The 72,089-nt window shown below is 33.1% G+C and overlaps 2 protein-coding genes across 2 annotated transcripts; both read left to right on the forward strand.

Annotated features, from left to right (window-relative positions):
* Window positions 1-4,893: 4,893 nt before the first annotated feature.
* On the forward strand, window positions 4,894-10,732 carry LOC149138728 (peroxidase A2-like). The gene is made up of 4 exons (XM_089449132.1): window positions 4,894-5,213; window positions 8,648-8,839; window positions 8,964-9,129; window positions 10,098-10,732. The coding sequence occupies exons 1-4, from the start codon at window positions 4,992-4,994 to the stop codon at window positions 10,511-10,513; spliced, it is 996 nt and encodes a 331-aa protein (XP_089305258.1). The 5' UTR covers window positions 4,894-4,991; the 3' UTR covers window positions 10,514-10,732.
* Window positions 10,733-26,517: 15,785 nt separating this feature from the next.
* On the forward strand, window positions 26,518-31,268 carry LOC149138729 (peroxidase A2-like). The gene is made up of 4 exons (XM_089448678.1): window positions 26,518-26,850; window positions 29,809-30,000; window positions 30,131-30,296; window positions 30,593-31,268. The coding sequence occupies exons 1-4, from the start codon at window positions 26,614-26,616 to the stop codon at window positions 31,006-31,008; spliced, it is 1,011 nt and encodes a 336-aa protein (XP_089304804.1). The 5' UTR covers window positions 26,518-26,613; the 3' UTR covers window positions 31,009-31,268.
* Window positions 31,269-72,089: the final 40,821 nt, after the last annotated feature.

A 72,089-nucleotide genomic window follows, 5' to 3' on the forward strand; every position in this document is an offset into this window, starting at 1 on the left:
CCTCTCCAGCTTTATATCTCTGTGTCTTTCTCCTCCTTGCAGCCCTATCTCTCTCCCCCTCCCTCTCTCCTCTCTCTCAAGTCTTCTCTCTCTTCCTTCCTCTCTCTCCCTTTCTCTCCCACCTCCATCTGTCTCTCCCCCCATCACACACACTCTCTCTCTGCACCCTACAACTATGTCATTATCTCCCTCTTTCTTTCCTTCTCACTCTCTCGCTTTCCCTCCCCTCCATATCTATGTCCCCCCGTCTCTCTATTCCCCTTCTTTCCCTATCTCTATCCTCTCATTTTATCTCCCTTCCCATGTCTCCTCTCTTCCTCATTCCATCTTCATCTCTCCCTTATCACTCCCTCTCTCTCTCTACCTCTATCTTTCAATGTATTTTTTCTTCCCTCCCTCTCTTTCCACATTCCAACTCCATCTCTCTCCCCCTCTCTCTCAAGTCCCCTGTCTTTTCCTTCATCTCTCTCCCTTTCTCTCCCACCTCCCTGTGCCTCTCCCCCCCATCACACACACACTCTCTCTCCACCCTCCAACTCTGTCACTATCTCCTTCTCTCTCTCTTCATCTCGTTCTCCCCCTCTATCCCCCATCCATATCTATGTCTCCCTGTCTCTCTCTTCCCCTTATTTCCTTATCTCTATTCTCTCATTTTCTCTCTGTTCCCCTGTCTCCTCTCTCCCTCATTCCATCTTCATCTCTCCCTTATCACTCCCTCTCTCTCTCCACCTCTAGCTCTCAATGTCTTTGTTCTTCCGTCCCACTCTTTGTCTCTCTCTCTCTCTCACTCCCTCTCTCGTCCTCTCTCCCCGCCCCCTTTGTCTCTTCCTTCCTCTCTCTCCTCGCCTCTCCCACCTCTATGTCTCTCTCCCCCACTCTATTCCCCCTCCATCTCACTCTCTCTCTCTTAAATATGATCCCATTGTATTTTATTTAAGAAAGTATCTAAATTAATAATAATAAAAAAAATAAAGAAAGAAAGAAAGAAAAAAAGAAAAAAAAGCATCATTGGTTGTAAAATAGTAAACCTATATTTTGGATCAAACATGTCAAAGAAAATACAATTATAAAAACCTTACAAAAATCATGCACTATATTTCCTCTATCATTGTTAGTCACTTTTGTTTATCTCTTTGCTTGGATCTTTGGTTAAAATGCATCTATCATGGTGTGCTTTATAATATTATTGATATTATATAAATTTCACATTTGTATATATAAAAGTATTCTCATTTTTAATTTATTAAAACCTAGATTTAATCTTTATGGGAATATTTTTAGTAATCATGAGGATGGTGAGTTTAGATATACCTCAAAAGTAATTATAACCTTTTTGCTTTTAGATTTAATTAAAAAAATTTATAAAATCAAATTAAAATAAAGTATCTGTAAAATATTTTGATTTTGAAATAAGGTATGGTTTTTGAGCATGTGGTATTGATAAGCCAATGGCCATGGTATTAGCCCATGGTATTGTAACAAAATAATTAAAAGTCTAGATCCATAACATAATAATCAAAAGCCTAGATGGCCCATGGTATTGATAAACCATGGTATTAGCCCATGGTATTATATTGTAATTATTAATTTTTTATCGGCTTATTAATTAAATTTAAAGATTGTTATGCAATCATTATTTTAATTTATATGTATATTATACTTTCTTTTATCTAAAATTTGTTCATAATTTTATTAATAAAAAACAAAATTATAATAAAAAAAATTGAACCCATCCAACGGACACAATAAAAAAACTTCAAAATTATAATTATATAAAATAAAAACACTATTGTTTAAATAAATAAAGTAATAAATAAAATTTAAATATAAAACATTACAATTTCAATAAAATAATTTGTTAAAAAAACCTTCAAAATTGTAATTATATAAAAAAAATAAAAAAATTACGTTAATAAAAACTATTTTATGTTTTGATTTTTTTAATTGAAATCTAGTGATACTAACGAAGTTGAACAATCAAATTATGTAGATTGGACAACTCAATTTTGTAATTCCAACAAATTTGGAAATTAGGTAAGTAAACTATTTTATGTTTTAATTTTCCAAATTGAAATCTGCCGATATAATCTTAGATAAAATTGAACAATCAAATTATGTAAATTTGACAAATCTTTCTTTAGATTTAACCATTCAAATTCATAACTCCAACAAATTCAAATAAAACAACAAATATAAAATAATTTTTTACTTTAAAAAGAATAAGTACACCTACACTCTTTAAAATTGCAGCGCCGATGGCGCTTATTGCACCGCCACTCACAACAACCCCGCAATGAAAGTACGTCTCAGATAACGAAAATAAACAGTAATCCAAGTTTGTTTGAAGTCCACATCTCTTGAATATACAATTGCATATTTGCAGTGATTTTCCTCATCAACACCCACTATCCCTGTTTATACACCCACTGTCTCCTGTACCTTCACTGTTCAGATGACGGAGCACAATAAAATAAGAATCTGTAAGAATCATTTAAAAAGTTACTATCCCAAGTGTAATGAAAGCATGTGAATACTGCATGGTTAGTGAAGGAACTCAAACACTATAATACTTTACATGTCAGTCAGTGCACTCCCCTATCAATAGCATCCAATGGGGATTGCTCAAACTCCAAGCCCGTAAGAAATTGCTATGTAAGCTCCCATCTATTTTTTCTTCATTTCATTAAATTAACTCAATCCTATGGAAGTATACTTTGATACAAATTTTATCAATTTTGACAATGCTCTGATCTCAGGATGATGACAGAGGGTTTTATTTATTTATAATATATTTTGAATGTATAAATAAATTTAATATTTTGAATTCGGTTAGATAAATTATAATCTTAATTTTAACTTAAAAAAAAAAACTAGATATTAAATTATGTATTAAAACCAATGGATCTAATCTATTTGAAATGTCAATTCCAATCAAACATAAATGCGATGACTCTGGAAGACAATACTACAAATAAATTATATAGTTAAATTTATGATTCCAATAAATTTTAGATAGTTTAAGTTTGTATTCAATGTTATGGAAATACATTGCGTAGAATTTTATCAATTTTGACACTACTTTTATGTTAAGATGATGAAATTGGGTTTTATTTATTTAAAATGTATAAATAAATTTAATTTCTTGAATTGGATTATACAGATTATAGAGTAATTCAAATTATATAATTAAATTTAAGTTTATAATTTTAATAATTTTTTATTAAATTTTAAACAAAATTTTTATATATATATATATATATATATATATATATATATATATATTAAATGGTTGGTAAATGGTGCATGGCATCAATCCACAATATGTATCAAAACACTTATTTTTATGATATATCTCATATTACTAAAATAAAAATAAAAATAAAAAACTAACATAATTATAATTTTATTAATTATAAACAAATATACATTAAAAAAAACATAAAACAAAATTCTAAACCATAGAGATTTATTCTCACTTTATGATTCTTAACTTTGGAGATTTACCCCCACTTTACCATAGAGATTCTTAATATGTAAATAGGCTTGGTTACAATACCATGGTTTATCAATACCATAACTCACTTCATATGGCACTTGTTTATATAATTTTTTTTTATTAATTAATTTAATTTAAAAAAATGTATAGTTACTTTGTAGATAAATCTTAACTATTAATTTATGTATACTATTATGAATATTCTAGAATATTTCATAGAGATTCAATCTCTACCATCCATCTAATTATTAATAATTAAATAAAAAAATTATAATTTTATTTGAAAATAAACATTCCTATCCACATAATTATTCCAAAATAAACACACCTATAAATATAGTTATAAACTAGTACAACCACATTAAAAATATTAATGTGGTTGATATAGTCGAAGGCTTTATAAATATAAAAAAAAAACTATTGCAACACTAAAAAGGCCTTACCAATGCACACATTTACCTAATTAATGATGTATAAAAAGATTATGGGTCAACTTTAAGAATTACACATCTTATTGTAAAATGGACCATTTTCCTAAATAAAATATATCACTTTTCCTATCTAATTAGAATATGAAATTATTAGAATTGGAATAATCTCAAATCTCTACCAAATTGGTGGCGGGGGGGCACCTAGCACAAATCTAATTTCACTTGAGAAAAAAAAGAGAATTACACATCTTATTATAAAACGGGCCATTTTGTTAAATAAAATTTGCTTATATATTAATTTCTCCATCTAATTACAATATAAACATTTTAGAATTAAAATAATATCAAATCCCTAAAAAATTGATGGATAAATCCTTATCCACCTTATATATATATATATATATATATATATATATATATATATATATTCACGCTCCACTATGTCCATTAAAATTTGCAATTTCAAAAATTCCAAACTCAATGAATTTGAACTATGATTGAATGACCATATTCCAACGAAAACAAAACAAATAGAGAACGCATAATTCAGTCACCCTGATTTTGCTAATATTATATATACATTTAAAGATTGATAGATACATTACATTCCACTGATGAAGTCAACTTTGTCGGCGATATTTATACCTATGGAAATAAATTATAGGCCGAGTCCTGTACACTGTTGAGTGCTTTCCACTTTGTATGGTGGATTGGGTCGAGGTTTCCATCAATTAAAATGTGCATTAAATGTAGTGCATGCCAGTTGAAATCCACCATCCCAGCATCTTATAGTGGAGTTTTAATTTGTTTGAGATTGAGACCACATACATTTCTAGATGAAGTATACCTTACGTATCCACTGAATATGGCTTATCCACTGACAGAGAGTGTTCTGCAGTGAAGGAATCATGAGTTCAACCATCCCCTGGGAACGCATTTCCTCACCCTATTTAAGATGAATACTAGATACCCCAAGAAACCAGAAAGCACAATTCATTAAAGAATTTCTTCTGTGCTGTGCTCAGTGTGTTGATTGGGCTTTTTCTGGTGAGGAGCTCATAACAATGGGAGCATCATCTTTATCTGTGATGCTTATTGCAGTAGTAGTGGGGATGCTGCAACATCTAGGTGGAGGTGCCAGTGGGCAGCTTGTATACAATTTCTACAGATATAGTTGTCCGTATGTAGAGAATATCGTGCTGAACGTTGTTCGGTCCGCTGTACAAAATGATACCCGAATGGCAGCTTCGCTCCTTCGTCTCCATTTCCACGACTGCATGGTTAATGTAATTATTATTATACATATATCCTCCAGTTTCGGTATCGTTTTATAGAATAGATCTGTAAATTGCTTTATAGGAGGCGGATTTTGAACTTTGGTTGGTTATATGGTAGCTTAAAATGGCAGATTGCATTAAATTAAGGGCAGATGGCAGATTAAATTGTTTGTAGATTTCTAAATGTTGATAGGATAGATATAGTGAAGTCAATTGTTGGAGTGAATTGACTTCCCAATTTTCTTATAATTAGATTTCTAAAATATTTAGAAAATTTCCATTAAGAAAAATCAAATTAAGGCCAGATGGCAGATTAATTTGTTTCTAGATTTCTAAATGTTGATAGGATAGATACAGTAAAGTCAATTGTTGGAGTGAATTGACTTCCAAATTTTCTTATTAATTAGATTTCTAAAATAGTTAGAAAATTTCCATTAAGCAAAATCTATTACTTTGTTTTATACTGATATTAAAGTTCATTGCTTTGTTTTATATTAATATCAATTAGCAAAATCCATTGTTTTGTTTTATGCTAATATTGATTAGCAAAATCCATTCTTTTGTTTTATACTAATTACGAAAATTGGGAATTGACCAAAAAATAAAAATATATTAGATACTAAAATTTAAAATTTGGAATTCACCTAAGTTCAGAGAAAGAAACAATTAAATAAATTAAGTATTAACATTTTTAGAAATATAAATTATTTATTCATTTTATTAATTTAAATTAAATTAAATAGCTATGAAATAGAGTAAATTTTCGTTATTAAATTTTATTTTTATTAATTATATATTATTTTGTTGGTCAGTTAATTTATGGAAGATTTGAATCCGAAACCTCAAATAATATAACACAACATTTTAAAGTAGATATATTAAACTTTTAATAATAATAATATTAAATTCATAATAAAATTAAGATATATTAAACTTTTAATAATAATATTATATTTATAATAAATTAATTATAATAAAAATATATTAAATAATTATGAGATGAGTTATTTTTTAATGAGATATTATTATCATAAATTATAAACTTTATTTATAATAAATATAATAAATTAAGTTTAAATTATTTAATACAATTTTTAAGAGAAACTATTTTCTTTTTTACTTAAGGAGAATGTGAGAGTCAATATAACAATTTTCATAGCCTTATAATTATTATAATATTATTTATTTATCAATATGTCACTTTAAAAAAATAAATCTAGGTGGGTAAGATCACAATCATTTTGTTCAATCACTAAAAATAACTCCAATTAACATAATTTTTTTTATATATAGAAAATCAAATTTGATATTTGTTTATTTTTAATAAAAAAATAAATATTTAATAGAAAATTAAATATTTTACTTACATATAATTGTCTACACATAGATATGTATTATATAATGAAAAGAATATTTTCACATTTACAAGTAAATTAGTTTGTGTTAATGATTATAATTATTTTCATTTATAATCTTAATATGATATAGATTGTACATCAGTTTTAACTTTTGATATAGATATACATCTTATATAATGAAAAAATCACTTTCAAATTTACCAGTAAATCATTTTGTGTTAATGGTTATATTTTTTTCATTTATAACCTTAATGTGATATAGAGTGTATATAGCTTTCAACTTTTTAATGATTATATAGATTTTTTAATATAGTTTTTAGTATTATTGATTAATATTGTATGGAGTTTAGGTCAAGATTCAACTTTTAATAATTATATGGACTTTTTTAATATAGCTTTTAGTATTATTGTCTAATAGGGTATGGAGTTTAGGTGAAGTTTCAATTTTTTTTAGTGATTATATGAATTTTTTAATATAGTTTTTAGTGTTATTGTTTGATAAGATATGAAGTTTAGGTCAAGTTTCAACTTTTTAATAATTATATGGATTTTTAAATATGGTTTTTAGTATTGTTGTTTAATAGAGTATGGCATTTAGATGAAATTTCACCTTTTTAATGATTATATGGATTTTTTAATATTATTTTTAGTATTATTGTTTGATAAGATATGGAGTTTATGTCAAGCTTTATTTATTTTTAATAATAATTGATTGTTTTATATATATATATATATATATATATATAATTTTTTTATTTTATTTTTATTGAATTTGATTTCATATAATTGGCAAAGTTTTATATAAAGATATTTTCTTGTTACATAAATAAAGAGATCTCAGATAGTTTAGTAGTCAAATCCCTTGTGAGGGCACCTTATCTAAAAAAAATATCTCTATACACCAATTTAATATTCCACAAAAAAAATTACCTCATACACTAATTTAATATTTAATTTAATAAAAAATATTATATAAGTTAAACCATCTCATTATTATTATCTTTATTATTATTATTATTTAAAATCAAATTTAATGTTTTTAGATAGGAGGAATGAGCTATTATAGAGTTTTAGTGAACCCAACGTTTCGGACTACCAAGTGAGTCCATCATCAGGGGATGCATCAATAGATATTCTTCAGATCTTAATGATGTATCTAGGAGCTAGATTTAGGTTATATATATAGGAAATTGAAGAAAAATGTAAGAAAATAGGCCGGCTTAGACTTGACCCATTTGATTTCATTTCTAACTAGGGTTTCAGTGTTTGCAGATAACAAATGTAGGAATGAGATTGTTATCTCTACAATTTTAAAAAAAATTTAGATTGGTTTAGCTCTGGATAGTCTTAATTTCTCGAATTTTGATGCGCTGTCCATCATATCCCTTCCATGGTAGGATTTGATGTTGTTAAATAATGAATCCATACAGGTGAGGATAGTTTTTAGATAGGAGGAATGACCTGTTATAGAGTTTTAGTGAACCCAATATTTCAGACTACAAAGTGAGTCCATCATCAGGGGATGCGTCAATAGACATTCTTGAGATCTTAATGATGTATCTAGGAGCTAGATTTAGGTTATATATATAGGAAATGACTTGTTATAGAGTTTTAGTGTTCGGACTACCAAGTGAGTCCTGAGTCCATCATCAGGGGATGCGTCAATAGATATTCTTCAGATCTTAATGATGTATCCAGGAGCTAGATTAAAATTTAGAATAAAATTTAATAAGTGAAATCTATAACTATGTATTAAAAAATATTATTTTGTGTATTAAGATTATTTTGGTTCAACAGAAATGTTAATGAACTGTTGTCTGATGGTGGAAGTATTAAAAACAATTTTGCATGTACAATTTTGTGAAGTACTCTCTAAATCTTAATTTCTACAACTAAAAGAAAGAAAATGGCATGTCTTATATTTCAATTTTCTAGAATGCTGAATAAATGTCAGTAATTTAATACTTTACCTTACATTTCAATTTTTTTAAGAGGCTTAGTTTCACAGACTTGCGTTACTATAGACTTGCTGATTATTTGCAGCATTTGGTTTTCCAAATGAATTAATGCAACTGGGTTTTACAGGGATGCGATGGCTCAGTGTTGTTTGATGATACAGATACCATTACAGGAGAGAAGGGTGCTCTTCCTAATCTTAATTCAGCCAGAGGGTTTGAGGTCATCGATGCTATCAAGACAGCCCTCGAGAGTTCTTGCAACGCCACTGTTTCTTGCGCAGATATTCTCGCTATTGCAGCGCGGGATTCAGTATACCTTGTAATATATACATATATGTTCCATTTTCCATATAATGTTCATGTCCCCCAACAAAATTTTAGTTGAATTAAACTAATCAACCAATTGAAGTATACTTACTGTGTTTTTTGTGTGTTGATACAAGAGCGGTGGGCCTTACTGGCAAGTGCAGATGGGGAGAAGAGATGGCACCACTGCCAGCAAAAGTGCAGCAAACGCCGACATCCCTTCTCCTATTGAGTCGCTTGATTCACTCATATCCAAATTCCAAGGTGTTGGGCTTTCTGTTCAGGATCTTGTAGTGCTCTCAGGTATGTGCAATAGCAGATTTACATAGTATACACTAGATTCTTTCAATACAGGTTTCTCATATGCAACTGTTTTTGGTAAAACTGTGTAGTATTTTAGGGTCATTTTTAATTGGATTATAAATTTTGAGAATATTCTCGCAACATGATGTAGAAAGATTGCAAATTTTGGAATAGTCTGTTAATTCTATGAAGAAGAGTGAAATTAATTTTGGATTTTTCAAGTTGATCCATTGACAAGTAAATATTTAGTTTATTAAAATTTGAAATGTTTATTTGAATTGTGTTTATTTAGAGTAGACATTATTTTTAAGGTGAATTGTGAGTAAGGTGAATTATGAATAATATTGTGATTTTTTATTGTTTAAAATGTATTTTTAATTATATAAATGAATAACAAATTGAAAAACTCTTGAGACATTTGAATTTATAATTTTAAGAAATATTTGTTACATTTCAAATAAAATTGGTCAATTTTTTTTTCCAAAATTTAAAATAGTTAAACTACAACAAACTTACTCTTACTAGTTAGGATGTTATTTTAAAATTAGCTTTAATTAGCTGTTATACAAATTAGATTTTAGTTAGTATTATTCATAAATTTAAGCTTTAGTAAAATATTAAATTCATAAATATTATTTAGATATATTAAATACTGGCACAATCATATAAATTAAATGGCTAGTAAATATTAACAGTTATTAATCCATAATAAATATCAAAACACTTACTTTACTTTTTTTTACTATAAAAATTTTTAATTTGTGAATTAACTTTGTGACGACACCATAGATTAACATCATAGATTATAAATTTAACATGTTCTAAACTTTATAACTCTTAATATAAAAATTATTAGTATGTATATATTTTTCAAATTAATCAATTTAATTAAAAAAACAAAAATAATTTCTATACTTTGAAGATCTCCTTCCTAACTCATGTCACCTCATGTGACTGGTAATGTTCAGGGGCTCACACCATAGGCCGTGCCCACTGTGGCACCTTCAGCTCACGCCTATTCAATTTCAGCGGCTCAAACAGTGCGGACCCAACGATTCAGCAATCTCTACTGCAAAGCCTGCAAAGTTTATGCCCAGATGGAAACAGTGATCCAAATACCCTGGCGCCACTGGACCCTGTGACCAAAGACAAGTTCGATAATGTGTATTTCAGAAATCTTCAGAACAATTCGGGGCTCCTCCAGTCGGATCAGGCTCTCTTCTCCACCGCAAATGCATCCACTGCCTTCTTTGTGAATTACTACAGCAGTTTTCCCTATGCCTTTTCCAGAGACTTTCCCACTTCCATGGTGAAGATGGCAAACATAAGCGTGCACAGTGGATCAGACGGAGAAATCAGAAAAAATTGTAGGTTTGTCAACTGATATTATCCAAGGGATATAATTCCTTAAATTGGTCGTGAGTAATTAATTGGTCGTGAGTATCAGCTTTAGCCAAAAACTTAGGGTTGCAAAAAGCTGACGAATAAGTGTAATGTGTATTAGTGGTACAACTTTTGTATGCCATGTGTACCATGGGGATTCCAATATATGTTTATAAATATGTGGCGAGTATATAAAGTGCAAGTACCTAGTTTGATCTAATTGTGTGGAGAGTATATAAAGTGTAGAGTACCTTGCTTAATCTAATTGTTGTTGTTTGTTTGTATTTTATTTTATTTTAAAAGTTGAATGTATATTCCAGTTAAGAGTGACCATGTATAAGTAACTATATCTATATATATATATATAACAATTATGAAGTTTAAATAATGGTTTGGATGACTAAACTTTAAATTACTATTACTTATTATTTTTTTAGTTATTCTTTATATGTTTGTTGATGCAGTAACAATTATAAAATCAATATTTGAATTTTCTTAACATCTTCAGTATCGATATTTGTTGTCTTAAAAGGAATTTAGTTAAATTTATTTTTAGTTTTGGTTGGAAAATTATATGTTTTCTTTTTAACCTTTTTATAAAAAATCTGCATAAAAAATGTCCTTACATCAATAGGCATTTGTCCTCAACTTGACACATAACATATAAATACTTGAAAAAAAATATATTTACTTTTACAAAATATCCACAATAAATATTAAAAATTAACATAAACTCATGCTAATTTCTAGATAAAAGTATCAATGGATTTTTTTAATATTATAAAATTTTGAAACAATGTGTATATATTTAAGAATTTGTTGCCTTTGAGTCTAATAATTTTAAAGATAAAATATATCTACATTAATTATAACTGAGAAAATGAATTTAATTCTTATAAATATTTTAATTAATTTTTTTTGATGAAAAAGAAAATTTAAAGGAAAAATGTAAATGATGAAAAGAAATATAGAGAAGGGGATGTGTAAGTTTGTCTCTAAACATAAAAATATGTCTATTATAATAAAAAAAAAATGAAAATAAGATGCTTATAATAAAATATTCAACATGGGTTATCAATACAATATTTTAATATAAATTAATATTTATATATACTTAAAAGTATATCAATAATAAAAAACCATTTTAATTTGTCCATATACACATTATGTAAAATATTTTATTTAGTTATATATATTTCAAAAATATAATTTAAAAAAAATTGCACATTATATGATCCATATTTATAGATATATTCTAATAATATAATATACCCTTTTTGTAAAATACTCTTTTTGTAGAATACTCTCTTAAGGGGTCGAGAACATCTAAAACTACATTCCCTTCTCACCAACATAAATTTTCTCAATTCTGGCATGTGCTTTATAAGTTCAAGGGCTGTAATTATATCTTTATTTATTATTTTAACATTTAAAAGATGGTAATAAATGTATTGTAATGGTAGATAATAAATTTTAAAATTAGTGAAAAATATTATTTATTGTAATTGTAGTTAATAAATTTTAAAATCAGTAAAAAAAAATATTATTTATTGTAATTGTAGATAATAAATTTTAAAATTAGTGAAAAATATTATTGATGGGAAGATTAACGTTTTAAATATATAATTTAATTAAAAAAGCTTTAATGAAAAAAAACACAAAAGAGACATGGAGATTAAAAAACGAAAAAAATGATGGCAATAAAAACACAAAGCAACACTTGTTACCTATCGTAGCTTGCACTTTATAATATAATGTACGCTCTTTATCACGTCGGAATGCTCTCCCAAGGGGTCGAGAAGGGTGTAACTATATCTTTATTTATTATTTTAACATCTACAAGATTGTAATAAACTTTTTGTAATTGTAAATAATAAATTTAAAAATTAGTCTAGAAGATTGTAATAAATTTATGGTAATTGTAAATAATAAATTTAAAAATTAGTGAAAAATATTATTAATTTCAAGGTTAACGTCTAAAATATATAATTTTAATATAGAAATGTGTGTAATAAATTTATTGTAATGACAAATAATAAATTTAAAAAATAGGGGAAAATATTATTGATTTAAAGATTAATGTTTGAAATGTATTATTTTTATTTTATTTTTATTATTTATAATAAAAATTTGATATAAGGAAGGATATTTAATAGGTGTTTTATTTTTATAAAATCTAGGAAAAAAAGTTATAAATAATTTATTTTGGTGGTGTGTATCTTGTAATTAATAATGATTTATTTTTTTCTTCATTAAGTAAAGTTACAAAAGAATAAATATTTGTGTAAATGATTATATATTTAATGTACATCTATTATCAGTAGTTTTGGTAAGACAAAAGGTTATAATGATGTAATCACTAATTTGTATTATGCACCAAGTTTGATGGTTAATTTGTTGTCTATAGGCCAATTAATTTAGATTGGTAAAAAATGTTGAATTTTGGTTTGATAGGTTTGTTATGAAGCATATTAGCAATGAATTTCTTATTGTTTTCATTGGTATTCTTGACTATAAAGACAAACTCTATACATTGTACGATTTTCCAAGACCAACAATTGAAGCAAAGTTCGGCATGTGACTTGGACATGTGATTTTACAATGTATATAATTGATGGTGAAGTTCAATTTGATTAATGGGTTATAAGTGGTGCACCTCTTGCTATTGTATGTAAATGATGTCTTTTTGGTAAGCATCACGAGGCTTCATTTGAGGCTAGAGAGTCTCTTACAAAAAATATCCAACATAAACTTGTCCATAGTGATATATAGACAATGAACCAACCATCACTAGCATGTGAAAAATATATATTTGACAGTCATTATTGTCTTTTCCATATATATTTGAATGTTTCTTGAATAAAGAAGATTGTTTCTTTGAAAATTTCAAGGAATTTGATGCTTTAGTTAAGAAGCAATTTGGATGATTGTAACACTCCCTAAATTCACCCAATTAATATTCACTATTTACACAATATCTTTTTTTTTTTAAAGAAACTGCTTGCCACAACAATTGGCTAAACCATTGATATCACTTGAAGATGAAACATCTCTTTTACCATCTCAATTTTATTTTTGTATCATGAATCATTGTTTCATTTTTCATTTTAAAATCTTGCTTGTACCCCATGTTAGGACTGGATATGGTGTTTAGACTCTCTAGACTACTCCCCAACACTCATGTTCATTCGAGACATTCTCTTTGCTAGGCTCAAGATCATGACCATGCTAGGTGAATGACCTAACACAAAATCCAAATATAGCATATTTGTTAGTTATTATTTTTTTAATTCAACATCTCTAACCACTATGGTGGCTTTGCAAAAATTATACCACTCCACACAAAACATCGACGATTTTAAGTTTATTATGGTTCCACCTCAAGCATTATATATAGTGAGTAGTTAATGTTTTAACTGATTGTAATGTCTTCATGACACCTTGGCTCATACGTGGAGGGTTACACTATTCTTCATCTATGTGATGGGGCCACATGGTAGGACACCGCATGCCGAACCACACCCCAATTATTTGGCATTGCATTATATGCCCAAAACCAAGGAAGCCATTGGTATGTGGATAGTGGATGCTTCGAGCATATGACTAGTGATAGGAGTAAATTATTGTCACTGAGAGAAGACAAGACAAATTGTTAATTTTGGCAATGATGCCCCTAAAAAGATCATGGGAAAATGTATAATCAACTTGGTAAATGGAATATGCAAGGTCAGAAGGTTCTCTTTATAGATGGACTCAGGAACATCCTGTTGTGTGCGAGTCAAATGTGTCACCAATGGTATGATGTTACCTTTCACTCCAAAGGATTTGTCTTAAAAACATCAGACACATGGAAAGTAGTGGTAAAGGCTACAAGACATCAAGTAATGTATACATACTAACTGAAGAAAATGAGAAAACACTGTTTGGGGAAGTTTGATGAGAGCTAGTTAAGGGACAAAAGGTTGGGAGACTTGAAATTTGATCATATTATGAAGCTCAAAAAACAAAAAGTTGTAAGGGCCTTTCCAAAAAATTCTAAGCCAATCAATACAACTTGTAAATCATACCAAATCAGCAAGAAAGTTCGAGTTCCCTTCAAAACTAAAGAAAAATCATCTACCATGCCTTTACAACTAATTCATAGAGATTGTAACCACCCCTCCCATATCTACCCACTTTCAACGACCTGGTAGGGTAAACATGAGCTGAGGGTTACTTTGACATGTCTCAATCGTCTAGATCACCTTAAGGAAATGGAGTCGATAAAGGAAACCTTACTAACCTTCCTTAGAGGCTACGTGGCCCCCAAGAGCTAAACAACCTCTCCAGGTGCTTAGGCCCTGAGTTAGATTGTTTTTTCATTGACCTAGATTGCCAATCGCATGCATAAGCCTGCATCCATGTGATTATAGGCCTCCATTCATGTGCTCAATCATACAAGATAGTGATTATAGTCCCAATTTCTCAGTTCTAAGCCTTCAACAATGAGATATGTGAAACCTTTTTAGGGCTAGACTCCAAATCACTTCCCAAAACATGATGAGACTTTCCAAAAACATAAATGACACAAGCAAAAAGCCTGTAAAACAAAAATTAATCAAGGAATTAACCAAGCCAGACCTAACCATGACAGTCATTTTGTTAAACACATGACGAGCATGAAATCTACAGGTCATGAATGCATATCTGAACATAGAGATTTGAAACTTATCTAAATCAAGAAGGTCTAATGCCCTCTCACAACAGCTACAATAAAATCTATGAGGTCATGCATTCAGTAACCATTAATTTATCAATCAAAACATGATAAGAGCCATAACTAGAATCTGCCATAAAACCATGCTTATAACCAACATATAAGCATATAAATAACAATGATAGAAAAACCATCAAAGCCACATATTAACAAGTACATTTAATTATAAAATACAAAAGAAAACTAGCTCTTATTAACATAGGAAAAATCCAACCAAGTTAGTGACTTCCACGTACCACCCAACCATAGATTGGGTTGAACCAAATCTCTCTTTCAACCAATCACCCTTGTGCTATATTCCAAGCATGAATGTTGGATCTCATGGGATAAACCAATACATAACAACCAAGGGAATTCAGAGGTTAAACCACCTCCACCCTCACACTACCTTGATCTCATCTAAACCGGTCCCATGATAACAAAACCAAACTGAGCTTGGATGCCTCAGAATTCCTTCACCATCCCTTGAGGAATTTTTCTGTGTCCACCCACCTGTTGAGGGCTTCCTGGAGAAAACCATCTCCACGCCAAACCCTTATTTTTTTCCTGAGAACACCCCACCTGGATCGAAAACCTTTCAACAATCCAAAGATCAACCAGGAATGAATCTCATTACACCACGGCTATCTGAAAATGGAAAGAAAATTCTAAAACCATAGTTAAACTAGGAAAAACCCATGCCGATGATAACAAATGAACCAAATACACACATGCATGCCCAAATCCAGCTAGAAAATCATACATGCAACCTGTTACCTACAAGTATTCCTGTTGAAGCCGCTTGATCCAACTCTTCCTTACTTGATCCTTGTTTTCCTTTGCTTTCTCGTCCTTGATTTTCTTCCTTGATTGCTTTCTCCTCTTGGTGCTATTCTCCTCTCTGAATCCAACTCCAAAACTCAACTGACAAAAGGCCCCAAAGTAATGCTCTGATGCCTTTATAATATTAGTGCCTCTACTTTCTTCATTTTTCCTCTATTTTCCTTCAATTTCATCCTCACATGCAACCCACGACCTTTCACATTCCTTTTCTCCTACTTTCCTTTATTTTCATCAATAAAATGCCAATAATGCCTATTTTTCCTTTTCAAAGCCTTTGCCAATTTCCCCTTAGCCATAATAAACTGAAATGAACACCCACTAGGATGTTTTTCCCAACATTCAACTTGGAATACGTGTCCCATGACATTGGTCGTATTTTTCCTTTATTAACGTTATTACATGAACTTTCAAACTGGGGTTGTTGCAAAGATTTATGTGGCCCCTCAAGAACTAAGACCCCAAATGGTGAGAATTTTTTTATTTTGATTAATGATGATTATACTAGGCTTACGTGGGTTGCATTTTTAAGTGAGAATTATGAAGTGTTTGGAAAGTTTAAGATCTTCAAAGCTCTAGTTGAAAATAAAACTAATTGTAAAATAAAGTGTCTAATGTCAAACTAGGGTGGGGATTTTACTTCAAATGAGTTTGATAATTTTGTGAAGAACATGGCATAAAAAGACAATTCACAATTGAAAACACTCCACAACAAAATTGTGTGGTTAAGCTACAAAATAAATCAGTTCAACAAATGACAAGAGAAATGTTGGATGAAAGAAATATTCCAAATAATTTTTGCATTGAAGCTATTCGTACAACAGTCCATATTTGAAATAAAAGAAACCTTAGGCCTAACAATGACAAGACCCCCTACGAATTGTGGATGGAAAACCATCCTCAATAAAGCACTTCAAATTCTTTGGGAGGAAGTGTTACATAAAAATTAATGATGGAAATCTTGGTAAGTTTGATGCAAGAGCTGATGAAAGGATATTTTTATGATGTTCAACTAAAATATAAAAGGCTACATATGTTACAATAAAATATTATGCAAAATACTTGACAACATTGATGTGAAGGTGGATGAGGAGTTACCTCTCAAAAGCAAGTAGCTAAGATTTATCAGCCCACCTGATCAAACCAACAATGAAGATGATGTTGAACAACTTGAAGAATAAAGAGAAGAAGAAGAAGAAGAAGAGGTAGAGTGCACTCATTCAAAAAACCCCTCAAGGTATGTACAAAAGCATTACCCTATGAATCAAATCTTTGGTAATAAGGAAGCATGAGTTCAAACAAGAAGAAATCTAATAAATACCCCTAGTCATGCACATATTGCTGTGTTGTCCATGATTGAGCCAAATATTTTTTTTAGGCAAGCCAAGTAAGCATTGGATAACAAATACAAATAATGAACTAGATCAGGTTGAAAATATTTAAACTTGGGAATCAAATATAAGATAGTTAAGGTAAACTGTCATTAGCACAAAATGTGTCCTTAGGAACAAATTAAATGAGGATAGAACAAGTTGTGAGAAATAATGCCAAATTAGTATGCAAAGGCTATGCTCAAGTTGAAGGAATAGATTTTGAGGAAACTTTTTCATTGTAGCAAGATTAGAGGCAATAAGAATGCTTTTATCATTTTCATGTCACACAAATTCCAAAGTTTATTAGATGGATTTATGATCAACATTATTGAATGGAGAGCTTGAAGAAGAGATTTATATAGAACATCTTGAAGGTTTTCAGCTGTGGGATAATCATGACAAAGTGTGCAGGCTAAAAAAGGTATTGTATGGGCTAAAGAAAGAAACCATGGCGTGGTATTCAAGATTATACAAAAACCTACAACAACAAGGCTTGAAAACAGGGACAATTGATACAATTTTGTATATCAAATATGAAAATGATAATCTCTTAGTTATTATTGTTTATGTTGATGACATAATTTTTGTTAATGATGAAGATTTACTCATCCAAAAATTTGTAGTTGGTATGCAAGCTGAATTGAGATGTCTATGCTTGGGGAACTCTCATTTTTCCTTGGCTTACATATTACACAATCGACAAAAGATATATTCATTTCTCAAGGAAAGTACCCCAAAGAAATGTTAAAGAAGTTTGGGATAGAAGAATTTTCTCTTGTTAGAATCAATAAAGATGACAAATCACTACAAGTAAATCAAACAATGTTCATATCAATAATTGGAAACATATTGTATCTAAAAACATCAAGGCTAGACATTATGCAAGTTAGTGGTGTAGTTTCAAGGTATCAATAAACCCTGAAATAAATTAATCTCTTAGCTTCCAAGATGATTTTCATGTATTTAAGAGCCACAATGGACTCTAGTCTATGGTATCCAAAGAGACAAAACTTATATTTCATTGCATACACATATTATGATTGGGCTAGAAGTGTAGATGATAGGAAGACACTAGTGGTGGTTCTTTCTTCCTAGGGAATTGTTTGGTGGCTTGGTTGAGGAAAAAGTAAACTTCTATCTCACTTTCTATTATTAAACCTGGGCTCATAGCAACTGCAACAAGTTGCATTCATATTTTGTGGCTGAAGAAAATATTACATGACATTAAAGTAACTTATGATGAACCCACTCTGATTATACGTGACAACACAAGTGCTATTAGTATATCCAAGGATCTCGTTCTTCAATAAAAAACCAAACATATCCCCAAAAAATACCATTTTCTTAGAGAAAAAGTGGCTTATTAGATTGTGAGGTTGGAGAACATATACAAAAAAGAATAAGTTGTTCAAGCCTCTTACCCAAACACCTTTTGAGTATTTAAGGAAAAAGTTGGGAGTGATGTCTCAATCATTTGTTCACTAGTGTTATTCACCAACAAATCAAGAAACTACCCAAATATGTCCAAGTATAGTCGTATGGTTAGAGAGAAGAAAATAGATGAAGCTCAAGGGAGATTTAATATCTGTAGGGGTAGCATAAGTTTAGGGGGACTTGGGAGTAGAGTGCAATCCAAGGACATGAAATGAAAATTTTTCATTGGTATCAGTTGATTTAAGTTGGCGACTCATGCTGGTCAAAGGGGGAGGATGATCAACAACCTATTATATTGAGGGTTATAACTATAATCCCCTTGGGGGGGAACGGTCAAAGGGGAAGTAGCTAAATCCCTTTTCCATTGATGTCAAAGGGGCAATATAATTAAGCATTGGCACATCAAAGCCGATAGGAGAATAAAAGGACACTCACACTTCACATGAAAAGGACACCTCAAAGCCAAGATGATAATGACAATACATTGGAACCTCACATGCAAAGGGGGAGAGTGAGCAAACACTAGTAGTTTCTTTAGCCTGATAGGGGGAATCAAGCCTAAAATCCATTAATGACAAACAATGTCAGGTGGTGTTGCGATCAACACCAAAAGGGGAAATCATTGAGTACGTTGGTATTTGTTGTCATTGATGTCAAGTTTAGGGGGAGCTTATGATGACTTGGTTGTTTTATAAGTAGCCTATCTTTGAGGCCATTTTGTTTGTAGGTAATTTGTTCAAAATCACATGAAATTTTTTTGGTTGGATATCCCTCTCAATGAGTTGTCCTGTGGTATATGGAACCTAGCCTAACTCCCAAGAATGAAGAGAAACTTGAGTTTGAAGCGATGGAATCTAGGTATGGTTTTGATAGGTTAGGTGGATCCGAGATGACATGGCAAGGTGACTTGGTAGAGATAGGTGGGAGAAAATTACATGGCACACTAAGGTGAGGACCCATGGTAGATGGATTTGGCCTTTCTGGGTGGCCAAGAGTCCCTTTTTTGAGTGACACATGGAAATAATGTTGTAGTGATGTGGCATGACTAATGGTAGAGAGAGGATATGGCAAGTTCGGTTGGTTGGAACAGATGCAATGGAAGCTAAGAAGTGGTGCCACGTTACATGGCTACATATGAAAAAAAACATCAGACACCCCCCCACCCACCATCCCCTCCCATGTTAAAATTTGGAAAGGCTAGGGGGGTTTTGTCTCTGTCGTTATACATGATCAATGCACGAGATCACTTGGTGTGCTCTAAAAAGGCAAGGGCTGTTTAAAATTGCATATATGACAAATTATGGACACCCCCTTGTTAAATTTCAGATAATCAAGGGTAAGGGCCAGATGTGACCTCTCAGTTTTCCATTCTGATCAAATCATGGGGCACGTGGTGTAAACCAATTGTGGCTATTAATTGCACATATGGAAAAAGTCAAAACCCACTCCACCCCTTGTTAAAATTTGGATAGTCGAGGAGCCTTGATGTGACCTATCAACCATCCTTTTTGAATAGACTATTGGGTGTGATTCAGAAAGTGGTGGATATTTAACAATTTTGGCATTTGGTTTTCTGGATGTCGAGGGCTAAGGGATTAAGCACTTGGTCTTAGATCACAGTCATTGCACTAGAGAGCTAAAAGTAATGGGTTATGAACCAAATTTGGCATTCGAGCACCAAAAATTTAGTTAATGGATTAAAGTCCATGTTAGGGGTAATTCTATTGTGGTAGCATCTATAAAAGGAAAATAAACAACATGATAAACTAATATTTTCATGAAAATCAACGAAAATAGCTACTATGGAATTGAAGAACAATGGAGTTAGTGAGGAATGATGAGAGGGAGTTGCGTTTCTACAAAATAAATGGAAACTGAATGCTAAGTTGAAGAGATCCAAGTGATAACAAGGATAGGTGTGTTTTGCAAAGTGTTGTGTGTGTAGATCAAGTTGATATGCATTTTAAGAGTATACATATGAAGCATTAAACATGTAATTACATAAAATAACTTTGATTGAAGAGAAGATCAATGAGGGAGATGCGGTACTTGTTAAAAACCTTAATTGCACCGGAGAATAAGAGAAAGATAGGTGGTTGCAGAGCAAGGAGATGCATATATGAGATTTAAAAACTGCGTTAGTGATATTTTTAATTAAAAACCTTCAATTATGAGTTTGAAAATTGATGAAAGAGGGATCTAATAGGTTGAATAAGTAGGTACATGTAGATAATGGGGGTTGGAGTCTCCTTTAGGTTCCTGCATGCAAAGATCACGGAGTTGGTGTTTCTAGGAAGTGGGTGCTTGCAAAGAAAAGGGGGTTGGAGCCTCTTGTAAGATGGTGCCTACATAATTTGATGTAATTTGTATTTAGTGCTACATTTACACCATAATAAAAAAGAATTTGTGGTTTTCTCTCATATGGTTTTCCACGTAAAAATATTGTGTTCAAAATTAATGTGACTGGTGCATTGTTGCACTGTTGAATGCATTTATTTGACTAAATATTTTTTAAAAGTTTTAAAAACTAATTCACCCCATCTTAGTATTTTCTCGGTTTCCAATAATACTTTGCATGTATACCTATTGATGCTAGTTAAAATTCAGCTTCTTTATGGTGAATTTTGTTTTTAGGTAAGGAACATCATCATATCCTCTTATCTTTATCAACATTATTAGATATGCAATTTTTCTAAGTCAATATTAGTTTATATTTTCCTAAAGATTCATATGTACCTCTATATCTAGATCTATCCCTTGGGACCCGTTTTACTCCTCTTGGGACCAACCTCTTATAGATAAAACATCCTTTCCATAGCCTCCATGGACTTTCTCCTCATTTCCTATGTTAATAAGGATGCAAATACATCCTCAAAATTTAATGCAGCTTAAGTGGTAGTACTAATTGCTACAACCAAATTATCCCAGCAATTGAGTAGAGAACATATCAAGGTAATACACTTATCTTCTTCCTCCATCTTGTTATCGACATATGCAAGCCGACTTACCATAGTATTAAAGGCATTTAGATGCTTCATCATATTCACCATTTTCCATTTTAAGATGAAACAACTTAGTTTGAATGACAATTGGTTTAGAATCAACTTTGACTAGAATGCAAATCTCTTAAATTTCCCCTGAAATTATTTGTAGTGTTTCCTCTAGCAATATTCAATGAAAATGAATGCGAGGAAAATTTTAATCATACTTTTGACTTTTGCTTCAAGCTTTTGTCAATCTTCTTTTGACATACTAATAATTTAGTACTTGGATCTAGAATAATCCACTATTCTTTATATACACAAAGATCTTTCTTCTTTAGTTTCCATGACTTAAAGCTTTGGCCATTAAAATTATCAATTTCTAATCTTGAATTGCTTGCTCTTTTTTAACAAAAGATTCACGATGCAGAAATCCCCCTCAAGAATAAGTTTCTTGCAAACATAATATATTTCTAATAAAATATAAAAACTTAATAATAATTTCCACACTTATAATACACAAATATTTAATCTAGAAACTCTTAACTAAAAAAACCAACCAAGTTGATAGCCACACCTTTCTTTTTCTTCTTATATTAACTTCATTGTTCACCATATATTATATAGATATTTTGTGACATGCAAAATAGTGATCTCTTTAACTCAAATTAGATATTAATTTATAATAAATTGAAGAGCCATTTATTCTCTCTTATTGATTTATAGCGGGTTGAAGAACCATTTGTTCTCCTATTTTAATTAACTACCTCAATACAAAATTATTCCTGATGGTTCTTAAGAAAAACAAAAGTGAGCATGCTGATTGGAAATTGAGATTGAACACAAGGTTTCATTTTTCCTTACCACTAAATACCCTTGGCAAGCTCACTTACCAATTGTTTTATTTTATTTTATTTTATTTATTTCACTAAATAAATAAATAATTTATATACCGTGATTTTTGGCTTTAAGTCTTACTAACTCCCGCCTTATGTCTTAGAATTTTTAAAAAATCTCAATGTTCCAAGTCTTTCTTCATATCAATTCCTTTCTCACACAACCTACAATCCAACTTTCTCCTTTCTCACACAACTTACCAGACAACTTTTTATAAATTGAACATATTCCCAAACTGAGTGATTTTTCATATTCGCATAATGAGTTTTAAGCTTTGAAATTTGTATAGAGTAATAAGTAAACCGAAGACAAAAATATAAAATCATCAATCATAAATTAGGGAATAAAATATATTTGACATTGTAAACCATTCCTAAAATATACACTTCACACAATTTACAAGCCAACTTTTTTCAATTATGAGGCTTTGTGGGTTCAACATATTCTCATAATGAGTTCTAAGTTTTGAAATTTTTGTAAATAGTTATTAAATTTACGATAAAAAAGAAAATGAAAATCAAACACTTAAAAATGAAAGAAATAAATAGTACATTAAGGAAGGACATAGGGCAAATTCTCACCCAAATACAAGAATATATGGATAAGGTTTTGCATATACATTAAAATATAGAAACAATTTGAGATAATTAATGTTTATTTTATAATAAATTAAATTTATTTAAGCAATTTTTATTAATCTAACATGTTTGTTTATTTGGGAAAATAATTTTTACAATTTGATTTAATTATTAGTAATTATTAAATAAATGAGAGATTTTAATTGTGCCATTTCTACTTTTAAAATTATTATATGAAATTAATTATAGTTTTTTTCCACGTGTAATATTGATAAGCTATAATATTGATCTATTCTATTGTAACAAAACCTATTTACAGTTTAAAAAATCTCCTTGGTAAAGTAGAGATGAGTCTCCATGATTAAAAATATGTTATATGTACAAATGTACATACTAATTTTTATCATGCATATTAAAGTTATAATTTAATTATTTTTATGATTTTTTAATTTTAGCAATTTGAATGTAAAATGAAATCAATATTTTGATGATTATTATGAATTGATATTTATAAATATTTACAACCATATAATTTATATAACTGCACTAATTAAATTATAAAAATAATTTATTTTATTTTATGAATTAAATAATCAAATTCTAATCATTAAAAAAACACTCAAAATTCTTTGGGAGTTGTATTTAGTGGGAATTTTTGGACATTTGGGTGCCCGAATTTGGTGGAAAATTTTGAAATGAAATCTTGATTTGTATTATTTACATTGGTTTCATAATTGTATATATAGATTCAGCACCCTGAAAATTCCCTAAAGCACTTCGATTGTACAATCAAACTTGTGATTTCAATTTATAGAAAAAATAGATCCAAAAAACACACCATATTTTTTCCAAAAAATCACACTAAAAACCACTCAAAACTCTTATAATTTACATACAGTCACTTTAATCACACTAAAAACCACTCAAAACTCTTGTAAATTACGTGCTGGTCACCTTCCCGTGTATGAGTAGAATAATATACCATAATGTAAAAGTGGTTTTGAAATCTACATATCTACATCTCTTGGATATACGAACACACATTTTGCAGGAATTATACTTTTATATATAGTCAATAATGTTCAGCGTCTCCTGTACGTTCACGGTTCAAACGACGAAGCCGTCGCAATAAAATAACAATAAGCTACATAGGTCATTTAAAAAGTTCCTTTCCCCATTGAAATGGAAGCGTGGTTTTCTACAAGACTACATGGTTTCTTCAAAACCTAATCACAGTACGATACTTTACAATGCACGTGCGCTCATCACCCAGAATAAGATTTTGTTTTGTTTTTTATTTTTATCTTTTCCCTATCTCACAGAGCAATGAAATTGGCAACAATGATGACTCTCTTTTTCACCCAACAGTGCGATTGTGAGTAGTGGAATTGATAACTATGATTGATTCAATACAACTTGTCAACAATTAATGTAGGTCATAATATAAAATGAATAACTGAAAAGTTGAAACCATATAATATATATATATATATTGTTTATTTTATTATCTAATTATTTTTCATTCATTAAAATAATAATTAAAATAACAATGGCCATGTCAATACCCAGTTATTTTTCATCCATTCAATTCCACTCAAGTACTGAGAAAATTCAATCATTTTTTGACGATCTTTTTCAATAATAGGAGGTTTATAATGGACTAATGAGATTTTAGGAAGTGTCATAACTGTCCATCCTAGTGTCATAATCATTTTAAGTTTAGTATATACTATAGTTTAGTTAAGTTTTATTTTATATGTTTCTTATGGAATTTATTTAATAGTTTAAGAATATTGAGAAGAGCATAGTGTTCCATATTTTCTATTCTTTAATATGGTATTACAGTTTAATTTGCATAAGACTATTTGAGAGAGCAACTAAGAAGGTGAACCACGATTTGTGAAGAAATTAAAGTTTAAAGGTTACAACAAAAAAAAATGAAAGAATTTAGAGACTATAAGATATGGGTTTTCTTTTTTTTTAGTTTTTTGAACATTAATTTGCTGCAACATAAAATAAGAATAAAATTTCATCTCTTCAAAACTCCAATACTTAAAATTATCATAAATATTTTTATCATTCATTCGTTAACACTTTTTAATCAAATTATGCAGACCTGATTTTCCTAGAGGCTGAATCCATAAAACTTTACAATTTTCAATTCAAAGGCCACATTACCAGATTCTAGTAAAACCAAATTGAAAAAAGTAATTTTTTCACCATTATCTGGATGGAGGACAGGTTTTCTTAGTGCGTTTATTTTTGATCTCTAAGTTTTATTTGGGTAAATATTATGCATTGTATTGTGGTCTATTGTAATTATTACTTTTATTTGAATGTTTATTTTGGAATATTTTTGAAATGGGATATATATAAACAATAATTTTTTTTACTTTTATAGCAAATTTTTAAATATTTTTGAAATTTTACGAATAAAAACAAAATCAATTATTTAACCTAATTCTATCCCTCATAATTTTCAAATATTCTGAAATCTACCATGAAATTAAATTCAACATACTAAAACGAATTATATAGATCTCCCAAATTATTGATTGGGCCTGAGTATTTCAATCAAATTAAATTCAACATACTAGAACGAATTCTATACATCTCCCTAGTTATTGATGGGAACCTGAGTATATTCGCCTTAGGTGCTTATTGATTGCACTCACTCTGAGGGTTACTGTAATAATGCATTTTTTGTGGCATGTCTAATCTTTTAAATAGTATATATACACTGAAAGATTGATCGATACATTCCACTCATGAAGTCAACTCTGTTGGTAATGTTGTTTATATCCAGGGAAGTGCTGTGTAGGCAATATTTATATCCATGGAAGTGAATTTATAGGCCGAGTCTGTATCATGTGCAGTGCTTTCCACTTTGTACAGTGGATTGGGTCTAGGTTTTCATCCATTAAAAATGTGCTTTACATTTAGTGCATGCCACTTAAGCTCCATGACACCTACGTTTTATCATTATACAATTGGGAGTTTGAAGCCGTCTGAATTTGAAACCGCATACATTTCTAAATTATTTGCAACTTACGTATCCACTGAATTCAGCTTATCCAGTGACAGAGAGTCTTCTGAATTAAATGAATAACAAATTCAACGACCCACTCAGCAAATGCTTTTCCTTGCTCTATTTAAGATTAATAGATACCATAAGACATCACAAAGCCCAAGTCAATAAAAAGCTGCTTCTGTGCTGTGCTCAGTGTCTTGATTGGCATTTTTCTGGTTAGGAGCTCATAGCAATGGAGAATACAATGAGAGCATCCGCATCTTTATCTGTGGTAGTTATTGCAGTACTATTGGGCATGGTGCAGCATCGTGTTGAAGGTGCGAGCGGGCAGCTTGTGTACGATTTTTACAGATATAGTTGTCCGTTTGTTGAGAATATGGTGTCAAACGTCGTTCGGTCCGCTGTCCAGAACGATACCCGAATGGCAGCTTCACTCCTCCGTCTCCATTTCCACGACTGTATCGTTAATGTAAGTCTACAATGTTTTGTTATCCTTAGTTGTTGCTGAGTAGCTGTGATAGGCAAATACTCATGCTCACAGTGTAGAATTGTTCTTATTTTTCCCTTTAAATTCCTTGCTCACAGTGTAGAATTGTTCTTATTTTTCGACGCTCCGAAACACCACGCTCTGTTTTTTTAATCAGTAAATTGGGTCACAACGGGAGACTGGAGCTCAAATTAATTCATAGTTACCAGGTTCCAATTTGAATTTGGGATAAAGAAATAATTAGATTAGATATTTTTCAATTCGGAAAAAAATAGATTTCATAATCTAGAAATAATCTAAGGATGACTCTTATTTAGATTGAATATTTTTCAATTCGAAAAAAATTAACCAGTATATATCAAAATATTTCATAATATACAAATGATCTGACTAAGGTTGACTCTTATTTTGGGTTGCCATGGTGACTGCTACCACTCTCTGGGTTGTGATGAATATAAGCAGCAATTTGTTAATGTTCTTTTATGGGGTGACCCTAAAACTCTTAAATCACTTTTATTTCTTATCCTCATTTTTGAAGAGTAATAATTAGGTATCAGAATTAATTCGAGAATCGAAAAAAATTAGCCAGTATATATCAAAATATTTCACAATCTACAAATAATCTGACTAAAGTTTACTCTTATTTTGGGTTGCCATGCTGACTGCTACCACTGTCGGGGTTGTGATGAATATAAGTAGCAATTTATTAATGTTCTTTTATGGTTTGGATGATTCTAAAAGTTTTATTAAATTATTTTTATATTTTATTTTTACTTTTGAGGAGTAATAATTAGGCGTCAAAAAATTAATAGTTATTTTTGAGAAGTAATAATTAGGCATCCGAAATTTGAGAAATAGTATTAAATTTGAACCAAGACTTGAGACTTCATTCCATGATCATTTCCAATTGAATTAATCCAAACAAACAATAATAGAATATTATTATTATAACTAATATATAGCTAATAATTTAAAATTTATTTTATTTTGGTTTTATCTTTGTATTATTTATATTTATTTCAACTAATTTAAAAATTATTTTAATTTGATCTATTTTTGTATTTGTGTGCTATTTTCTATTTATTTATGTTTTAGGTTGTGTTCTCTTTGTTTGATGATTCCTTGTTCATGTTTTTTTTTTCACCTCTTAAATTTATTTTTAGTTTTGCGCTTAGAGGAGCATTTTACAGCTCAATATGAAGGGGATGTGTAAGTTTATCCCTTGACCAATAAATAAAATTAGAAAAAAATAATGTTTTCCCTAAACAAAAATGAAAATAACCCTATAGATTAAAAAAAATACAATACAATTATCTCATGTTTTTAATAGTTCTTTTATCATATAGGTTGAATTTGAATGGTTCATAGTTTTACCTTCAACAACAAAATTTACCACATTAAAATTCCAAATTAGATAAAATTTTAAACATTTTACTCCACTCCCATTTCTTAAATCAAAGTAAGAAGTTAATTCAACCCAAATAATATTTTGATATTTCTTTTAATTAAATATTTGTAGATTAAATGTTTAAAAGGAAATTAATATCCTATGGATATATTAAAATGCCTAAAGATAAATATTTTGACCTCAAAATTGTAATATTTGAAAATTTTGTTATTATGCCATGTTTTTTTATTTAATATTAATATTGAAAGATTAATATTATTATTAAATTTAACAACTTTGGATTAATACAATATTAAATTTAACACAGTATTAAATTTGTTATATTATAGTATATATTAATATATGTGGGTCTAATGGTTAAGAGCATGTGTTTCCTCCTAGAAGTTCACAAGTTCAAAACCAGAGGGGGTAGAGTATGTATGCCCTTGTCGCTGCGCGGAGGTGGGTCCCTTATCCCACAAACAAGGGGGTCTCATACACCAATTTGGTGTCTGGCTTGGTTGTGACCTTAAAATTGAATAATATTATTATTATTATTATTATTAACTCTAGATATATATGAGGGGGAAGAAAAATGACATAGAGTGATAGAGGTGGAGAGATAGAGGAGGAGGTGGGTCTCTTATCCCACAAACAAGGGGGTCTCATACATCAATTTGGTGGTTGGCTTCTCTGTGACCTTAAAATTTAATAATAATAATAATATTAACTCTAGATATATATGAGAGGGAAGAAAAAAGGACATAGAGTGATAGAGGTGGAGAGATAGAGGAAGTGAGAGAAAGGGAGCGAAAATGAGAGAGAGGATGAGAGAGGGGAATTGAGAGAGAGGAGGAGAGAGGGAAGGAGAAAGAGGGATAGAAGAAGAAAGACATAGAGAGATCAAATCCCTCGAGGTGCAAACTTTCTCTTTGGAGTGTAGAATTTGAATGTAGAATTTGTAACAGATTGTTTGACTATGACATTACATTGCAGATTTAAAGAATTAATGGAGTGTGTGACTGTAACATCACATTGAAATATTACATGACAGATAGTACCAAGGGTTAGCTCAATTGTTTGAGTTCCTATTGCTAAATACCTCAACAATAGCAAAATCAAAAAATCAAAATCCTTTGATACCTTTTTGGTTAAACCTTGCTAATTTGACAAACAAGTCTGCCAAAATTGGAGTTGTCTATAACGCGACTTTTTGAAAGTCTTTCCGGCGGATTTTTCCGGTCGAAATCCGGCAGGAATTATTGGAATCGCAAGTTTGATAGCTAGTTTCTGCACAATGAAAGCGTCCCAGGGGTTTTTCAGGGTGCTGAATCCAAATATGCAGTTAAAAAACCATTTTAACTGCAAGAAATCAAGATTTGACCTCAAGTTCTTCGCCGGATTCCATCACCGGAATCTTCAAAAAGTCGCATTATAGACAACTCCGCCAAAATTTCCTTCCAATGTAACAGCCCCAAAAAACATAACATTTGTAAATTTAAAAAATCCTGTGTTTTTCCAAATCACTTGATTATTGTAACTGAGTTTTACAGGGATGCGACGCTTCAGTGTTGCTTGATGATACGGATACCATTACAGGAGAGAAGAGTGCTCTTCCCAATCTCAATTCAGCCAGAGGGTTTGAGGTCATCGACGCTATCAAGACAGCCCTCGAGAATTTTTGCAACGCCACAGTTTCTTGCGCAGATATTCTCACTCTTGCAGCGCGGGATTCAGTATACCTTGTAATATATACATATATATATTTTGCATTTTCCATCTAATGTTCATGTCCTCCAACAACATTCTCATTGAATTAAACTAATCAACCAACTGAAATATACTTATTGCGTATATATTGTGTGTTTATACAAGAGCGGTGGCCCTTACTGGCAAGTGCAACTGGGGAGAAGAGATGGCACCACTGCCAGCAAAAGTGCAGCAAACGCCAACATCCCTTCTCCTATTGAGTCGCTTGATTCACTCATATCCAAATTCCAAGGTGTTGGGCTTTCTGTTCGAGATCTTGTAGTACTCTCAGGTACAATTAACACCATTATTTACATATTCTAATCTGAAATTGTAGATTTTGAAATATTTTAAAAATCTGAGAATGTAAATTTTGTGATTTAATAAGTTATATTTTTATTTTCAAATTTAAAATTTCTAATTATTGAGTATGGTTCATTGTCAAAATTTAAGACTTAGATATCTACGTCTTGATGGTGAACCACATCCAATAGTTTACTTCAATGTGAAATGTGATTTACCTAAAAATTATCTAGAAAATTATTTAGAAAATGTTAAATTATAAAAGTGAAATGATGTAACTTTCAGGGGCTCACACCATTGGGCGTGCCCACTGTGGCACTTTCAGCTCACGCCTCTTCAATTTCAGCGCGTCCAACGGTCCGGACCCAACAATCCAGCCATCTCTACTCCAAAACCTACAAAGCACGTGTCCAGATGGAAAGAGTGATCCAAATACATTGGCTCCCCTTGATGCTGTGACCAAAGACTGGTTTGATAATGTGTATTTCAAAAATCTTCAGAACAATATGGGGCTTCTCCAGTCGGATCAAGTTCTCTTCTCCACTGCAAATGCATCCACTGCCTTTTTTGTGAATTACTACAGCAGCTTTCCCTATGCCTTCACCAGAGACTTTCCCACTTCTATGGTGATGATGGCCAGCATAGGTGTGCATACTGGATCAGATGGACAAATCAGGAAAAATTGTAGGTTTGTCAACTGATTCAATGGGAAGCAATTGGAAGAATAGATATTTTCCCAGAGTTAAAGTGGTGGAGTTGAATAGCAGGATAAAGTAGAAGAAGGTGATAAAATGTAATATTTTATGTTAACCCTAAGTGACTTTCAAAATGTTATGTTCATAACGTGAGAAGATGGTGCTGTATCTGGAAGAAGAATGTTAGATGTAGATAAAGTTAAAAAGGATGATTTCGAAGAATGTAGATGTAGATAAAGTCAAAAAATATGCTAGTGTAAAAAGATGGTAAAGATAATATGATGTATGTTGAGAATGTAATTTTAAAAAAATGAGAAGTTTGTTTTGCTTTTTTAATTAGGGTTTTGTTTAATTCAATTTAAATAAAAAGATGAATTATATTGAATGGTTTGAAATTGGTAAACATAAAAATTTTATTGTGAGTTTATCTAAAGAAGTAATTTATAAAAATATGGATTATAGAATTCAAAAATAATTTTATTTTTTATAATTTGATTTTAAAATGATATATTTTTTAGGTAGAAAATTTTATGTGTCAAAAAATTAAAATAAATTACTATAATTGAAATGTAAACATTTTATGTTGTTATATATTTTTTTAATAAATTTCATTTAAAATTAAAATGTTTAAATTTTTTTTCCAATAATAAAATTTATTTATACATTTAAAAATACAATTTAAAAAATAATTACCAAAAATTATACCAAATTCTAATTAAAAAGTCACAACATAAAATATTTGAACTCAACCATCTATATTTCACTTTAACACGACTTTTTAATTTTTAAATATTACATATTTTAATAATAAAATGTTAAATAAATTATGCAATACATAAAATCTGTATTAATGTTGAAATGTTAAATACTTTGAATAAAAAATATTGAATAAACTATATAATATCTAATGATTTATATTACTTTGTTTATAGTTTCAATGATTTATTTATTTAAATATTATATTCCCTAATTTTTAATAATAATTTATTATATTAATAATTAAATTACTAAAATATTAATATTTTTAATGTCTTTTTAAATATAATATTATAATTAATTTGAAAAAAAAGAATTAATATAATCAAGTTGGCAATAAAGAAGTTAGGTTTGATTGTAATTCGAAACTGGCTAGGTTTTATATTAATATGTTTAATTTTTGAAAAAATTAATATAATATTATAGTTATTTAAAAAAAATTAATATAATATTAAAGTTAAAAGAATTAATATAAAATTAAAGTCAAATTGGGGTTTGAGTTAGAGAAAAGCGAGTGTATTATATTTTAATATGAAAATAAAATAAGAATAATAAAAAATAATGTTTATAATAAAATTTATATTTTTAGTAATATTTTATTATATAAATAGTTGATTTATGAAATTAATGTTTTCGAGAATGAGTAAAAAAATAGTGAAAATATATGATAACAATTGCTATATATTAAAAGAATTAATGTTTTGTAAATGTAGTTGTAAAATGTTTTTTATTGATAATTTATTTCATTTTATATTTATATTGATATATATATCTATGAAAGATGTCATAATATTGATTGTACAATTCCTAAGGCTATGTACATTTTGCCAATAAATATTTCATCGTTTAGTCTTAATAGCTATATCATAAATTTCATGAAAGCAAAATAATAGAAGCCCTTAACTCTTATATTGAAATTTTTGGTAAGAATTAATGCTATTCCATGGTAATAATTTAGTCATGTTCTTTGTACTTTTCAAAATAATTACAGTGAATTTCACAATTGGAGCTATGTTTGTTAAAACAGAGGTTAATAATAATTATTTGCAACAAATAAATTTATTGGCTTTGAGGTACATAGATTGGAACCAACCTTTTGTATAAATTATAAGAATGTTAATGAGGAAAATGGATTATTAATGTATAGAAGTTTGAATAATTTAGACTATATATTACTATAGTTTTAAAGTTTCCTCGTAATTAAGTTTTATCATAATATTTCAACTAGTAATAATCCACATGAGTTAATTAAATAGTCTTATCGTAATATTTTAATCAATAACAATTCAAATAGAAATAAATAGAAAATTTCTACATGTAGCATCCCATGACCTATCACATACTTAAATAATCATCAGATAAAGTCACCATCACAATGTGAAGTAACCATAGAAATGGAATATCTATTTGTGTAAAGTAATAATCATTAAAGCTAATTGTTAACACAATCCTTTTGGCTACAACTTTGCATTATTAACATTGTTCAATTAATAAGGCTTATTCAAAACATAATGAATGATGTAATTTCCAATGTCATGCAAAGTAGCAATATCGTTAATAAAACATAATAAACAAGCACATAAATAGACAACGATATTACCATGGAAACTGTGAAGAGTAAAACCAACAAACAATTATCTCATTAAACATTTCGTGAGGGAGTTCACCCCTCATTCAATGGTAGCAAGGTAGTACATCCATTGTCCATGGTTGAAATTTTACAAAAGGAACAAATCTTAAATTCAAGCATAATTGACTGGAGGTCATACATTAAATATGATGTCGTGTTTATCAACCTCTTTACCCCACATTTTTTTGGAGCACAATGTCTTCATGGCATGATTGTTTCGCACAGTAAATTAATGGTTGTAAATTGTGCTAGATGATATTTTACTCTACATGTAACAATAATCCCAAAACATAAGACAATGCACATAGTTATAAGTCGACAATTATTTTTCCCATATTTGGAATGCATTAAATAAATGCATACAATTATAGAACTATGTTTTTTTATCCACATCCCCTTACATAAATATTATAAAACCATGCCTATTCATCCTAAATTTCATAGGTCACATGTGTGCATACAATTATAAGAGCATGTGATGTCAAGCTAATACTCGTTGTGCAAATATGATGGCTTAATTTTCCCTCAAGGCCCAACTTAGGCCAAAAGGCATTTCAGAAAACCCCATCTTAGGGAGATAAATCCCTTCCTTATTCGTTTAAAATCTAAGTGGGAGGAGCCATAAGGACATTATAGTCGAAACCATTTTTATAAAACTTCCAGATCCAATTTCTCTTTTGAATAATAGCCACCAGAGCCAACTACACATATGTATCATATATAGGCACAACCCACTTTTATTAGCTCCCAACGCTTAAAATTTCTTCCCGCTTCACGTCATGCAACCGGACCTCGTGATCTAGTCCTAAAATTTGGTGCGCAACTACTTATCTTCCAGGGACACGTTTCCTGACTGTACGTCATCCTGACCCATCCAACAGTGCACAAACTCGAATCATCCAGAAGATAGACTAGGGAATGATAATTATTCTCGTTAATTATCGTTCCCCCGACCTCTGTCAATTATCATCCCCATGCCATTTAAATAATGCACAAAGAGCTTATGCTTCTGGGAGGAGTCAGCATCGCTCGCGCGCCCCTTGTCAGTCTCGTCCTCAAATAAATGTGATCCACACAGTTGGATTCCACATCAACCTAGGTCCTCGTCACCTTGTATGTTCCCTTTGTTGCACACTATTTTTTAAACCTGTTGGGGAGATAGAACCCAAGAAATGAGAAAATTTTCCGTCATCAACTAATCCCGACCTCCATTAAATAACGTCCTTGACCTTTGACCTCTTCTACTGTGTTAACCTTCTAGGAGGAGTCAACGTCCTCGTGGCCCACTTTTTAGTTGCATGTCTGATAAATAAACTCCCCACCACCTAAACATTTGACACGTTGGCTGTCTTCCACGTGATCCCACTCTTTTAATTAATGTGCAAAGGGCTTGTGCTCCCATGAGGAGTCAACACTCCTCGTGGGTCTTTGTTCATCATGCTATCCAATAGAATGATTCCAAACCATCCCATTACTTTACATGTTAGCGTATTGCCACATCCACCCTCTGCCTAGTCATCTTGGTGCTCCTTTGTATGATTCTCTTTTGTTCTTCCAAGAAGACCTCTGGGAAACATCACCCTTGTGCCATCTCTTTACTAGATTTTTCCGACAGAACCTTGAGTTCTATTTCCCTGACCTCTATTATGTAATAGAATCGCGTGGGTCCAAATAAACTAAGTTTTCTACTTCTTTCTTCATTATGTTCTTGGCCACTATTTCACTAATCCTACACAAGAATCACTCCAGGATTTCACACACTCATGTCTATGTCTTTCTTCCAGCCCTCTATAGCCTTCACGCTTCTTCTGTGCTACTTTGGCTTCATTCAAGGAAGAATTATATCCTTCACAACATCTATAATCTTTGTATACTCTTACGGGTTCCTTCCATGCTCGAATCCATCTTGAGCTTAATTGCGTTCAATCTACATCACATATGGCTAACAATGATTACATGAAAACATTCACAGTAATGTACAGAGGCTCAATTTCACACATTCAATGCTCAAAGCTGAGTGCTTCCTCTATTAAGGCATATATATACATAGAATTTACAGAAGGCCCTCCTTTGACCAAATTTACATTATATTGTCCCTTATTGGCCTCGTGACCATACTCGACCTCTAATCCTATCTCCTCTCTATGATCAATATCCTCAAATGTCTTTTGGATTAGAAAATATACAAAAGGATCCTGAACTAGAATTAGTTCAGATCCATAATTCACTCAAATAATAAACTCCTAAGAAACCTCTAGTTCAACAAAATCTTCTCACGAAATCTATCTTATCCCAAGATCTCTCTAACTCACTCAACCTCCTGAGAATTCTTCTTAGAAGAAGATCTCATTATACACCAATTGCATCAATATTACAATATTTATAGAATTCCTAGAAAATTACAAATAAGTAACAATCAGGGGACCAAATCCCTTAGCAAATGAATGACCCCTAAGTCTAGTCAAATGTATTTGACTTGGAGATTGGATTCTCCTACATCATACTCCCAAGGTGAAAAATATTCATGGTCTCCTGACCATGTGCTTCCATAGGATGATTAAAATCCTCCTGGATCCTAGACTTTATGTTGTAATTGTTTTTTCGCTTTGCTGCAATATGATATTTTCTTGCTATCTCGATGCCTTGTATGCTACACATTCTCCTTTCTAGGATCCCATTTCTTGCTTTGATACCTACTCATAACCCTAATGATGCAATCCCTATTAGTCCATGGCAACTTGTTGCTGATTGCACTTTCTATTTTATGGAAACTCCATGTAGTTTCCTCCTTAATCAATCTCCATACTCCATCAAGTCCATTTTTAAGTTCTATCTTCTGCTGGGATACTTTATTTATGTAATTTGTTTGATGCTAACTTCCATATGAAATTTATATGGCTACTATCATTTCCAACTCCTTATACTTTTCTCAACAAAATTGTGTATCCAACGTTGCATACTCTTAAGCTACAAATTCAAGTTGTCTGCCTATTCCAACAACATCACATGTTGAATCTTGCTAAAATTATAGATTTTTCAAAAACAATTTATACCTTTAAACAAGGTTTCCTCCATGGTTTTACTCCATTCACCCGCTGTCATTTCTTCTTTTGCAAGTTCCATGCTTTCTCTTCTATAATATTGCATAGCCTCTTACAAAATTTCTTGTACTACATTAATTGAAGTATCTATAAGCCAACTCATTATTCCATGCACATCCTCACCTTATTGAAAATTTCCACTATTTGTACTTGTTATATCTACATATCTTCCCTTTTTACTAATTAGGTGAGACAATGTTGTCTCCTCCACTAAAATGACAAAATTCTGAGCTTGCCTATCCTTGCGTTCTTTACTTCTCATAGACACAAGCCACTCATTAATTTCAATAACATGTGAACTTGGAGTCCCTTTAGGTGCTTCCAACATCCTTTCCTTATGCAGCACTAGAACCTTCAAGGCATTCACTAGATATTCATCTGCTTCTTCCACCATAACAACTTCTTCCTCAACATCTTCAATATCTATACACATATGTTTAAAAATCTCATCAACCTCAGACACCTCGTCATATAATAGAAAATTCCTTGTTTCAAGTATCTCATCCAGAAATAAAAACCTTTCCACCCCAAGATTTTCTTCCATAACTGCATTTACCCACTGTATATAGTTTCCACCACGATTTCTTTTAAAGGACAATTTGCCTTCCTTCCTCCGAATCCAGGAGATTTTTTTTTTTTTTTCTCTTTGCATCTATTTAAAAATACTCAGTGATTGCTCTTCATCACTTCATTGAAAAAAGTTAATGTTCTTTCCATCATCTGCAACAATTCCTACATCCATACACCAATTATCAAATTTATAATCAGTAGGCCCTTTTCCTTCAATAAACGATTTTGTCATCAAATGCTTATCTTCTAAATAATTTATGAGACTCTCAAAAGGTCTCTTCTCAGCATCTTCATCACTTTCATCCTCTCCAAGGATTGATCCCTTCTCTGGTTCACAATAGTGAACTTCCACCTTACACTCAGTTGTTTTGAGTTCTTCCTTCAATCTGACACACATCCTCTATCTCAGCTTCACTTGCAATGAAGGCCATCTCACCTTATTCTTCTTCATTATCCATCCATATCCCTGGTCTTGTAACAATTGATTTATATTACTGAGTTCTACTCTCAACTCAATCATTTCCCTTTAAATTTCCCCATATGTTACCTGCCTCATGCCAACTGTTTTGGAAATCTAATTATGACCTCTCTATGAACCCTTGGTATGACTATTAGTAGACATCCTTATTTCCTTTTTCTTCTATGAACTCTCCTTGTCCACTTGTGAGCTACAATAAGGTTCCTCCATCTTTGTAACAAGTCTCTCACTTGTCACCAATACCAAGTCAACCTCTTGGTATCTCCCTTCCACTGGTTCTCTACACTAGAACCTTTTCTTGAGCACCTCTGCTCTTCAACTTCAAATCTGCTATGCTTCTGCATCTTCAACTGCTCACCTCTTCACTTCCTCTTTTGAGAACTCATACTTTCCTCATCTCAACAATTTCATCTGCTTTTGGGACCTATCACACTTTTATCTTCCTCGGTCACAATTTCACTTACTATATGGCTATTTTCAACTTCCTTTCTCTGATATATGCAAACATAAATTCCTTATGACCAAAGTTAACATAAAACATCATATTTCACTTATAAGATCTGTGCCAAGATTTTTCTTTGATTCACTCTACTAAATCTGCTCTGTAGTAATCCTTCTTTTGTTGCTTATGTAATAGCTTTAACATCCTCTGTAACCTTGTTTTCTTCTCTTTATTCACTACTTCTCCAAGAAATTTGACCTCTCTATTATGAGGTTCACAGAGAATTCTAGCTCTAATACCACATGATGTCGAGATAATACTGGTTTTTCCAATATGCTGGCTTAATTTTCTCACAAGTCCCAAATTACGCCAAAAGGTTCTTCCAAAAACCCCATATTAGGGAGATAAATCCATTCCTTGTTTTTTTTTAAATCTAAATGGGAGGAGCCATAAGGATATAGTCCAAACGCTTTTTATAAAACCACCAGATCCAAGTTCTCTTTGGAATAATATCCACCAGATCCAACTACACACACACACACACACACACACACAGAGGCATGACCCACTTTTATCGGCTCCTAATGCTTAAACTTTCTTCATGCTTCACGTCATGAAACCAAGCCTTGTGATCTACTCCTAAACTCTGGCACACAACTCCTTATCTACGCGAGACACATTTCCTAACCTTATGTCATCCTGACCCATCCAAAAATACATAAACTCAAATGTTCCAAGAGGAAAACTCCGGGTAACTAGAATTATTCTTGTTAATTGTGATTCCTCTGACCTCCATGAAGTATTGTCCCCAACCCTTTTAAATAATGCATGAAGAGCTTACACTTCTAAGAGTAGTCAACATCGCTCACGGGCTCCTTGTAAGTCTTGTCCTCCAATACATATGCTCCACATCACCTTGGCCTCTTGTACTTCAGTTTACTTCCATGCTAGCCCCGATCCTCATCACCCCGACCTCTCACACATCGGATGGCTTATACATTGGCTTGGGTCCTCGTCACCTCGACTGTTCCCTTTGCTGAACACTTTTTTTTGAACCTCTTGAGAAGACAGAACTCAGCAAATGGGAATATGTTTTGTCACCAACTGATCCCAACCTTTGTTAAATAATGTCCTCAACCTTTGAACTCTTCTACTGTACTAACCTTGTAGGAGGAGTCAACATCCTTGTGGCCCACTTGTTAGTTGCACGTCCAATAAATAAACTCTGCATCACCCCGACGTTTGACATGTTTGTTTTCTTCCACATTATACTTTTCTTTTAATTAATGCACAAAGTTCTTGTGCTTCCGGTAGGAGTCAACACTCCCCGTGTGTCCTTGTTCATCATGTTATCCAATAGAATGGTTCCAAATCATGTTGGCACTTTACACTCCAACTTACTGCCACATCCCCCCAATGCATAATCATCTTGACACTCCTCTATATGCTCCTCAGTTCTTCTGGGGAATACATTAAAGGATACATCACCCCAATGTCGTCTTTTGACAAGATTTTTCGATAGAACCTTGAGTTATGTTTCCCTGACCTTTGTTATGAAACATACTATTGTAACTCCAAATAAGCCAAAAATACAATTAAAAAAGTATTTTTCTTCTTTTGACTCCAAAATTCATAACTCTTTTTTTTATTATTTTAACTATTATTTTATTATTTTTCCTTAGGAGGCCACTTCTAGGTTGAAATTTCCTTTAATTAGTATATTCCATGAAGAATATATATTATTGGCTATGTATGAAAAAGGATGTGGTTGGGTACATCGTCAAATGCTTGGAGTGATAGCAGGTGAAAGTTGAATGCAAACACCCAATAAGATTTCCACAACCAATCCCCATTCCAGAGTGGAAGTGGGAAGTTATTTCCATGGATTTCGTTATTGGGATGCCAAAGACAGCTAGACAGCGTGACACTGTAATGGTGGTGGTATATAATTTGAGTAATTTAGGTCACTTTATAGTTATTAAATCCCTTGATAAGGAAAATGAATTGCCCAAAATTTTATACATGGATTACTTAAGAAAATTATCTTAAATAGTAATGAAAATTTTACCTCTAAAATTTGGAAGGAAGTGTTTGCTGGTATAGGGACAAAATTGGCTTTATACAACATACCATTCTCATAAAGTAGGGTAGACTGAGAGGGTAAACAAAGTGTTAGAAGACATGATGGGAATGTATGTCATGCGCATGCCAAAGAGGTGGGAAGAATTCCTACCTTTGATGAAGTTTTCTTATAATAATGGGTACTAAGAGTCATTGAAAATGAGTCCATTTGAGGCTCTTTATGGCTAGAAATGCAATGCTCCCATCATTTGGAATGATCCAGTGAATATGGTGCATATCGTACTTGATATGCTGAAGGAGTTGGAACAATAAGTGATTGCTATTAAATAACAATTAAAGATAGCTCAAGATAAGAAGAAGCGCTATGCAGATAAGTAAAGGTTGCACTAGGAATTTCAAGTGGGATATCATTTGTATCTCTGTATTAGACTAAGAAATATTTCTTTAAGGATTGGGTCATGTGCCAAGTTGGCACCATGGTTTTATGGGCCATTTCAGATTATGAACAGAGTGGGACGAGTGACCTACATATTGGAATTTCCACCCATATTGAAGACACACGATGTCTTCCATATTTCTTTTATTAAAATGTATGTACATGATGCTAATCATGTCGTTAATTGGTTTGTGATACAAGTGGAATCCAAGGGCTAATTTCAATCATATCCATTGTGCATTCTAGATTGGGGGCACATTACATTCCAGAATCAAGTAATCAAGCAATTCGAGGTGTAGTGGACACACTTTGAACCAGATGAAGCCATGTGGGAGATGGTTGAGCAGATGAGGGTTCATACCCATTTCTATTTGTTGAATAAAAAAATGTAAATATAATGTAAATGTGAATAAATTTAAAGATATGTGTGTATAAATCTCTTATAAATTATGTGTTAAGGTATAGAACATCGAGGAAAATGTTCCTCCAAGGGGGTGGGGTTTGTGATAGCCCTGTAGCTAATACCTCTTGTAAATATTATTATGAATTATTATTCATGTGAATAATGTGGAAATGCAAACACATTGAACGAATGAGGAAGTGGACACGTATTTAGAGGACTAAGGAGGAGGATTTACTTGTAAACCCCAAATCCTACATTTATTTTATCATCTAAATTGTTGTTGGTTTGATGGCCTTGTTGTGTAGACATTTAATGCAGGAATTGGGCCTCCTGAGGAGAGGATAAGTTTACAGGATTTCTCCGTAGATTATATTGATAGGGTCAACATGTAAGAGTAACTTAAGAAAGAAAATTCTTGATAAGGGGATTGGGGAGGGGGAATCCAGATTGAGGCACTTCCTTGAACATAGTGGGAGAAGAAGAAATAAGTAGAGTGGAGTATAGAAGGGGTAGTGGTCTACTTGGAAGGCTCGATTTCATTGAGAAGCTATGTTCCATGCTCGTGGGATAGATCCCTTGAGCTTCTACTAAGGTCTGGGTTGTGTCTGGATATTGATTATAGAGTCCTGAGTTGTACCTATGCATTGTTTTACTGAGGCTTGAGTTGTGCTTGTGTATAGTGTAATTGAGGCCCACGCCTGTGCCTATGCATCATTTTCTAGAGATATTTTAGCGGAATGATGACACTACGATGCTAGTTAAGTTGATAATATCTCATGGGGCAACACACTGATAAACACTTGAGGAGTGGTTTTCCTCAGGCTTGATATACCACTGGTAAGTTGTTGGGTTGAGAAACTACTGGTTAGGTTGAGCTACTCAGATATTAGCTAGGACTGATAAAAACCAAGTGTAGCCTTTGGGTTGATAACACTAGACTTCTAGCACCCATTAATAAAATACTGAGATGAATGTGCTCTTCACCCCTGTAGTAATAAATTATACAGATAAACCTTTCATTATACATATATTTTCCTTCTCCAAAATTGAACTGAGACTCTTTGTGCCTTTCCTGAACCCTTGTGTGTTTACAGTGGATTGGTGGAGAGTGATCGTGGTGTAATGACCAGATTTTATTGGTAAATAACCTAATAAATGGACTCTGCCTCTTATCATCTGCTGACTGGTTTAGAGCTATTTAGAAATTACCTTCTCAGACTCTAAATTTGGCTCTAGGATGGTTGAATAAAAGAAATAATAACAATCTATTTAACCTATGATTGGGTGGAGAGTTGAAGTACCACTCTCAGTCTCTAGCCATTTACTTCATAAGATAAGTTGCTTACTAGTGTCACTATGCATATTAATACAATGTGAATGTTTAATGTTGTTTAATATATAACATGTACTACTAGTAATGAATGTTTTATTTCCTATGTATTTTGATGAAATATATGCATGCTTATTCTCATGACATAGGGGACTTGAGGATCTCAATTTAGATATTATGCTCTTAGTAATTCCATGACTTGTTTATTGTCTAAGAGTCTAGATGTGGTGTTGTGGTGGATGGGATTCATGGCTTGAGTATTATGACTTAACGATGAATCTCTATGACTCGGAGTTGTTGATGAATATGCTGAGAATTTTTATCATAATTTTCCATGGATTTATATGGTTGCTAGTTGCTACTTCTATACCCATGGAGTAGCTGAAGAAAAATTGTTATTGAATTGAGACATCAACAAGAATTGGTATTGTTGTAGCGAAACTAATAGTGTATTATTTTCCTTTTTTACAATCCTATATATATTCTTGACTGGCCTTTGTGAAGAGATCAAGAAGGCGTGAGAATTATGATGAGACATTTTGGTTTAGTGTTCCCTTGGGACTTATCGAGTGTAAGCGTTGTGAGTAGGAAGTCATGACGTTTATGCATGAGAGTTGGAAAAATTTGTTGTTGGTACAATGTAAAGAGATAGAGGCAAACTAAGAAGGATAAGTGTTAGTGGGCACTTAACGGGAAGTTTCCCATTGCTTGATGCCTAGATTCATTTCGTGCCATGGGCCCTTTGCAGGGGTGGTAGGTTATGGTAAGTGGCGCGATGACAGAGATTGCAAGACAAACAACCTTTCCAACACTCGACAACATGGTTTTCCTATTTGTGCCATGCCCTTGGATGATGTTCTTCCCCTTATCCTAGCGAGAGGTTAGGGCATGATTGCATGGAGAATCTATAGGTGGGGATTGACGGTAAAACTGAAGAATGGTTATAATAGAAAAGTGTTGGTTTCACAAGGAGATGGGATCCTTGGTGGGGACTAGGACAAATCCTACGTGGTTGGAAGACGTGGAGGGAATGCTGACATGGCACACAGATAATTTGACATGTGGTAGAAAAAAATGGCCTCTTTGGATGGTCGTGTGGTTTGTACTTGGGTGACACATGGCACCTTGGGAGGAGGCCATGTGGAAACATGGCATCAGTGTCACATCATCGCTAATTTATCGACCACAGAAGGTTCGATATGCACATTCTACGAGTTACACCATGGTTAATGGAGGCCAGAGGATGGGAAACCCACTCGACGATTGACATGGGAAATCACCATCGTGCTATGGGAACTTAGCAGAGTAATGCAAAAAGATTAATGTGAAGGCATTATGGTGCGGTGGCACGATGACGTGACATAAGATTCGATGGGGGTTGGGGGTGATGTGGCAATGCCACATGGACAGGTTAGGGCTCACATGTGGAAATACTTGTTGGCATGGTAATGGTTATTGTCCAAACTTTAAATGACCATAACTTTTGATCTGGGTGTCATATTTTGTTAAAGTTTATATCATCCAAAATCTCATACCGAATTGAACATGATCGTATAGTCCAAATTTAATTCCACTAATTTTGAAAAGGGGGGCAATTTTGTAACCCTATTTCCATAGTGAGACCATGAATGTTGGGTTCAGATAAAGAAACACCTCCCATTCAGCTTGGAGATTCCAAGGGGGTGGGAGGGAACCTTTCAAAAACCATAACCTAAATAAGATTAGAATCCCTAATTCTTAAGTAAAAATTGATTTATAGGGGGTTGAAGAATCATTTGTTCTCTCTTATTTTAATCAAGAAATTAATAGAAGGTTATGCCCTAAAGGTGGTTATCAAAACAAATAAATATATGTTGAGAGCATTGCAGAAGTTGAGATTGAGCACAGGGTCTCACTTAACCTTGCCACTAAAAAAGTTGTAGTTGTTGCTCATATTTCAACCTGAGGGAAAGCTCAAGTACTAAATATTTCTTCTTTTGTTTCATTTTATTTATTTCAATAAGTGATTGACGAATACTTATTTTCGGGTTTAAGTCTTACAAAGTCCCACTTTAGGTCTTAGTGCTTCAAGTCAATGTTTCTTCCTATCATTACCTTCTCTGGCAACTTGAAAAGCAACTTTTTTCAATTATAAGGGTTAGTGGGTTCAACATATTCCCCTAATGGATTCTAAACTTTGAAATTTATATAAATTAGTTATTAAGCTTAAAACACCAAAGAAAATGAAAATCAATCCAAAAGAATGAGACAAATAAATGGTAATCTACCATTTCCACATAAGGAAATACATTGAACATTGCAAACCCTCTCCTAAATTTTAGAATGTTGGATATGGTTTTACATGTCATTCATTCCAAATCTAAGTTGCAGGAAACACAGGGTAGGAGGTTGTTTCCATACGGAAATGGAAACGAAACCCTGAAACGCGTGTGGTACGGACATGAAACGCGTTTCCAGCGGTATTGGCACATTTCTCGATGCGGAAATGTGGCCAGTAAGGCCGGAAACATGTTTCATGGCCGTACGACGCACGTTTCCACTTGTAACTAGTGTTTTTTTTATTTGTTTTCTAATCTATTATTAGGTTTTCCTAATGACTTCTAGTTGCTTCTAGATGCCTATCTAAAGTTATAAAAGTGAACTTTTGCCCTAGTGTTGATATGCAGTTCATCAGGAAGTTTGAGGCATATGCAGTTCATGGTAATGTTAAATTCTTAAAGTAAAAGGATGAAAATGAAAAATAAAGTAGAATATCACTTTTACTTATTTTTCATTTTCATCCTTTCACTTAAATTTTTAACATTACCATGAAATGACTCAGGATGTTTGAGAGTGGTTTTGCCCTCATTGGATTTCATATGGAGAAAGTAGAATTTTAGATCTCACTCAAAATCCAGCAGAATTATCTGTTTTTCAGGATTTTAGGATTGGGGGAATTGCAATGTTTCCATTGGATTTTATCATGTACTAGGGTATGGAAATTGTATTTAATCAAGAGACACAAGCCCTCTATGCAAGGGAGACTCCCAATAATCAAGAGCATGTAGGGTACTAGGGTATGAAACTTGTATTTAATCAAGAGCACTAAGGTCGTTCGACTATGTAGGAGGAGACTCCCAATCAAGCACAAGACAAGAAATTAGAAATTTCTTGTGGCTAATTTTGGATATTTCTATTTTCATTATGTGATCATTCATGAGTAAATGTGATGTAAATATAGAGACTTATAGTTTATGCATTGACAATTGACAATTTTATCATAATGTAATAAATTAGAATGTATCATATATGCTTTATGATTGCACATATTTCTTAAATGTCCTAAGATATATATATATATATATATATATATATTTTCCAGCTGGTTCACGGACCCTGGTCAGTTGATCCGCTACTCCAGGTTCGAGAAATCTGGGTGGACCCCACCCGAAGGGGGTCCACCCCTCGGTCACACACAGACCTAACCCCAAGAGCTTTCGGGTTTCGACCCTGTGACCTCCCATTGGCGAGGCCTCGACTTGACCGATTGAGCTAACCCTTGGGGCTTATATATATATATATATATATATATTTTCGTTTCCCCGTTTCCAAAATTTGGGGAGGTCGCGTTTCGTATCGGTTTCCATTTCAGAAACTCGTACCCATTTCCCCGTTTCGTACAACCTTGTTCCAAATCCTTGTTAAATTAATGTGTAGGAATTTTGGACACTTACAAATATATTTGGGTTTGAACTTGATCTTTATACAAAAGATGATTTAACATTATACCTTGTTACCAATTAATCTATTTTAGATTTATTCATAACACTTTGAACTACGCATACTTCATAATTTAAATCTACAAATTACTTAAACACTTCCTAACAAAATTGATTACAAACTCTATTAGTAAATTTAAAAAGAAAAAAAGAAAGTAGAAAACTTGAAAAGGTCTGCTAACTCGAAGAATTTTTTCTTTAAATCTATTTTGATTTTGTTCATAAATCAAGGTGGAACAAGTCGTAATAGAGGGCTAGACTTTGACTTGAACATTTGTGGGTTTGCTCTTTTGTTTTGGTGAGATTTGCCCTATTCTATTTCGTGGTGGGATATAAGACGTAGAAAATTCCCTCATAGGATTTTGTAAAAATCACTGATCCAACTTAGAAATGGATATTTGTAAATCTATTTTTTGTTGGTTGGTTACCCTAAGTCTGGGATATATCACTTATAATGTTAGGTGCTATCCGAGGCCACAATTTCATCAGGATGGAAATTTATCAATGGAATATGATGAAAAAATCTTCCAAAAATTCAACTGTGGGAGTGTTTAAATAGTTTTTTGATAGAGTAAATTGATTCATCACCATTAAGAATCCTTGGGGCACCCAAAATCATGAATCTTGACAACTCCAACCTATATTTTAAAAACATTCTACAATATTTTTTAAAAACCATACTGTAATTTCTATAATTTTGGGGTGAATATTTTAGTTTTTACAGAAGTTAGGAGGTAGTTAAACATAACCTTACATAAATCCATGGGAATTTATTTTTCACAGTACTTACACTTTCAATTTTGGAACAGGATTGGAATTGTGATCTTATGTGTTTATTTTGGAAGGGCTTGGTGGGGTCTTCATGCAAGAAGGATAGGTTGTATGCTATGATTCCAAGAAGCCAAATGAGCATGAACAAAAATATGTGACTCATGACTTAGAACTAGAAAAATTAGTCCATACAATGAAGATGTAGAGGCATTACCTCCTTGGAAGGAAATTTGTATTAATGACAGATCATGGAGGGATAACATACTTGTTTGATCAACCTAAGTTAATGTCAGGTAGGAAAAATAATTAGCCTTTATTAGTGAATTTGAATTTGAAATAAAATACATCAAAGAAAAAGAGAATAAGTTAACTGATGCACTGAACAAAACACTACAGGTGACTCATGTAACAATTGTGAGTTATTGTGAATTTAATATTCAAGAAAAGATTGAAGAGGTTGAGTAGCAAGATCAACATTATTGACACATAAAAGAACACTTGTAGTAAGAACTTGAATGGGAACTGAGAAAAAATATTCTCTCACAAAGGATGGACTATTGAAGATAAAAAATAGGTGGTATATACATTGTGTGGGCAACTTGAAGAAGCTCATAGATGATGAGTTTCATGAAGGACCATATTCTGGTCATCTTGGTTATTAGAAAATGATATCCACCATGAAGAAGTTATATTATTGGCTAGGTATGAAAAAGGATGTGGTTGGGTACATCACCAAATTCTTGGAGTGTTAGCAGGTGAAAATTGAATGTAAACAACCAATGAGATTGCTACAACCAATCCCCATTCCAGAGTGGAAGTGGGAAGTCATTTCCATCGATTTCATTACTGGGATGCCAAAGATAGCTAGACAACATGACACCATAATGGTTCTGGTGGATAAGTTGAGAAAGGTAGCTCACTTTATAGCTGTTAAATCCATTGATAAGGAAAGTGATATTGCCTAGAATTTTATGAAAGAGGTAGTTAAATTACATGGAGTGCATAATAAAAATATCTCACATAGGGATGCAAAGTTTACCTCTAATCTTTAGAAGAACTATTTGCAAGTTTGGGGACATAATTGGCTTTTAGTACAACATACCATCCTTAGAAATATGGGTATAATGAGAGGGTAAATAGAGTGTTGGAAGACATGCTGAGAATGTTTGTCATGCACCAACCAAAGAGGTGGGAAGAATTACTGCATTTGGTGGAGTTTTCTTATAATAATGTGTACTAAGATTCATTGAAAATGAGCCCATTTCTAGCTCTTTATGGTAAGAAATGCAACACTCTTATCAATTGGAATGATCCAATGAACATGGTGTATATTGGACCTGATATGTTGAAGGAGTTGGAACAATAAGTGATTGCTATTAAACAACAATTAAAGCTAGCTCAAGATAAGAATAAGATCTATGTAGATTAACATATGATGCATAAGAAATTTCAAGTGGGATATCATGTGTATCTCTGTATTAGACCAAGAAAGAGTTCTTTAAGGATTAGGTCTTGTGCCAGGTTGGCACCATAATGTTGTGAGCAATTTCAAATTTTGGACAAAGTGGGGCTAGTGACCTATAGATTGACATTGCCACCCATAGTGAAGGCACATGATGTATTCCACATTTATTTTCTTAAAAAACAAGTACATGATACTAGTCATGTTGTTGATTTATTTGTGACACAGGTGGAATTTGGGGGAGAATTACAGTGAGAGCCACTGTTCATTCTATATTGGAGGTAGATTGTGTTCCAAATTGAGTAATCGAGCAAGTCAAGGTGCAGTGGAGGCACTTTGAACCAGATGAAGCCACATGGGAGGTGGCTGAGCAGATGAGGGTATCATATCCATTTTTGTTTGCTGAATAAGAAAATGTCAATATAATGTAAATGTAAATGAATGCAAAGGGTTGTGTATATAAAGCTTTTGTGAATTCTATGTCTAGGTATATAACACCCAGGATGGTGTTCCTCTAAGGGGTTAGGGTTTGTGACAACCATGTAGCTAATCCCTCTTGTAAATATTGTTATAAGTGTAATTCATATAAATAATGCGAAAATGTAATGACATTGACTAGCTAAGGAAATGGACACATATTTAGAGGACCAAGGAGGAGAAGTTGCTTGTAAACCCCAAGCCCTACATTTATTTTATCACCTAAATTCATGTTGGTTCGATGGCCTTGCTGTGTAGACATTTAATGGAGGAACTTGGCCTCCTGAGGAGAGGACAATTTTGTAGGCTTACCCTCGTAGATTGTGTTGACATGGTCAACACGCAAGAGTAAGATGAGTAAGAAAGGTCTTGGCAGTGAGATCAGGGAGGGGGAGTCTGGATTAAGGCGCCTCCCTAGATAGATTGGGAGGAGAAGAGGGAAGTAGAGTGGAGCCTGGAAGGGGTGGTTGTCTTCCTCAAAGGATCGATTTCTCTGAGAACCTATGTTCAACACTCATGGGATAGATTCCTTGAACTTCTACTGGGCATGGGTTATGTTTGTGTATTGGTTATTGAGGCTCAAGTTGTACCTATGTGTTTTTTTACTAAGGCTTGAGTTGTTCTTGTGTATAGTTTTACTAAGGCCTTTATGTGTTTCCATGTGTTATGTGCGAGAGAGGGTTCAGTGGAATGATGATACTTTGATGCTAGTTAGGTTGACAAACCCATATGGGCCTACTCACTGAGAAAAAGCTGAGAAGTGGCTCGCCTTGGGGTTGATCAACCACTAGGAAATAATGGTTGAGAAACAACTGGTTATGTTGATATCTAGGATTGATAAACACCAAGTGTATCCTTGGGTCTAATAGCACTGGTGCTAGAATCCACTCATAAACAACTAGGATGAATGAGCTCTTCACCTCTACAATAGTAAATCCAATTGATAAACATGCCCTTATACATATATTGTTCTTCTCCAGAACTAAACTGAGCTTCTTTGTGCCTCACTTGAACCCTTGTGCTTGTTGTGTAGATTGGTGGAGAGTCACTATGATGTTACAACTGGGGTTTGTTGAGAAATAACCTGAGAAATGGATTCTTTCTTATCATTTAATGACCTCTTAAGAACTCCTGAGCAATTACTTCCTTAGGCTTTGAATCTGGCTTTGGGGTGGTTGAATGCAAGAAAGAATAACATTGTCACCTATAGTTGAGTGGAGAGTTGAAGCCCCACTCTCAATTGACAATCATTTATTTCATAAGATAATTTTCTTACTAGTGTCACTGTGCATATCAATACAATGTGAATTCTTAATGATGTCGAATATATAACATGTACTGCTAGTAAGGAATGTGTGATTTCCTGTGTATTTTGATGAAATATATGCATGCTTATTCCCATAACATAAGGGGCTTGAGGATCCCAATTTAGTTATTATGCTCTTAGTAATTCCATGACTTGTTTATTGTCTAAGGGTCCATATGTGATTTTGTGGTGGATGGGATTCATGGCTTGAGCATTATGGCTTAACAATGAATCTCTATGACTAAGACTTGTCGTTGAATATATTGAGAATGTTTATTATGAGTTTCCATGGATTTATATACTTCTTGGTTGCTACTTCTCTACTCATGGAGTAACAGAAGAAACAATTAATTGCATTGAGATTCAACAAGAACTTGTATTGTTTTTTTTCCTTGGAAAAGGCGTAATTTTCATTAAAAAGATAAGAAAATTACATGTTGTATGATTAGATTTTAGGCTTCTGTGGAGGTTTCTTGTAGCTTCATGACCCGGATTATCCACAGTTTCTTGTTCATTCTGCCAACGTTTCAAACCCCAAAGGGGGTCCATCATCAGGACAAAACAGAAAGAATATGAATGAGAAATTATTATTGAGAGGAGAGAGCAAGCGACCAGGATATAAATAAACTAAGAACCCTAATTCTAATAATGGCCGACTCATGATATAATTTTATTTTAATTTATTTCAAATAAATCTTACTTTTTATTAATTAAATTAGTTTATTTATTAATTTTTATAAATTGGTTGGTTAGTAAATTTTTGTTTTTTATATCAATTAATAAGACTTTATTTAAATTTCATTAGGATTTTTTATTTATCCAAATGAATTATTTGATTAAAATTATTATTTATTTAAAAAAAATTATTTTTATATTATTTAAAATTTTTCATACCAATTGAATTTTTTATTTTTAATTGATTAAAATTTTTTAATTTAATTTAAATTTTTTTATTTATTTATTTTCATTAAATTTATATTTAATTTTCAATTTCATTAAATTTTTACTTTCATTAATTTTTTTTTTTATAATTTTTAAATTTTAAATTAAATCAAATTAAATTAAATTAATTTATTAATTTATTAAAAGATTTTGATATCTGATCAAATTCATTTCTTTTATTTAAGAATTAAATCATTAATATAATTAATATAATTAATTAAATTAATTAAATTAATATAATTAATTAATTAATTGAATTAAATTAGTTAAATTAATATAATTAATTAATTGAATTAAATTAATTAAATTGATTAAATTAAATTAGATTAATTTAATTAATTAATTAAACCATTAATTTAATTAATATAATTAATTAAATTAAATTAGATTAATTTAATTTAATTAATTAAACCATTAATTTAATTAATATAATTAATTAATTAAATTAAATTAAAATAATTAGATTAATTTTATATAATTGATTAAATTAATTAATTAATTAAACCTACTGAATGGAAGACCCCTTATTCTGATCTTATGCTTCCAAGGGTCCAGGGGGGTTTATTTGCTTGATTAGAGGAAGCCAATTTCCACTGATTTCACTCCCATTGTCCCTGTTGAGGTTCTGAGGAAACTTCATAATCTCGATGGCCTCTCTGATTTTCCTTTTATGATAGTTGTCTTCTCTTGCAATTACCTTGGCGTCTTCCAAACACACATGATGTTTGGTCTTGGACGAGTGTTCCGCAAGGGCCGAAGAGCGGGATCTTTCATTCTTTATGTCAGCGGCATGTTGTATGATACTGCAGATATGAACTGCTGTCAGCAAAAAGGGAGTACTATTTGGAGCTATTATAAACTTTACAAAAAATATTATGATGCTTACTAATAATAAACTTCTGAGAAGTTCAGTAAGTTTTTGAGAATATGAGTTTTGTCCAAAAAATACTAAAAACTAGTAAGTTATATACATAGAAGGAGAAAGTGAAAGAAAAGTTGCTGAATGATATAGTGATCATTCTGATAGGAACCAATCATGTCCATAAAAGGATGATGACAGTAACTGTAGAAACTGTTGCCCTTGTATTCTTGTATCTGCCATTGACCTCTATTCAGTTGCACTGCCTATTTGGATAAACGATCAGTGATCTCATTCCTTTCCCTATATATATGTGAGCATGCAAATGAATCAAATTGGGACTTTAGAGAAAGGATATCAGTCAAAATATCTCTAAGCGTGTGCAAGTGATAATGACTAACTTCATTTTTCCAGTTAATTATGAGCTGTGAGTCTCTGAATATCTGAAGTTGTTGGCAATTTTGTTCTTTTGCAGAAAGGAGAAGGTATTTTAGACTGCTCAATTCAGCATAGTTATTGGTGCCCCTGCCAAGGCCAACCTTGATTCTATAAGATACTATATTATCCATATGCAACACTTCCCCTCCACCATAGCCTTCAACTTGTGCTGAGCCGTCAAAATAACCCCAGGGGGAATTTATGTCTATGGATTCCTGGGTAATGATTCGAGGGGGTCGGATGTCCTGGTCCTCTGGGAGCGAATTTTATAAAGACAACAACGAGAAACTGGAGGAGTACCAATCTATTTGGCATTCTTGATAATGGATTTGTTTCTATTAAGCCAGATTTCCCAACAAATTAGAAGTCGAAGGCATATAGTTTTCTGAGAGTTGGCTTTATCCACCATCTTTGCCAAGCCTCTTCAATATCTCGTCCCGACCAATCAATATGTAGATTTAGTGAAGTGAGGATCCTTTGCCAGAAGGCTTTCAAGACAGAACAGGTAAAGAAGAGATGAGAAGTATCTTCCTCCTACATCCTACACAGACAACATCTAGAAGGCCCGCAGTTTGCACGATGCCTCAGCATTAGTTCAGTGGGAACCTTGTTTGTTAAAATGCACCACATGAAAAGCGTAGATTTGGGAGGGGCCTTTAATTTCCAGATATGACTCCACCACCAAGAGAAATCACCCGTGTGTCTAGCTACCATTGTATAAACATAACCTGATTTGGGGGAGTATCTACCTTGGGGATCCAATGCCTTGATAAGGACATCTTGATTGTCATTTATACGCACATTGGCCTCCTATAATGAGCCTATTAATCTCTGCCAATCATCAACCTAAACTATTGGAATGTTGAGTAATTTGTGGTCCTTCCAGGTCTGGTTTTGCCACCTATCTTGAATATCATCTGCTATATGTGATAAGTGGGTGATGCCTGAGTCTTGAAGGAAACTGCAAAGAGGACGGGGGAGAATATGGCCATTCCCAGATCCACTCCACATGTCCAAACCAATCCTCACTTGAACTCCATTTCCAACTTTCCAAGCCAGACCACGCTTGATCAGAGAGATATACTGAGATAATGCTTTCCAAATTATGGAGGATCCAGCGATAGGAACTGAAGGTCTACGGATCCATCCTAGAATTAAGAGTGGATATCTGTACTTATGATAAGTGATTTCCTGCCAAAGACTTCTGGAATTAATAAGTTGCTAGCCCAGTTTTGCAGCCAAAGCCTCAGCGAATAAATGAAAATTTTGTATGCCCCAACCCCCCAAGATTTTTGGGTTTTGTCAACGCTGTCCCAATGGACCCAAGAAAAATTTCTCCTTGGAATTTGTCCGTGCCAAAGGAAGCGACAACATAATTGTTGAATTATTTTTAAAATGCCTTTGGGAATCCAGGCCAGCGACATCCAGTAAACCAGAATAGCTTGTAGGATCGACTTGAGGAGAGTTAGCCTACCTGCTCTAGAAAGCCATCTTTGTTGCCAAATATTGATTCTTCTTTCAATCTTGGCTATAAGCCAAGTCCAATCTGCTATGCGATAACCATTTGGTTTCAATCTGAAACCCAAATATTTAAGACCATCATCCAGATCTTGACGCTCATATTCAAAAAATTGGCTAGCTAATCTTGCTTCATTTAGCTGGCAGGAAACTATGATAATATTTGATTTTGAAATATTTGGCTGCATGCCTGTAGCTATACCAAAAATATATAGAATAGCCTTGAAAGCATATGAGTCTTGAAAAGATCCATTTAAAAAAATCAAAACATCATCAACAAATAAAAGATGGGTTATAGATGACATATCTGAGAGCTTGACTCCAACCAAAGAGCCTTCCTCTCTGCCTTTTGTTATCAGCCTGCTGAAGCCTTCCATGATGAGGAGAAAGAGTAGCAGGGAGAGAGGACATCCCTGCCTAAGGCCCCGTTTTGCATGAAAGAAACCTGAAGCCACTCCATTGACGAGGATACTAAAGGAGACTAAAGTAAGACAGCTCACGATCCAGTTAATGAAAGCAAAGGGGAAGCCAATGTGAGTGAGAGTTATCCTGAGGTAGGACCAACAGGTACGATCAAAGGCTTTGGAAAGATCAATTTTTAGGATGACAGACTTTTTATGGAGCTTCTTAATCGAGTGAAGAGCTTCCTGAGCAGTACCAATTGCTTCATGGATTTGGCGATGGCTGAGAAAGGAAAATTGTTCCTTGGATATCATTCGGGAGAGAAAGGGTTTAATACAGAGGGCTATTGTTTTGGATATGATTTTGTAAATGCTATTGCAGAGGGATATGGGTCTGTAATCTTCAAAAGAGGAAGGGTTATTAGATTTGGGTATAAGGGCTAGGAAAGTCGAGTTGAAGGCCTCCAAAATTCTGCCAGACTTTCGGCTTTCTTCAATGGTCTGGATGAGATCATCTCCAATTAAATCTAAAAAGGAACTGAATAATTCAACTAGCCACCCATCAAGACCTGGGCTCTTATCCTTATGAAAGCACTTCAGCACAGCTTCAAGCTCTTCTCTAGTAACCTGAGAGTTTAGTTCTTCAATTTCCTCCGGCTCGATGAATTTGGGCAGAGCTTCAGCAGTGCGAATGATGCTTGGAAGGGTTATTCCAATGGGGGCTTTGTAGATATTAGAGTAATGTCTAATCCCCATGTCAGCCAGTTGTTCAAAATTGCCCACTTTCCTTCCTTCCGAGTCTTGTAATTCCAAGATTGAGTTAATGGATTTCTGACCCCTTGGATATTGTTGAAAGAAATTTGAATTTTCATCTCCTGCTTTGAGCCAGATTGCTCTACTCTTGAGCCTGCAGGTTTCTTCTTTTAAGCGAAGAAGCTTTATTCTGTCAGTTTCAAGCTGAATTAGTTGCAACTTTTGTTCTGCTGAGTTTGATCATATGGGAGTTGATTCTTCGAAGGCTAGTAGCCTTTTCAATTCTTCGAAGATCATCATCTTCTTTTCTTTGTTTTAATTTGGCTCAGGTTATTGTTTCGCCTTTTAGAACTGCTAGATTTTTTGCAAAGAGCTTCCCTTGGGAGGAGGTTTCATTTTGGGAGCAATGGATCCAAGTGGCCAAGACCAAGTTCTTGAAACTTGGCTCCAGCAACCAAGAGCAGTTAAATTTAAAAGGTGAAGAGGGTTTAGAAAGATTACCCTTGAGCTCCAGAAATATAGGAGAGTGATCAGAGATCCCACCACTCCTCAACCATTGACGAAAGAGAATTAAACTTTCCATAAGAGGGGCTTTGATCAAGAATTGGTCCAATATTCTAGCAAGGGCATATACTCCCAATTTGCGATTCCTCCAAGATGGCTTGAGTTTAACAGGGTCAATATTTAGAAATTCATGAGCATCTAACAAGTTTTGAAAAAATGCTGTGAGATGATCACTTTGACCCCTAAAACCCAAGGATTCTGCTGATTCGAGGGAGAAATTTAAATCTCCACCAATAATGATATTATCTTGATTCATAAAATTAGCCTCCATGATTTTGTTCCAGAATAATTCTCTGTTTTGGCAAGGGCCATAGATTTTGACGATCCTAAATGGTCTACTGAGCTCCATAGACCAAATATCTGCACCAAGAAAACCTTCTCCTCCCCAAAAGTTGAGGATTTTTGTAGAACGAGTGTTAAACCCTAAGGCGTAGCCACCAGAGCGACCGCACACATCCAAAAATGAAAATCCCAGGTTGGGAGAAAAATTAAGAGAAGCTTATTTATCTGGTGACCTTCCCCTAGAGTTTCTTGAAGGAAAATAGCATCCAGCTTTTCAGACAAATAGAGCCTCTTGAGAGCCATCTTTTTGTCAGGGTTGGCTAGACCCCTACAATTAAAGGAAAGACATATTATGGGGGAGCGGAGTGAGTGTTTCTCTTTGCTATAAGAACCCATTTGATAGGGGATTGGACCCTGGAGGCTGCTTCAACACTAGCCCTTTTCATAGCCGTAGAAATTTTTCAGAAGACTAGCTGCTTTCTCTCCTTCCTCAAGGCCAATGTCTTCTGAATTAGAACGATTTCCTTCCGAAGCGTGGTCCAATCCGAGAATGCCAATGAAGCAGCCTGAAGGAGGGGTTGAGCCGACTGATTGGAATACTGTATAGAAGGGGGTAGTATCGAGGATTCCTAGTTGTTCAGGTAGCAATCCTTGTGCTATTTGACCCAAGTTACTCGGTCCTTCTCCTGAAACACTCGCACCACCTTGGGTAATTATTGCTGCTGGGAAGGCCTGCGACCATATGTTCAGGTCCGACAGGGAAGGAATGGGTAGGAAGGGTAACTCAGGACCTTCTTCTGGGATGAATATTCCTTCCGTAACTGTCGGACGCAGAGTCGATTCTAGGGTCTCCGGAGAGACCGCCATATCTTACATGTGAGTTATAACTGCTTCAACCCCTGTGACCGGTAAATTGGCTATCACTGGCGTAGTCAATGCTGGAGCCGGTTGGGAGAAATTGACCAAAATATCCTCAGCAGCAAGGAAGTCAGAAGTGTATTCAAGTAGTTTTTCATCCATCCGGGAGCTAGCTGCCCAAGAGAACAGTGCGACGTTCCGCTGCGTCTTCCTGTTCGGGTTACACTTGCCCGAGATTGCTATTCTTGGCAAAACGCCCTTGTGCTCTACTTCAAACCCTCTTGAAAAAAACGGATTTTGTTTTGACACAAAAAAGACAAGGTTTTATTTTAATGCTCCTACCAGACTGACCCACAGTCCCATAAGCTTTCAGCAGAAAATGCGTGACCTCCAAGAACTTGTATTGTTGTAGCAAAGCTCACAATGTATTATTTTCCATGAGTTGGTCGTGTGTATCTTCCTTTTTCATGATCTTATGTAAATGATTGGCTAACCTTCGTGAAAAGGCTGAGAAGTATGATGGGGAGTTTTGGTTTAATGCCCCTTTGGGACTTATCGAGTGTAAACCTTGTGAGTAGTGAGTCATGACCTCTATGCATGAGAGTTGGCAAAATTTATTGTTGCTACAATGCTAAGAGATAGAGGATGACAAAGAAGGATAAGTGTCAGTGGGCACTTAACGGGAAGTTTTCCATTGCATGATGCCCATATTCACATAGGGCCACAAGCCCTTTGTAGGGGTGGCAAGTTGTGGTAAGTGGCGCGGTGATAGAGACCCCAAGATGGAAAATATTTCTGTCATTGGATAGGAGTGTTTTTCCATTCACGTTGGGTCCTTGGATGGTGGTCTTCCCCTTATCTTAGTGAGAGGGTAGTCCACAATGACATGGAGATTCTGTAAGCATGGATCCATGGTGAACCCCATGAATGGTTATAACAGAAAAGCGTTGGTTTGCACAAGGAGCTGGGACCCTAGGTGGGGCCCAAGATAGAGTTTACGTGGCTGGATGACGTAAAGGGAATGCTGACATGGAATGTAGATAACGTGACATGTGACAAACATAAATGGCCTCTGTGGATGGTCATGTATTTTGTAATTGGGTGACATGGAAACATGGCATCAGCCTCACATCATTGTTGATTGTAGGCCACATAAGGTTCAATATGCACATTCTACGAGTTGCGTCGTAGTTAACAGAGGCCAGGGGATGAGAAACCTACACAATGATTGACTTGGGAAATTACCATCGTGTTGTGGGAACTTAGCATTGTAACACTGAAATATTAACCCAAAGGAGTTGAGGCGTGGTGCTATGATGATGTGGTAAAAGCCACGGTGGGGGCTGTGGGTGATGTCACAGTGCCACATAGGTTGGTTAGGAGTCACACATGGTAATACTTGTTGACGTTGGAAGGATTTAAGCCGAGATCTTTTGATTAACCAAGCTTTAAAGGGCCGTAAATTTTGATTTGAATGTCGGATTTCGATAACATTTATATCGTTGGAAAGCTCTCACTGAGCTAAATATGATGGTATAGCCGAAATTTAATTCTGATAACTTGAAAAGGGAAGAAATTTTGTAACCTCATTTCCATGGTGATACCACAAAAGTTGGGTTAAGACAAAGTAACATCTCCCATTTAATTTGGGAATTCCAAGGGGGTGGGAGGAAGCATTTCAAAAACCCTAACTGATTTAAGATTATAATCCCTAATTATTTCATCGAAATTAATCTATAGTGAGTTGAACAATCTAATTTAGAATGGGTTGAATAACCATTTGTTATCTCTTATTTTAATCCAGAACTTAATAAAAAGTTATGTTCTACACATGGTTCTCAAAACTAATAAAGTTGAATATGTTGAGAGCATTGCATAAGCAAATAAAGCTGAGTATGTTGAGAACATTGCATAAGTTGAGATAGAGAACATGGTCTCACTTAACCTTGCCACTAAAAAAGTTGTAGTTGTTGCTCATATTTCAGCGCCCGGGAAAACTCAAGTACCAAAGTTTCCTTCTTTTGTTTCATTTTATATTAAGATTAATCAATAATGTTAAATTTTTGTTTGCAGATCTGTAATCGCGGGAAAGATGCAAAAATATCTTTGCGGTTTCTTTTTCAGTGTTAACTGTCGGCTTTTCCGATATAAAAAAGAATGTCTCTTTAATAAATTTTAAAGAGAAACACTTCCATTTATTAACATACTAAAATGAGCTCTGCAAATTTCGGGGAGTGTCATCTCATATCTGAAAGATTGTATTTTGATAATTGTAAAGGAACAACACTTCTGTGTTTAACTTTTTTAATAAATTTAGCTCCTCTGACCAGACAGGGTCAATCATGGCTGTTGGAATTTTCTGATAAATTCCATAACAGACAGACAAAATTGCTCTGTTTTTGCACAGAAAAACAGAAAATCGCTTGCTGGAAACGGTGTTTCAGCAACACAGTTTAGTGTTGCAGCAACTGAGTTTGGTGTTGCAGCAACTGAGAATAACACTCTGTTTTAACACAGAAAAAATACTCTGTTTTTAACTCAGAAAACAGAAAAATTCGTTCTCTGGAAATGGTGTTGCAACAACGCAGTTTTTTCTTCAGTCGCTGTAACTTGTGTTGCAACAACGCTGTTCGTGGTGTTGCAGCAACGTAAATTTTTTACGTCAAGTATTTTTTGAGTTACGGTGTAACAGCAACAGGAAAAATAACTTGTATTCATCAAAATAAACTAACTGTTATAGATTTGTCTTCCTCATACTGAGGGAATTTCACAACTTCTATTACAAAATAGATTTACCAAGGAACACTTCTTTTCCACACAAATAACATCTACCCTTTCTATCAGCAAACAACCAGAAAGCAAATTACATTCAAATTTTCGCACTGCTGTGCATTTCACTGTTCTGAAATTATTCTTCTTCCTCACGCTGCTGCGTGCTCTCCTCTACTCTCTGTGATTCTTCAGCTGCTAACCTTGAAACAGAACTGCTGTGTGGTATTTATATGCTAAAACATATCTGATTAAAACAATAAAATATTACAAAATATCTTCTAATGTTTATCTCTGTATTTAATGCAGCAAGGCGTTGATGCTTCTATCAAAAAACAAATCGGTTGTCTGTAGGGGAATTCAATTGAAACTTTAATGCATATTTATGTGCAAAAATATCAGGCTTGACTTTGATGCACCGATTAGCCTGGAGTATTTACTGCAGATCAGATTCTTGTCCAGCTGTTCATTGTTGCAGTTGGAATTAAATTCCAACACTCCCCCTTAATTTCAACTGCTACATACCCAGACATTTTCTGAAATGATCAAAACCTTTCTTTGCTAATGGTTTTGTCAAGATGTCAGCAAGCTGATCCTCTGTTCTACAGTGCTGCAAAACAATCTCACCATTGTTAACCAATTCACGTAAGAAGTGAAATTTGGTGTCTATGTGCTTTGTTTTTTTATGAAAAACAGAGTTTTTAGACAATGTTATTGCTGAGCTATTGTCACAGTAAATGGTTGTTCCCTTTTCTTGTTCATGACACAAATCTCTGAGAACTCTTCTCAGCCATACTGCTTGGCATGCTGTTGCTGTTGCTGCCACATAGTCTGCCTCTGCTGTTGACAAAGCCACAACTCGTTGCTTCTTGGAAGCCCATGAGATGGCTCCCGATCCCATATGAAATACATATCCCGATGTGCTTTTCCTATCATCAACACTTCCAGCCCAATCACTGTCAGTGTAACCTGTCAACATGAAACTTTCAGAAGAGGAGTATAAAATACCAAACCCCTTCGTTCCATTCACATACCTTAGAATTCTCTTGGCTGCCTACCAATGAGTCTCTTTCGGTCTTTCCATAAATCTGGAGATTAAACTCACAACGTGCATAATGTCCGGCCTAGTTGCAGTCAAGTACATAAGACTGCCAACTATGCTCTTGTACAGTTTTGGATCAAAATATTTTCTGCTGTCTTCTTTGGTTAATTTCAGCCCCACTACTGTTGGAGTCACAACAACCTTGCTGTTCTGCATGTTAAATCTCTTCAACACAGCTTCTACATATTTATCTTGAGAAATGAAAACACCATTTTCACTTTGGTCTACTTCAATTCCAAGAAAATATCTTAAGAAGCCCAAGTCAGTCATTTCAAATTCACTTTTCATGACTGCTTTAAAATCAACAATGAGAGAAGCATCATTGCTAGTAAAAATGAGATCATCTACATATAAAACAACAATAATAATCTTATCGTCATTATGCTTTATGTAGAGTGTGGGTTCACCATCACACTTATCAAACCCATTCTTAATCAGATAATCATCTATTCTGTTGTACCATGCTCTTGGAGCTTGCTTCAGCCCATAAAGAGCCTTCTTCAGTTTACAAACTTTATGCTCTTGGCCTTCAACTTCATAGCCCGGAGGTTTATCAACATAAACCTCTTCTTTTAACACTCCATTCAGGAATGCAGATTTAACATCCATCTGATAAATCTTCCATTTGTGTTGTGCTGCAATAGACAACACTATTCTCACTATTTCCATCCTTGCTACTGGTGCAAAGGTTTCATCATAGTCTCTGCCTTGTTGCTGCTTGTAGCCTTTCACAACTAGTCTTGCTTTGTGCCTGTCAATCTTACCTTCAACATTGCTTTTGGTCTTATAGACCCACTTAACTCCAATGGCATCCTTGCCTTCAGGGAGGTCCACTAACTCCCATGTTTTACTCTTCTCAATTGCACCAATTTCTTCATTCATTGCTTCAATCCATTTATCTTCATTTACAGCATCTTCAAAATGGATTGGGTCACCAATATGACAATACAAAGCGAATAATGAATTCAGACCGGTATTGTTACTTACCTCTCCTTGTTCATAAATCTCATTCAGATTTCTGAATCTTGGTCTTCTTGGTGTGCTTGGAGTTCCATCCGAACTTGAGGGTATTTCAGATCCCTGTGGTGTTTTAGCATCAGCTGTTTGTGGTGTAACAACATCTGTTCTTCCTTGACTTCTCAAGGCTGTTCGGATTCCAGCTTGTGGTGTGGTTTGTTGTACTTGCTGTGGTGTAGGAGGAGCCACCAAGGAAGGATTATTTGTTGTTGTCCCTTCCTCTTGTTCTTCATGAGACACTATTGTCTTTACATTCACTGTTTTTTCCAAGCTTCCATCCCAAGCTTCATCTTCAATGAACTGCACATCTCTGCTTACTATTAATTTCTTGGTGGATGGATTATAGAGTTTGTATGCTTTTGACTCATCACAATAGCCAATAAAGACACACTTCTCCCCCTTACTATCAAGCTTTTTCCTTAGCTGATCCGGTACATGTGCATATGCAACACAACCGAATACTCTCATGTGAGTGACAGTTTGCTTTTGACCACTCCATGCCTCTTCTGGTATTCTGTTCATGATAGCTTTAGTTGGGCATCTATTCAAGATGTAAACTGCGCAAGTAACAGCTTCTGCCCAATACTCGTACGGCAAATGTTTTGCCTTTAACATACTTCTAACCATGTCAAGAATGGTCCTATTCTTTCTTTCAGCAACACCGTTTTGCTGAGGTGTATACCTTGCGGTAAACTGCTTTTGTATGCCATTCTCTCTACAAAAACGCAGAAAGTCTTGGGAGATGTACTCTCCTCCTCTATCTGTTCTGAGCACTTTGATATAATGCCCACTCTGCTTTTCAACAAGAGTTTTGAAGTGGCGGAATTTCTCAAACACTTCACTCTTTTGTTTCAGCATATACACCCATGTCTTTCTGGTGTAATCATCAATGAAGGTTAAAACATATTTATTTCCAGCAAATGATGGTATTTGCATCGGTCCGCACACATCAAAATGAACAATTTCCAAGGGTGCTTTTGCCCTTATACTCTTTCCTGCTGGAAAGCTTTCCTTGTGTTGCTTGCCCAAGATGCAGCCTTCACAAAGGCTGTTCGGTTTCTCAATCAACGACAATCCCTTTACCATGCCCTTTCTGTGCAACAGATTCAGGCCTCCGAAATTGAGATGTCCAAATCTCAAATGCCACAACCAATTCACATCTTTCACCTATTCTTGAAAGACTTCTTGTGTTACAGCCGCAATAGTTCTGCCTTCCTTCAAATTTGCCCTGAGTTTGAGAGGAAACATTCTATTGCTGGTCATCTGCACCTGTGCAATGATCTTCTTACTTGGAGGTATGTCTCTGATTGTACACGTATCATCTTTGAAGAACACATTGTAACCTTTGTTTATGAATTGTCCAATGCTCAAAAGATTACATTTCAGACCAGGTACATAGTATACCTCTGGCACAATCATGTGTTCTCCATTTTTTGCTAGAATACTGACTCTGCCCTTACCCTTGACAGTTATCTTATCATCAGTCCCTGTTGTTACCTCAGATTTCACATTTTCATCCAGATTGGCAAACATTGCAATATTTCCAGTCATGTGATTACTACAACCTGAGTCTAAGAACCAAAAATCTTCTTGTTTGTCTTGTGCTATGTTACATGTTAACAACACGTTCTTTGGGTTCTTATCTTCTTCATTTGCAAAATTAGCATTCTGCCTATTATTCATGTCATTTTGTTTTTTCTTGCATTCATTGGCGTAGTGCCCAATTTTTTTACAATAATGACATTGGACTTGGGATTTGTCATACCTTTGTCCATGAGCTTGCTGTTTGCTTGAACCTTCAGCTTGGTTCTGATTGCAGCTCCTTTCGCTTGTGCTAGCAAGATAATTTCTGCCTCTGTTTTGGCTTCTACCACGACCTCTGTTATTTGCTCTGCCTCGATCTCTTCTTTGGCCAAAAGACATCTGAGTCTTAAATGCTTGCTCAAAAGAGGAATCTGTTCCTCTACTCAGTCTGTGTTCATGAGACAATAGAGAAGCACTCAGCTCATCTACCGTGAACTGTGAGAGATCTTTTGTTTCTTCTATTGCCACCACAATAGATTCAAACCTTGAGGGTAAACATCTCAAGATTTTCTCTACAATCCTTCTATCTTCAAGAATCTCACCATTAGATCTTATCTGGGTTATCAAGCCAATAACCTGAGTGAAGAATGAATCTATTGTATCAGATTCCTTCATGCTGAGATTTTCAAAGTCTCTCTTCAACATCTGCAACTTTGCAGTCTTCACCTTCTCCATGCCTTGATAGGCAGTTTGGAGAATATCCCATGCCTCCTTAGATTTTGTTGCTGCTGCAATCCGCGGAAAAACACTTCATGTACTGATTGGAAGAGGAAAAAGAAGGCTTTGGCATCCTTCTTTTTGTCACCCTTCAACTGGTCTCTTTCTGCTGCTGTCAAAGCAGCCAACGCTGTTGCATCTGCAGGTTCAGCATAGCCAGTTTCAACCAGCTCCCATATTCCTTGAGAAGCAAACAATGATTTCATTGTTATGGACCAATAACTATAATTTTTGCCATTAAACTGAGGCAGTTGGGGATTTGTCAAACCTGTTCCAGCATCTGCCATTTTAACCTGTATTGGTAAAGAAAAGATACTCACTGTATTTTGAAAACAAGCAAAAACTTTCTCTGCTAGAAAAATCTGCTCAAAAAACTTCTTATAGCTCCTATAGTGAAAAACAAGCTCTGTTTTTTACTCACTGAGTGCCTAGACTGGCTCTGATACCATGTTGGAATTTTCTGATAAATTCCATAACAAACAGACAAAAATTGCTCTGTTTTTTATACTCTGTTTTTGCACAGAAAAACAGAAAATCGCTTGCTGGAAACGGTGTTTCAGCAACACAGTTTGGTGTTGCAGCAACTGAGAATAACACTCTGTTTTAACACAGAAAAAATACTCTGTTTTTAACTCAGAAAACAGAAAAATTCATTCTCTGGAAATGGTGTTGCAACAACGCAGTTTTTTCTTCAGTTGCTGTAACTTGTGTTGCAGCAACGCTGTTCGTGGTGTTGCGACAACGTAAATTTTTTACGTCAAGTATTTTTTGAGTTACGGTGTAACAGCAACAGGAAAAAATAACTTGTATTCATCAAAATAAACTAACTGTTACAGATTTGTCTTCCTCATACTGAGGGAATTTCACAACTTCTATTACAAAATAGATTTACCAAGGAACGCTTCTTTTCCACATAAATAACATCTACCATTTCTATCAGCAAACAACCAGAAAGCAAATTACATTCAAATTTCTGCACTGCTGTGCATTTCACTGTTCTGAAATTATTCTTCTTCCTCACGCTGTTGTGTGCTCTCCTCTGCTCTGTGTGATTCTTCAGCTGCTAACCTTGAAACAGAACTGCTGTGTGGTATTTATATGCTAAAACATATCTGATTAAAACAATAAAATATTACAAAATATCTTCTAATGTTTATCTCTGTATTTAATGCAGCAAGGCAGTGATGCTTCTATCAAAAAACAAGTCGGCTGTCTACAGGGGAATTCAATTGAAACTTTAATGCATATTTATGTGCAAAAATATCAGGTTTGACTTTGATGCACCAATCAACCTGGAGTATTTACTGCAGATCAGATTCTTGTCGAGCTGTTCATTGTTGCAGTTGGAATTAAATTCCAACAATGGCATCCTCTAATGTGTAAAATATGTTTTCTAGATAATTGTTTTTTTTTTACACAATGGAAAGAGTAATTTATAATAGATTTCTTTGAAACCGTGAAATTAGCAACTATGAGCCACGTGTATTTAGGTGACTTGTAAAAATAGATTCTAATTTCTCTTCATAATATATGTTTTAATGATACTCTTCATCTATATATATATATATATATATATATATATATATATATAATATGAAATTTGAGCTTAAAAAAATATAATAAAAAATATCTTTACTGTAACTGAGTAATTTGAATTAACAATATCACATTAAATATTTTAATAATACATCTTATCAATAATATATTTATACTAGAAAGATAATTAATATATAGCTGAAAAATAATTATATTAAATGACTTTAGTTTATTTGTTAAAAATTTTGAAAGGTTTTTTTGGGCATGTTAGTATATATAAACTTTTCACAATTTAAATGCTACAAAAAAATGTTCAAGGTTCTAAATTCATGTATATAATAAAAATACCAATTTAAACAATATAAATAGAAATTTAAACTTTCTTTTTTCCACCAAATTAAAACCAAAACTCTAAAATTTCGAATAATTAAAAATACCTACCAAATAAAATTACTCAAAAATTTAAACTGTCATTAACCATCAACTTTACCTTCCTTAAAATTCCAAGGTTCTAAATTCATATATAAAATAAAAATACCAATTTAAACAATATAAATAGAAATTTAAACCTTTTTTTTTCACCAAATTAAAACCAAAACTCTAAAATATCGAAGAATTAAAAATACCTATCAAATAAAATTACTCGAAAAATTAAACTGTCATTACCCATTAGCTTTACCTTCATTAAAATAACAATGACAATATCAAGTAGTAGGGTAAAATGCGGATAAAATGCAACAACTTCCTTTTCAGCCGGAAGTTTACAATGGACCAGTGATACGCCATTTTTAATCAAATTATGCAACAGAGATTTTACCTTTTACTCAATCCATAAAATTTCAGAATTTTTCAATTCAGTAAAATTCAACAAAAGACGGAGTTATCAGATTCCAATAAAATCAACTAGATATCAACTAGATATGAAATATTGTGTTTTTATGATAAATTTTTTAATTATTTATATGTAGTATTTTAAAGTAATGGTTATTTTTATTTAGAGTCGTTTAAGGAGGTGGAGGAATTGTCCTGGGGAGGTATTGTTCAGATAAAATTTCAAAAAATCTTGTAAATGCAATGTTTGAATCATGTTTTTGATAGTGGAAATTGATTCAGCATCATCAAAAAAGTCTAGGGCACCTAAAATTATGAATTTTAACGGTTTTTACTTGGATTTACAAAATTCTCTACCAAATTTTTTCAAAATATGACCTGAATTTCCATAACTTTCAGAAAAAAAAACATAATTTTAAGCTATGACTTTTTATTTTGATGATAAATGTTAAAATATTTTAATTATAGATTTGAAAATATTTATAAAATAAATCAACGTTTTGAAGTCATTTTTCCAAAATATTCTTAAAATGTATGATCAAATTAAATTACCCAGGCAACATAGTGAAACCGTTAAGTATATTCAACTTTACTACTTATTAATTATTGTAATAATGCATTTTTGTGGCATGTCTAATCTTGTTGATAGAACATATATACATTGAAAGTTTGATATACTCCACTCGTGAGGTCAACTGTGTCGGGAATTTTTATATCCATGGAAGTTCTCTGTCGGCAATATTTATATTGCCATGGAAGTGAATTTACAGGCCGAGTCTGTATCATGTGCTATGCTTTCCACTTTGTACAGTGGAGTGGATTGGGTCTAGGTTTTCATCAAATATTAAAAATGTGCTTTACATTTAGTGCATGCCACTTGAGCTCCATGATACCTGCGTTTTATCATTATACAATTGGGAGCTTGAAGTCGTCTGATTTTGAAACCGCATACATTTCTAAATTATTTGCAGCTTACGTATCCACTGAATACAGCGATTCCGGTGAGAAAGAGTATTGTGAAGTAAAGGAATAATAAATTCAACGACCCACTCAGCGAACATTTTTCCTTGCTCTATTTAAGATTAATGGATACCCCAGTTCAATAAAAGACTTATGTGTTGTGCTCAGTCTGTTGATTGGCATTTTTCTGGTGAGGAGCTCATGGCAATGCAAAAAAGAATGAGAGCATCTTTATGCGTTGTGGTTATTGCAGTAGTGTAATATCCCTACCCTAAACTGCCATAAAAATTCCGGTAAAATCATATAGCTGCAAATAATAATAATATTTATCTTAATCGGTTGTTATCCAAAAATTCATTAGGGTTTTCAAAAGGAACTGACCTACATATTAATCTATTCGAAGTTAAGTTATTGGAGAGGGGAGCTAATAGAAAAGAAACCGAGAAAATGATATCAAGAATCAAATACTAATGATGATTGGTGCAATGAAAAAATTATGAAATATGTGGGGAATATTTTTATTTAGGAAGAGCTTGAATAACACTATTTAATACAGACCTTAAAATGATAGTTGACACATCCTATCTGGTCTATTTTTCTATACACTGTTGTTCACATATATTATCTGATTTATGTGTGATACATGTTTGTTAATGAGAGGCTGTGATAAGTATACTCTTCATTGCCTTATTAGTGGTTCTTCATGGAAACGGTTGTGTTTTATTCTTCATGGAAACTCTTGTTTTTTATTAAGGTTTGCTCCACCATATCTCTGTTCTTCAATTCTAAAGACGATGGTGGCTGTACCAGCAAGGAGGACTAGGGGTGTGTGTGAAAATATCGAGGACAATTACCACTAGATTGTTTTGTACAAATGTGCTGTAATACACTTCCATTAATTGGGCCGTGAATAGGTTTGTAAAATAGTTGAGCATATTTTCGACATCATAAAGTATGCCATATGGTACATTTATTTGAAAAGAAATCATGGCATGGAAAATTTATTTTATAGTTGCGTGCTTTTGCACTCAAGAATAGATGAATAGTCATAGGACAATTACAAAATGGAACGATGTTGTAATTGCTTTTGTATTCGTAGTAAAAGTTAACCCGGAAACTCAATGGTCATACTTAATATTTTTGAAATATCCATAAAATGCTCAATGAAATTATCTAATGGATAGATAAGCTTTTATATTAAAAGCAAATATTTAATGCAGGAGAGATAGGAATATATGGAATATAAATAATTAATGTATAAAAAAATGCATGTGGACATAATAGATGAAGTCATATTATTTTTTGAAAAATATGATGTGTTTGTATGTTTTAAGTGTGTTAATTATTTTGTTGTTTTTGATGTTTTTTTTATCAATTTACTTTTACATTTTGTGGGACTCATGCTCATGGTTAAGTATGAATGTATGATGTACATAAATGTTCATTTCACTTTCATGATAATGTGTATATGGCCAATTATGTAAATTTACAGTGGGAAAAAAGGTGTTAAAAGATAATTTCACATGGGAGATAGTTGTGGACAATTGTGAAAGGTCGGGAGGCCTTGGGTTGATGGCGGTGGCTTGCCCGAAGGGGTTGATGGTTGTTTCCTTCCTGAATTTCCTCTCCCTAGAGATAGATGAATTCAGTAAGAAAAAAGAGTTGGCTAAGATGGTGAAGAGGGGGAAAATCTGGAGGAAATTGTTGATTTTGGAGCCCGTTGGAGGAAGCAGAAAATTCCTCATAAACGAGATAATATAGGAGAAATATGTAGGATGATGTGAAGATGAATCTTGTATTGGACCTTGTGTGGTCATTGGAATTCTTGAGTTGGTTGGCACTGGAATTCTATATTAGAATTGGTATGGTGGTATGGCCTCTATCTAAGAAATTTCTGGATGTTAAAATGGTTCAATCTAGTTGTAGAAACTAATTCCCACTGGCTAGGAGGATCATTCTTTTGCAACTTTAGTTCTCATAGAAGAACAAGTTAACTAATAAGTTATGCGTTGTATTAAAATGATTTTTCTATATGATTGTACAAGAATTTTAGGTACATCTTGACAGGAAAGGAGTCTAATGCTTGGTAAGGAATTATTGAAAGTGAAATTTCTTTATTGTATGACCAATCTTGTGAATATCTTTAGCAGGGGCTAAGATAATTTGCGCTTGATGCAGTTATTGATCATTTCGATGATTAGAGAGCTAGGCTCTCTTGGAGTACTTTTAGAAGTGTTGTGTGGAGATCTTCAACAGAGACTAAGACAATATGCACTTGGTGCAAAGATTTATCATTTTCATGATTAGAGAAATGGTGCTCTCTAAGTACTTGTGGAAATACAGTGACATTGCATAAATAATTGATGGTTAAAAGTATTTCATTTGATTGAAAATGTTGTGACTAATATAATTGTGTTGAATTTGTTGATCATACATTACAAGATGATTATTGTGGAGGCTATGAAACCACCCACAATTGAAATTATTGCGTAAGACAACCATGATATCCAAGAATAATTGATAAGTAATGGTGAATTGGTACAAAGATTTTATTTTTATTTATGCAAAATCGAATAATGGCTAAATAATGGAAAGTAGAAATTGCTTATTGATGTAGCTCTAAATGCTTATGATTATTGATAAAACGTTTTTGTTTTTTCTTATTGGTATTTCTTAGAAATAAAATCCTTTATTTTGAAGACGAAGATCCCTTTTTGGGTTGTTTAGAGTAAACACTAAAGCTCCAGCGAGAGATGAACACCGATGATGGTGCTCTCTTTGGGGGGAGTATGTAGTATTCCTACTGTATTGTAAGAAATCCTGTAAAATCATATATTTCGTAATATTAATAATAATTATTATTATCTTAATTGGTTGTTAGACAAGAATTCATTAGGGTTTTCAAATGGTTTGGAACTACGTGAATCTATTCGAAGCTAAGTTATTGGAGAGTACAACTAATAAAAAAGAAGAGAATATAATATCAATAATCAGTTAACAATGATTATTTGTGCAAATGAAAGAAATATGAGATATGTGGGGAATATTTTTATTTCGGGAGAGCTTAAATAACACTATTGTTCACCATTGTTGTGATACAGAGCTTTAATACAGACCTTCGAATGATAGTTGAAGCATCATATTTGTTCCATTTTTCTATGCAACGCTAGAACATATATATATATATATATATATATATATATATATATATATATATATATATATATATATATATTAAATTGGTTCACATATATATGTATACCTTATATCATTTATGTGTGATACTTGTTTTTTGTTGAGAGTCTATGATAAGTATACCCTTCATTTCCTTACCAGTGGTTCTTCATGGAAACTATTGTGTTTTATCTAGTAATGTTTGCTCCACCATATCTTTGTTCTTCAATGTTAAAGATGATGGTGGATGTAAAGAAAATGAGGATGAAAATCCTATAGGGGTTTGCTTGAAAAGATTGAAGACAATTAACAATCGATTGTCTTCTGAAAAGATTGAAGACAATTACCAATATATTGTCTTCTGAAAAGATGTTGTAATACACATCCATGAATGGGGTCCCGAAGAGGTTCGTGAAATAGTTTCTTGTATTTTCAATATGATAAGCTATGCCATATTGTACACTTATTTGAAAAAATCATGCCATGGAAAACTTATTATATAATTGTGTGTTGTGCATTGAAGAATAAATAAATGGTAGTAAGACAATGCAACAACGATGTTGTAATTGCTTTTTCATTCACAGTAAAAGTTAACCCTGAAAATTAATTGTTATACTTAATACTCTTGATGTAGGAATAAAATGGTTTATGCAATTATTTAAGAAATAGACAATCCTTTATATTAGAAGCAAATATTTAATATAAGCTTCTATATTGAATGTAAATAATCAATACATGAGAAAAATGCATTTGAACATTGCACATAAAAAGTGAATAAGTCACATTATTTTTTGAAAAAGATCAAGTTTTTGCATGTTCCAAGTGTGTTAAAAATACTTTGAAAAACTTCTACGGTTCTTGTGTGCATGACCCTAGGTTAAATATATTCATTCTCTTAAAAAGGTGTGTTGTGCAATTCTTGGAAAATATTTATGGATTTTTGTGGAAAAGAATTAAACTATCTAAACTTTTTATTTGAAAAGGGTTACATGTGAACCTTGCACAACCAAAGAATAACTATTTTCTTAGATCTATAGAAAAAGAACCATATAGATACATATATAAAGATTAGTTGATTGTGGTAAATCTTTTTATGCACAAAAGACTATATCTATTGTCATAAAGAATAATAATCTTTGTGCATAGAGACATTAGTTGTTGTATTGATTTATTTTTGGAAAAGAAGTATGTATTTGTTTACATGAAAATAATAGCTAATGATGGTAGAATTCTAGAGAAAGAAATATGTGTTGCATGCACGAAAATAATAGTTGATTGAGATAGATTTCTTGAAAAGGAATGCATTTTACATGCATGGAAAGAATAATTATCATGTTAAATTATTTTGGAAAAATATTATGTTATGTTAGTTATTTTTGGAAAAGATCATGCAATTACATGTATAATAATAACACCTATTGTATTAATTATTTGGGGATATATTACATAATTGCATATAAAAAGAAATAGCCGAAGTTCTAATCCTTTTTGGATAAAAATTATATAATTGCATGCATTAGCTATGACACTAGTTTTCCCGTTTTGAAATCATATTTGTTTACAAGCCCTAAGATGATGGTTGATGGACTAGATATCTTGAAAGATTGTTATGCACTTGCATGCATAAGGATAACATCTATATGTTAGCTTGCCTTTTGGAAGATTACATATTTACATACAAGATTATGTTAGCTTTATTTTTTAAGATCAGCTAATGCGGTCTCGGCCAAATCCAAATCCTGGAGAACTACACTCCTAACATTTCTCCACGCCGGCAAAC

Source organism: Pinus tabuliformis, chromosome X, assembly GCF_031772625.1.
Source record: "Pinus tabuliformis cultivar Carrire ecotype Pingquan chromosome X, CPIR1, whole genome shotgun sequence".
Classification (NCBI taxonomy): Eukaryota; Viridiplantae; Streptophyta; class Pinopsida; order Pinales; family Pinaceae; genus Pinus; species Pinus tabuliformis.

Coding starts and splice junctions, on each gene's coding strand:
- LOC149138728 (XM_089449132.1), top strand. CDS start 4,992: ATGGGAGCATCATCTTTATCTGTGATGCTTATTGCAGTAGTAGTGGGG. Junction 5,214..8,647: donor TCCACGACTGCATGGTTAAT/GTAATTATTATT, acceptor TGGGTTTTACAG/GGATGCGATGGCTCAGTGTT. Junction 8,840..8,963: donor CGCGGGATTCAGTATACCTT/GTAATATATACA, acceptor TGTTGATACAAG/AGCGGTGGGCCTTACTGGCA.
- LOC149138729 (XM_089448678.1), top strand. CDS start 26,614: ATGGAGAATACAATGAGAGCATCCGCATCTTTATCTGTGGTAGTTATT. Junction 26,851..29,808: donor TCCACGACTGTATCGTTAAT/GTAAGTCTACAA, acceptor TGAGTTTTACAG/GGATGCGACGCTTCAGTGTT. Junction 30,297..30,592: donor AGATCTTGTAGTACTCTCAG/GTACAATTAACA, acceptor TGTAACTTTCAG/GGGCTCACACCATTGGGCGT.